This window comes from Ambystoma mexicanum, chromosome 5p, assembly GCF_040938575.1.
Source record: "Ambystoma mexicanum isolate Mex_15411 chromosome 5p, UKY_AmexF1_1, whole genome shotgun sequence".
NCBI lineage: Eukaryota > Metazoa > Chordata > Amphibia > Caudata > Ambystomatidae > Ambystoma > Ambystoma mexicanum.
In genome coordinates this window covers 516,516,949-516,589,037 of record NC_090930.1, presented here as the reverse complement: position 1 = coordinate 516,589,037, position 72,089 = coordinate 516,516,949, and the positions used below count along the sequence as shown (strand labels likewise).

The window sequence follows — 72,089 nt, the reverse complement described above, 5'->3', positions numbered from 1 at the left end:
GAGATTGACCCGGTGATGGACTATTTGACCTTCCTTCTGGGACTGGAAAGAGAGCCGTCCCTCATGTTTCAGGAAGCCTCAGACAAGCATCAACGTTATTTTTATTTGTCTGAAATCCACCAAAACAACAGACACACTTGATAACTCTAGACATGCCTCATAAATGAGCACAAGCCCTGCGGATAAGGGGAGACAACAAGAACATTAGGACAGGTCACTTAGATGTGTTTTTATTTGCATGACTCATGGGGGCTTCAGATTACCTTTATATTTGTGGCCTCAAGTTTCTGATGTTGTTGCATATAGTCTGATCTTTTTTTTTGTTATCTCTGGGTTTTCTTCTTGCAGGATGGGTATTTTTGCTTCATCTTTGACCTTTGAGAGTGAATTGGTATTACTGAAGAATTTCTCAGAGTATATCTTACTTGTCTTTTCATATTTGGGGCTGTCTAAGAGGAAGTGGGCCTCGTTCTTGCTCGGCTTTCCAAGACTTCCAATGGCAGCCTCTCTCAATTTCGAGACTTTGGTAATTACCCCTGTTTTTAGTCATTATGTGCTTGTGCTTCAGGTGTTTTACTTTATTAAGATAGTCCTGTAGGATGTATTTTCTGTTTAGCAGCTTGTGGCATTTTATTGTGTGTTTGTTTCTGGGCTTCCAAATGGTTGGGGTATCTCTGTTTCACTTCTACTGTGAGGAGGTTCAGTTTGTGTGATTTCAGCTTCTTTACCTTTCACTGCAGGGAGGAGTCTCTGATTCTTAAATGAGTGCAACTTGTTCTGTGTTTGATGGGTTTGTTGTTGTTTGTAGTAGGGTTTTTAGAGCTTTGGTCTGGAAGGATCTGCTAGGCAATCATTGTTGGCAGAGATGTAGCCAGGATTATCTAACAAGTGGGGCCTGAAGCTAATATAGTGGGCCTGCCGCTGTGACATTAACATCTGTAAATGCCCACGCAGTGCTGCTGAGTGGGCATTTCAAGATTGTGGGTGGGCCTTGCCTGCTCAGGCCCTAGCCTCTCTACGCCTCTGATTGTTGGAAGAATTCCTTTAGACCCTTAGTTGTTTTTTGCAGAACAGCATGCACATACCTTTCATTGGACTGCTGTCCCATTTAGTGTAATATTTGGTGTATGTAGGGCCCAGGTCTCACTGCTATATATGAGTCTATGCTTGATTACATAATTGAATTACTTAATCCACAGTTTCAATGATGGGTTCACACCTTGGTGGATGGATTGCATGGCACAGAAAAGTCGCATGGTCTTTTCTTGCAGCTAATTCTTGACTTTGTTGAAATTTCCAGAGGCCTTGAAAATTATTCATAGATTGGCGTATTTGGATTCGTGTTCAATGATTTCCCTGTAGTGAATGAACTGGTATTGGTGGGCTCTTCATCTGAGTTTTGATTGGAAGATCGTCACGTTGGTGTTGGATTTACTTTTGTTTAGACACAATAGTTTGCAGTAACTTTTGAGTATGGATATGATTTTCTGTAACCCATGGTCTGTCAGCGTCAACAGAATTATGTCATTAGCATGCAAAATGCAGCTGATCTTTGTGTCCTCTATTGTTAGCCCTGGTGCTGGTGAATTGTCTAAAGTTATTGCCAAGACATTTGTACCGATGTTGAATAATCAACTTCCCTGTCTTAAACCCTGTTTTGTCTAAGGTGGTCTGCCTCAAGTTGTTTATTTGAATGTTTAATTCTGTTTGGGAGAACATACTTCTTATTACATCATATGTTCTTCAGCTAGTACCACTTTTTGAAACATTAAGGAACAGTCCTGTGTGCCATATTGAGTCAAAATCTTTTTGAAAGCCAATGAAGCATGTATTCAATAGGGTTGCATTGCACTGTGAGGCTCCACAGCGCTACAGTTTAGGAGGGTTTCTGACTTAGAGGCATTCAGTCATAATCCCACAGATGGCAGCTTCGCCCCATTGTCTTCTCATCCAGACACATACACCAAATGTCTGAACATGGGGTTCCTTTCGTACCGAGCAGGATTACTATTGCAACAACACATCATCAGTGGGGTAAAACTAACCTGCCACACAACGGTCTAAACCCAGTTCACGTTCCCCATTAGTGGGTGAACAATCTAATGTTCACAATGATAGGAAGAGCCGACATGGAAGGATCAAAATGCAAAGTCGCTTTGAATGCTTTTCCGCCACAAGACAGTTATCCCTGTGGACATTTTCTGACACCTGTTGGAAACACAAAATGTCGGAAGGATCATGAGGCCCCACTAACATGGTCTGTCTACATACATAAAACTGAGATCCAGCAAGCATTTGGCCTTCATCTCAGTGGGATGTTTCTTTCCCCAATAAGCTTGCCTTGGGACTCCTGTGTTATTGTAGTTCAGGTGTAATACCCCAGTCAAGCTCCCCTCCTGCCAATATGTCCAGTCACATGGGTTGCGCCTGGCCAGAGCTAGATCCTTGGAGCTAGAAGTGACAGTCCCATGGGGCTTGCTGTCTCCCCGTCCCCCGCTGCACTGGGCAAGTAAACAAATTAGAACAGTAGTGGTATTTCACCGCTGCCCTCAGAGCCTCCCACCTATTCTAGACCTCTTATGTCTCTTCACAGTGCCAGACTAGAGTCAAGCTCAACAAGGTCTCCTATACCCACTAATTCGGCCAAGCCTTTGACTGTGGTTCCCTTGACTGTGGTTCACTAGCTAATAGGTAGGGACAGTGGGAATCTCATTTGAACATTAATGCGTGCCAGCAATGAGATGGCGTAGAATTTCACAATTTTTGTACTTCCTGAGTAGATCATTCCGGGTTAATGTCTGCCCATCAACTGACATTTATTGTTTTTTTTAAGATGAAGGCACAATCATGTAAAACACCAAAGCATACTATAGGCATACCTGGTGCAGTACATACAACAGATGAACATATATGTAACGAAAAATCACTTTAGACACCTCAATATTATCATGGTTCAACACAACAATTGGGATGAAAGTTCAGAGTCTGATTCCGGATACATCAAAAGAATCAATTTAGGAGTCGGTCTTGAGAGAGCATGGTTTAGCTATGACCTTCATTAACCATCCAGACTCTAGAGCTCGTCACAGGCCTACGTCCGGCAGGCATCCTGGAGTGCTCTATCTGATTCATGGTTGTTGGCAGTCTTCCGTCAATTCCTCGCCCATCTCTTGGTATTCCTCCATCATAAGGAACTCCATCGATCTCTTCGTGCCTTAATGATGAAATCTTGACTTGACACCTTGCAGATCACCAATAAGACTGGGTGGGTCAGCGTGTCTTGCATGCGAGTTACGATGCCCATCTGCGTCACCGCCTCTCTCGGCTCAATCTTAGCCATTAAAACGAGTGTGTGGGGTTTGGATTTGTGAGAGGAACCAATTCCAACTTCCTAACAAGATTTTGTTGATCCAGGAAATACCTCATCTGGAATTGGTTGGTTTGAATACACCTTTCTTTTCTCTTAACACACCTAGCTACCAGACAATGGTCAGTATAGGTGGAGACGTTATGCCCTTTTTGCCTATCCCCAAACAGACTCCATCCAACAGGGATAGTTACCAGTGGGACAACACGGAGCTAAGGATCATTATGACTGAGAAAGGTTACAAGAGTCATAGTTACTCTTGGCGTTGACCCACACTACAATGAATTTCTTCACTTTGACATTCAGAGCACTGGTCAGAAATAACATTGTGTCAATACCTGCCGTGGGCCTTTGTGATGCCTTGTTTCTATTAAACCGTCGGATTGCCCTGGTCCACACAAGTTCTAAGTCAGGGGCTAGTCATCAGCTGAGGCAGAATGAAGGCCCTGAACGCTGGGAGGGGAATGGAGAGAGGCCACCATCCCAGCATGGGCCTGGCTCGTGTCCAGAGTTTGTGGAGGACCTGGTAGTGGAGATGCCTCATCCTGCCATGGTGCACGGTCAGCACCGCTATGTGCACCAGCCTGACACAACCAGCCCATAGCGCCAACTCTCATTCTGAAGTTACAGCTCTGACTTGCTGACTTCCGTTACCTACATTGTTTAACATGCCAGAGGCAGTTCACATTTGAGCCCTGCTGTGGATATGGGTACGGGCCTATGCATGAATTACACCATCTCCCCTGGATTAACAAGGACCATATAGAACTCACTGTATGCTGCAGAAAACGAAATGCTTTCCAAGGCTCATGCTCCTCTCAGGGAAAACACATTCCAAGGTCCCTGCCCTTTACAAAGAGAATAGAACTCTCCTCAGAGCACACGCCCTATTCTCTGGGAACTGTTGTGTCACTGCAATGCATGCTGTGAGGTTACCTGTCTATGCTATTCTAGTTTCAGGGATCTGAACCCAACTCCCTTTCGATTGGCTGAGGGCAATGGAGGCCATTGGCTGTCCCTTCGAAGTGGTGTTCGCACATCTCTTAGGAACGGCTGACTCATGTTCAACAGCTGTTCACATTTCATTCTGTCATTGTTCCATCCTATCAAACCAATCCCAGATGGCCTGCAAAGTGGGGCCCGGCACTGGCTGTGAGGATTGCCGATATCCAAGACCCACATTGCGGGATGAAAGTCGAGGTGGCTCGGCCTGTTCATCAGAGGGTGAATCATGCGGATATTGCAGTGAACTGCGGGGTGACAGGTGTGAGGGTGAGGAATGCAATGGCAAGAGGCTTTGCAGGTGGGAGGATTCAGGCGAGAATTGCCTCATGGGTGAGTGAGGTTGACTGGAGGTGGGTGAAGACAGCTGTGACAGCATGCCTGCCGGGGGTGCTTTGGGCTTCTCACATGGCAGGCTGTCATCCCCACTCTGGCCAGTGTGGGTATCAGCACAGACCCCAGCAGCAGTGGTGGGTGCCCCTGTTGTGGGTGGAGAAGTAGGCTCAATTTTGTCCTGTGTTGGCCTTATGGTCATGTCCTTGGCACCAGTGGACATGGTGGTTTGACAGCATTGTGGCCTGAGGTCTTTTCTTGGATGACCTGCTCCCGCTCCTAGACCTGTCTTGGCATGTGGCCTTCGTCACGCCTGTTGGTGCTGGTGTCGTGGAGGTACCAGCACAATTGGATGGTTCCTGGGTATCTTGTGTGTCATATTGGGAGACATGATTATGTGCATTTAGTCATTGCTACTCGTGTGCCTTGTGAGTCAACATGTAGTGTCACTTGAACTATGGGATCACAGTATGTTGGGATTCCAGGGGGACATGCCTCATGTGACTGACAGTATGGAAGTCATCTGCATTGATTCAGGATGAACATATGGTTGATGTGGGGAACCTGGCTTGCTTGGGGCATACAGTTCTCTGCATCAATGTCCTACACGGTCACCTGTGCATATGTACGTTATGACGGTTGTTGCTTGATTTTCATGTACTACTGTCGGCTGATGAGTGACCAGCTACTTCTGTAAGAGTCATGTTGACATGCTGTCAGACATCATTGTGTCAATGTGGGCCTTTCTGTTGCTGTGGTTGTTGGTCTGACACACATGCCACTGGTGTTGGATGATGGGCATGTGCTACATGTTTCATTCAATGCTTGCTGTCTTCACTGTGCAGGCAAGGGGTGGTTGTGTATGTGCACGTTAGATGTGCATTGGTCCTTCTGACCAGCAGTCCAATGGTGGGACCTGGCTACGTCATGACCTCCCCATCCTACCTGGTTGTTATGTAAGGGGTGTTGTGGCTTAAATGACTAATGTTGTTATGGCCTGCAATCTCACATGGATGGATCATGCATTGCTAGGGTTGAATTTGCATGCATTAATGGCAGCATGTGTATGTGTATATGCCATCATGGTTGTTATGCAATGGGCCCATTATTCACTCAGGTACTCACCAGATTCCCCCTGACTTCTTGCTCCAGTCTCTGCAGAACCGCACCCTCTATGACCACCATGGGGAGGATGCCACTGACCATCTCCCATGGGGTCATCAGAAGTGGTTTGACGCTTCCTCCACCAGCGACAGCTGTTTCCCTGTGGCTGTTGACAATAAGGCTATGGACTCTGGACTTAAAATCATTCCACAGTTTTTTAATTTCCTCCGCATCACGTTAGACTTGTCCTATGGCCACCACCTTGTCACTGATTTCAGACCAGATGGCATTTTTACGGTGCTGGCTTGTTCCGAGTGGACCGCCACCTGCTCAGCCAGTACGGTTAGCTCCTGCTCTGTGAATTTTGGCTTTCTCATCCTCACATCTGGCACCCTGAATACTCCCTTCCCTCCTGACATGTTTGCACTTTCCTGTGGGTCCGAATGGCACTTGTACGGCCTGATTTGTAATGGATTGCGTTTTTCAAATTGACCAGGTCAGTGCTTCCTTATCACGCAATAGTGAATTTCTGCCGGTAGAATTTCTGCTAGCAGAAATTCCACTAATTTACCCATCAGTAACAGTAATTCCTCTGATTATTGGTGGAATTGTCGAAGCTAGCTCGGTTTTCAGTGAAAGTTCCGCTGTGCGGAATTACCGTTAACACCAATGGTGGGTGCGCACAACCACCGTGTAGTGATGCAGCAGTAATTCTACTGCACACCACAGTGGTAACAGTAATTCCGCTTAGGAGGAATTATCACTGATTTGTAGCAAGACTCGTAATGAGGGCTGACTAATTAGTAGTTTGACGGTATTACCTATAGCAATACCGCCAAACCTATTTATGATTACTGCATGACAGAAAGGTCAGCGAGATAACAACACATGTGGACCCTACTGTTATTCCTCATTTTGAAGTCCCATTGAAATCCATGGTTCAGTATATGTTACATGTATGTTACATGTTCTAATTACTGCTTTCATGTCAAGGCAATTACCTCCACACAAAAGCAGGCAGACACATATTTTCGGTACCGAAACTCTGGCTTTTGGCTGAGTGGTAAACCACCAGTATTCAACAATATCAAATGTTTTACCACTACCACCAAACTCTTAATCTGGCCCTATTTAATTTTCTCAGCATAACAAATGAGTGTACTCTTCTTGCATTTGAATTCCTCTCTTTCATACTATCATAGCCAGTGGCCTAATTCCAGTGCAGGGGTCTGCTACTTTGTGCTCTGCAGATGTTGTGGACTACAACGCCCATCAGCCCTTTCCAGGAAGTCAACAGTGAGCGATCATGGGAGTTGTGGAAATAAATATCTGACGAGTCACAAGTTGCAGACCCTTGTTCTAGTGCAAAGCAGCAGAGGAACGAAATTGACTAGTAAGGAGAGAAGGAGATTCCTTCTGCATTTGGTAACCATTCCATGTGAATCCTTCTTTTGGGTGCCTTTTTATCTTTCTTGGGAACTTACTGATGGAATATAATTTATTAAGCCTAAAATTAAAAACCAGAGTAGATTTTAGCACCTTTCAAGCAAGATTGTCAAAATTGATGGACTTTTTTTATGGTAATCTTCAAAGCTACTAGGTGGTAGCTCCATCAGTCTGGAAATGCTGACTTCGAAATGTAAGATATTATTTTTATCTTTAATGAATCAACAAGTACCCACCTTCACAAGTGGGTATGACCTCTGTAACTGTTTTCCTGAATAGAGCCACTCCACTGGCTTGAGTTTACTAATGGAAAAGAGACTTGGCATCATGCTCGTTTGTAATGAATTAATTCTACCAGGCAGGAATAGAGGCAACCTCTTCCATCTTCTGATATCAATTGTAACAGTTCAATAATGGGAATAAAAGTATCAAGATGCAATTTAGAAAGCTAGTTGCGTGTCTACACTTTATCCCTTACGACTGATTCCTAAAGGGACCATCTTGATTTGGGCCACTTGCAACAGCCATATTGACAGGCAGCAGTTCAGCATTACTACCATTGATCTTGTATCTAAATTGTATTCCATTTTCCACAGGCACATTTACAACCTTGGAGTTTAATTTTGCAAATGATCAGTCTTGATGACTCCAACAGTGCAAGTCTACAAAATCTAGCTAGCCTGGGGATCATTCGTCCAAACCTTAGAGGAGCAACAATAGCCACCAAACTGTTTCTTGCATGAACATAGATATAATCATACTGATGTATCACGTTTGGTATAAACAGCTGCCTAAATAAACAATTAAGCAGCTAAACCAGATCACCAAAAAAGCCCTTGCATGGCAAATGCCTCCAACATGACAACCAAAATGTTGCATATCATCTTGAATGTTGAACCTGGTTGAATGTGTTTCTGGTCCAGATGAAGCATATAGACAGGATCCTTTTGAAGTCCATCACAGAGCATGTGCCTAAGATCTTTGGCCAGAATTAATCAAGGTATTGAAATTTGTTTGTATGGCCCACAATTTGTAAAACCAAACCAGCTTTGGATACATTGCAATTAAACGTATTGATAAAAATAAATGGGGTGCATCCGGGAACATGGTCTATTCTGCTTTTTGATGTCTTTCTTTATCATCTTTTGTGATAGAGAAATCTGTAGCAGATATCCCATTGTCTAATACAGTGTTACATTGGAGCTTGTGGAAGAAATATTCAACCCATCTCTGAGAAGAGGTACCTTGGTTAGATTGGGGCACCCAATAAAAATGAACACATTCTTCATGTATTCTCAAATTCCCATGGGAGCTCAAGATATCACTGGTCCTAATTTCTATCTGATTTAACTTCACCCAAAATTTCAATGAACATGTGTTTACAATTCATTAAATATTTTCAGTCCATTTATTTGTTCTCATTAAGATGCCCTCTGCACTGCTCAGACTATCCAACACTCTGAAGAAGTAATATTTATCTTGCCCATATTATAAGGTTCTAATCTGACCAAAGTGATCAGGCTCCTGCTCTTCATGCAGATACCTGACAATTAAGTGATCCAATAACCCATATGAATGAATTTAGAGAATGCTGGTGCATATATATTAAAATTCCATGGACAATATTATTTACTCAGAAATGTTCCATAGAATGTTTCAACTCTATACTGTGTCATAGTAGCCCATAATTGCTATATTTATTCAGCACCTCAGACATTGGGCCTCATTCTGAGTTTGTCGGTCCAGAAATAAGGCTGCCGGTTGCAACATACAGGCAAACTACAGCTCTGCATGCCAGGTCTGTTGCGACCAGCAGGCCTAACCTGCCGGGCACAACGGCCCCCGAAAGCAGAGTTGTTACAGAAGCACCGGCACAGTTAGCAGCTCTGCCGGTGTTTCCATGAACCCATTCCCATGGAGTGGGACTCCACAGGAACGGGGACTTCCCGAATCCACCACCTGATATCCCGGGCAGCATGACTTGTAATGCCCAGGTGGCACCGGGATATCAGGTGGTGGATTCAGTGTTATGGGGACAGCAGCATCCCACCAGTAGTTCCGGCTGGTTACCGCCATCTCGTAATGAGATTCAGATTGGGGAAATTGAGAGCATAAGCCTGACAATCACATTGTCCAACAAGGTGGAAGGTGGTATGCTACACTCTTTCAGTATCAGAGAGCAGTTACTGATAGCAAACCATAACTGTAATATGGAATCTGCCTATAAGGGTTGAACAAGAATTTGTGTATGTACACTTACAATAAATCCCATTCTGTCCATGCAATCCATCAATGGTAGTGGCACAAGGGGAGACTACCATTTCATGGAAGGATATATTACATTGCAGGACCGTGCATAACAATAACATCTGCTCTGTCCTTATCAATGAAACATATTACTGCACAAGGACCACTTCTCTACTAATTAAATCAATAAAATAGGTCTAAACTCTACTGGAAACTAAATGTTAAAAAGCAACACATTAATTCCTCACTCTGTTCCCAGTACTTTAACAAATATACTTTCAGTGTCTCAAATTCTATGGGCAGCCCTTATGAGAAACTGCTTGGAAACAAGAGCAGAAACCCACCTTTTCTAACTGGAGTGTGAACACCCATTCTCATGGCATTATAGCAGATTCCACATCATGCATATGGTAGTGGATTTATTGAAGAGTTCCTCCCATAACATACCTGATCAGTCTTATCTCCTAATGGGACTCGCAATTCCATCAATATTAAAAGTTACCAATTTCTTGGTTTGGTATTCAAAATGTTTATTCTCACCTCTTTACTCACCTAGCGGTTTCCTTCGGAGCGCCCCTGTGCACCCCATTCCCATTTGAGCCCCATAGGTCAGACCTGGCGGCCAGAAAGGCACCCATGAGCACAACTCGTAGTTTGCTGGTCCGGGAACTACGGTACCGGAAAGCTAACCGGTACCGTAGTTCCCGGCCATCAAACTTATTGTAATGAGGCCCAATGTCTTGGCATGCGAGACGGCAGGTATTTCAGTAGGAGACCATAGTTTATTAGTGACCTTCTCTGTGGGGGTAATATGATTGGGGTTTCCCCCTTAGTAGTTGAGTCACCCTTTTTAAGAATCCTTGCCCTAAATATTGATTAAACATTCTGGTAATAGCTAGGTAGTTGCATACTGTGAGTGTCACAATTACATTTTGTTTGCTGCCATTTGAAAAATGTAGGCTATTCTGCTTCATGTCGGTGAACTCATGGAAAACAATCAATTAATAAGGTTCAGGCTTTTTCAAGGTTTTTTCTTATTCTATTATATTTTCTGACTGGTCTATGTGCCATTTTCGAAATGTTAATTTTGTCACTTTGTTCTTACTATAATTTACTGATTATTGGATGGGTGATGGCTTTTTGAGAAAAAACAAGAATTGGCAGAAGTCCATTTTGTTAAGAGACATCTTATAACCTACTGCAGTGTTATCACATGTGTCCAGGACAAGCACACATTTGCTCGCCTAGGGCTCCATTGATGGTCAGTGTGCACAGCGGCGGACAAACAGCAGCTGTCAAAAGCAGAAGAGGCCCTGAAGAGATCTGTAGCGAGTCAGAATGAGACACCTAGCCATATCAGTGAGTTGGCCTGTAGCAGGTGACACAGGGGCGCTCCGAAAGGAGACCGCTAGGTGAGAATAAACAGTTTGAATACCATACCACTGAATTATGGCGAACTGGGCGCAACTCTCTTACTGTGGCATTCAAGATATGGGACAAGTGTAAGCAGTATTACAAAAGCCAGAAAAGAGTGATACAAAGGCAAATTGAGTACAACTCTCAAAGAAAGAAATGTCAAGTGGGAGACAATTGTAACCAGCAGTGCAAGCAGCCAAGAAGTTGCACAGCCAAAGAACCAAGGCTGCAGGAACAAAGCCCTCCTTTTATAACAGACCAAGGGGAGCGAACTGTGACCTGCATTCCATAAAGCCAAAAGATAAGCAAGAGAACTATTATCCTTTTGTGGATGAAATGTAACACATTCTGTTAAGACTCAAAAGACTATCAAGAGAAGCAGTTGTTGGTTCGAATCTCCTCATTTATAGTTGTAGTTTGGCGAGTTTGGAACAAGCATTGCCACAGAGTACACATTGTAGCAGTAGGAGTTTTATCCTGGCAGGCGAGTATACCAGGAAAGGGACCCATTGTAGTTAGTCCTGGCAGACGAGTATACCAGGAAGATGAAGCTGATTTAAAGTACTGTGGTTGTGGTTAAAGGTTGTGGTGAAAAAGAAGTGTTAACTACATCACCTTGACTTGATAAACTATTGCATTTCAGAAAGTGATTATTGAACCATCCTGACTAAAGTGTTTCTTTTGAAGAAGTAGTATGTATTAGCAAGTGCTTGGCCTTTTGAGAAAAGTGCACTTGCATTTGGTTTGTGAATTTGTATTTGGGGGAGAAGACTTTTGTTTTACCAAGCCAGAGGTATTTGGAAGGAAAAGACTTGAGGGAATGGACCTTAGGAACATGCATATGGAATGGATGAGATTACAACAGAGTAATTCTGAGTCTAAATAACAGAACCAACCCAGGAAGATGGCAAGGTATGTTTTATTAACAATTATCTAAAACAGGGAGGTTACAAAGAACATAAACGGACGTACGCTCAGTATCTCATTGATCTCTACACAAAATATGTTGTTATATGGAAAATACACCAGAGTAACATCATACTATGTGGAAATAGTAAAAAACCTATCAAGGGTCGAGATTGGTTAAGGGAGACATCTAAGTATACTTTTTTTATAGGAGCTAGCATTGTTATTGGCTGTTCGTTATCAGCTAGACAACTTATGCCTTCCTATAAAACATACCCGTGTTACCCATTATTACCAACTGGCAACCCCTATGCACTCTATTGGGGTTGAGAACCTCCTAATTCCTGTAATCAATACAATCACTCTGTACATAATAATAATATTAGACACTTTTCTCACCAAAGATATCTTTCGTTGTACAGACCAATGACACCGCACAACAATACTCAAATTTTTCATAAAACAATATTTACACAAACTCAAAACAACACGTAAAAAAACATGTAAAAAATATTACAATCAGTGATCATGGTTCCAAATTCACCGTAACAGACCTTTCATCGAAGTTCCTTTTAAACTAACAGTTTCTCATCAAACCAGCATTCACTTATTTTTGTATGTTAAACCAACAAGTGTTTTTCTTTGATATAATTTCGGCTATATAATCCTTCATCAGGGCCTGTTTAACACTGACAGTTGTTACTATCGTTTCATTTCATCTGTATATCTGTATATCTGTAATTAATAACAGCAACCACTTTTAGTCTATGTTCTAAGTGGTACTCATCTCAAAATGAATTCCTTTGAAAAGTACCTAATTAACTAACCTTCAAGGTCTCTTGCTTACAAGGCAGTGTAACAGTCAATTCTGGAATCCCTTTTCAAAACACTCTTCTCTTTTCACAGTTCCGTTTTGCCTACATAAATCAATAAACAATCATCACTTTAAGGAATTAACCCAAAGTACCTACCTCTCAATTAACCTCCATGGAGTTTTCAAGATATGTCTACCTGGACGTGATTATGCCAGTGTCCAGCTCATGGTATTCCTCTTTTGCTGCACAACCTCCGATATGGGTTGTGGCAATAGTCCTCAGTTTCCCAATACAGGAACAACCTGAGGGGCATGGATAATATTTCTGAGATGCGTGAGACCCACGTCATATCATCTATGCTAGTATAATAGTCTCTCTGAGACTTCATGAAGTGAGTATATAATGTCAGTTAGTATACTAATGTACATCTATCCCAGAAAAACCCTATCTAAATGTTCCATTCTATCACTAGTGCAGCATTTTGTTGAGAAGAGCCGCGTTCACCGACACCATCTAGTTAATAAGAACCAGTGTTAGTGTAGCTGCTCAATCATAATTCCAACAGATTTCGTGTACCCCTACTCAATGTTGGTCCAAATATTCCTCGAAGGGCGCTTACCTAATGATAGGTTACCACAGGTATTAATCCGCGACCCGATCCAGACAGTCTAAACCGTTCCGTCTCGAGTCACCCAAAGATAAGCTTTCCGTTGTCATGGACACTGCGCGCATGCGCACGCAAGTCCATGACCCATTAGGCCGGCCATCTTACTTGGGGACACGTCAAACTTGCCGTGACTCGTTCACTATCAATGTCTTTAATAAAGTCTGCGGTGACTCTTAACTGCCCTGATAGGATGTGCTTATCAAAATATAGCGAGAAAATGGGGCTCCGGACTAGGACAGTCCCCAAGGACATCCTCTTTGCACTTGGCCTTGTAAAGAATTCTCATGTTTGGGAATGCACGGTAGTGAGGACACTTCGCTATCATGTCTGGGACTTCAAGTTCGAGCTCTATTTCCTTCCTTGGCTCACGTGACATGATTTGGTCCATTTTGTAGGTTTTAAATGCTGCATCCTTGGTGTTCTTTCTTGCATTTTAACTAGGGAAGATTCATCCTCAGCATGCTTGATCCTTTTACAGAATAGATAGCTGACCTTGGTTGTTTCAGTCTTGACTTCAGACCAGGCAGCCTCACCATGCAGCTCCATGAGCCTATTATTCTTGCTGCAACACAGTTTTCTATGCCCGCTTCATGGGTTCTGGCTTACTAAATTCATGATACCAATGTCCAGGTTACGTAAAATGGCGGCTTTGCTTGCATTCTATTCAATACTTATAGCTAGCTTCTATGATGTGTTTCAGTGTCTGTACATGTATTGAGTTTCTATTTTCTTCAACATCTTGGTTATTGCGTAGGTTTCTTCTTGCCTACGTTAATAATTCTTTTGACCTCTTGCATCATCGTTTGTCCTCTAGGACTCATACCTTGTCATACTTCTTTATCTTGAAATATTGCACACACTTTTTTATGACATCATCAATTCATTTGTTAGCTTCTTTTCATACTCCATCAGGTTTTTCCTCTTGCAGGTTGTCATCATGTCAAGGGTACATTGGGTAGGAGTGTCTCAATGGGTATCTTATTTCATACATTCGCTGGGGTATTGGTATTATGCCGGGTGTTAAGCATGTCACAATCTCATGTGTCCAATACACGGGAGGCAGGGGGCAGGATCTCCTGCAGATGTACACAGTTGCTTCTCTACATTCCCCCCTCTGGTCGAGTCCTCGACCCCCTCATCAATTCTCTCGGCGTATTTTCTCATGAAGAAATGTCTCTTCTGTGTCCATATCTTCATCACCCCCCTCAGGGTGCCTGCTGTTTTGATATGTTCGTCCACAATCCAGGTCATGTAATTACATTTTCCATTTAGGGTACAGCAGATCAATCGTCCCACATATTTTTTATGATCCTTTGGATGCCAGAACTTTGTTACCTCAGGAGCTACAATGCTGACCTTTATGTAATCATTGATGGCATCATCAGTCAGCTCCTTTACTTCTGGTTCATCCTTGGCATCAATCATGATCTTCATTCCTACAGCTTTCTAGGCAGCATTGTGCAATTATTATCTTTATCAAACAGAATGCAAATATGATTATCACCAACATTGCTCAAAGGAACTTGAACAAGTTTGTCATCCAATAAGGAATCCATGAGAACAGGAAGGCAAACCAACGGTCATCTTCAATGGCTGATGTTTCGTCCATGATTTTAATGTGTATGTCTATTAACATTGATATGGCCTATGTCAATGTCCTGGAGCGGAGCGTGAGCAGAGGGTGAGCAGTCGTCTGCAGACTGCAGTCTTTCTACACTGTTTGCCAATAGGAAGTGCCTATAACCAGCAACATTAACGCGGAGCGGTGAGCGGAGCGTGAGCAGAGGTTGAGCAGTCATCTGCAGACTGCAGTCTTTCTACACTGTTTGCCAATAGGAAGTGCCTATAACCAGCAACATTATCACGGAGTGGTGAGCGGAGCGTGAGCAGTCATCTGCAGTCTGCTGCAGGAGATAATGGAGCCCACTAGCACGTCCGACATCCGGCTTCCAGAGCCCGCTAACTCAACAGACCCCATTTCAGAGGCCTCTTTGCGAATACTTCGGAGCACCTCGAAAATACATGATACCAAGAAAATCAAATCAGCACTGTGTCAAAAAAAATCGAAGGAGCCAAGGCTACCACCGAAGTCAATTATTGCCATCCCCTCGATTAACACAAACACTATGAGCACTGTGAGCACTCTGTACCTACCAAGCCCAACGACCATCCCCATGCACAGTAGGGACCAGAACATTGTGGACTCTCCTATTGCCGCGATTCAGTCATCCAGTGACTCTGCAACCCTCTATAACACATCTGTAAATACTTCAGTAAATGTTTTAGACAATTCTGGGCCGGCAAATACAACAGCGACCATCAGCGCAGCAGAGTCCCCTGCACCTACGCTTCCCGCGTTACCTGTTTCTGCGGTGCCATGGATCCACGGTGCGGCGATATTGACACCAAGTTTTATCCAACAGGGACCCGTCAGGTCTCTCAGGTCTCTCTGCCTGCTGCGCCGGCAGCTCGCTCCATTTCATTCTGCAGTTCGTCCCCCGCTCGGCAGGCTCTGCCTTCCCGTCTCGTTAACGAGATGGGGGGTGCCTTGGTTTTGGCTGTCGGAGGACGGCCGGCCCAGGCTCCTGCACAGTCTGTTTTGGGCAGTGGTCTCGGGGTCTGCTCCTTCAGGAGCGAGTTGGCTTTGGTCGAGGCAGGGACGATCAGTGACCGGGGCCTCCCTTTGACGCAGGCACTTGTGATGCCGTACCCAACGAACATCTGCAGGGTGCAGGACTTCCGTGTTCAGACAATTCAGAACACCGATTCGCTGCTGCCAGAAATGGAGGGCCCCACGAAGGTCTTTCCTAAGGACACAACTTTTGACACAAATCCAACGACAGTTGTGGTGGCGGATCAATATCACGCCTCGCAAGAAACATCAAGAAACAGTGTCTTTCATTCAGCCCTCAGGGTCCCTCCACCAATAGACCGGGATAACGATCCCGCACAGAAGAACGCCGAAATAGCAGCTGCAGCGCCCTGTTCGTCCTTTAAGGACCCCCTTCTGCAACCGAGGATCTCCAGCGTTTCGCCGTCTATGGCAAAGCTGACAGATCTGTCCACTCCTCATTCGGAACTAGCCTCAGTGCCTCAATTAGAAATCCACGATACCCAACCAAGAGGCTACTAAACAAAACAATAAAAGAAAAAAAAACTACAACAAACGCAAAACAAAAAGCTAATAGATCAAAGAAAGTAGGGAAGCAAACCCTAGCGGCCCCACGCCTCTCTAGTGCACTGAAAGATTTCATAAATAAACAGTACAAAAGAAAGTTGGACCAGATTAAAGAACTGTCAGATGCAGACATTTTGGAGGCCATTCAGGACCTCCCACCTGTCAGCAAAGCAAGGAAACTAACGTTGGGGATCCCAAATCAGGCTCAGATTCAATCAGCTATCCAAAACCAACTAATAGGATCAAAAGAGGCTTTCAGTGCGCCCAGAACCGACACGGTACCTAAAAGGACTTCAGCAAATCTAAACAACGAGGTGCCCTCGGTTAAAGAAGTTAACAAAGATTCAGAATCGCAGGGAGTGATCCTCAACGCAGACGACACCAACCCAATTGGTACTGAAAACACCCCAACATTGGAGGGAAGTACCTCTGAACTAAGTAAGTCAACGCGCTCCAAAGAACCTAGGCGAACACATGGTAAACAAATCTCTTCCACGCCTATACGTGGCCCTGAACCGAAAACCTGCACACCATCGACTCAATCCGATATACGGCATTCTCCCGATCACCTGATCCCGGATGATAGTCTGACCCAACCAGATGACCACTCACAAACATCATACTCACCGACCCATCACACGCCACGATCCCGATCCCCGCCAAAAAACCAAAGACTCAGTGAAACCATAACTACAAGCAACAAGGATTCACCTTCCAAAAAAACAGAACATCCAATAATCATGTCAGCAATAACAATCGCTTTATCACCATTTGGAAAGCTATATGAAGCCATCAATGACTCGCTGAAAGACAGCACTGGTCTACCTGCAATGATGAATAGCAAACTGATATTTGTGGAAGGTTTCATTACAGCATTGGACCAAAGAAGTAAAGAGCAGAGTGAGCTGTGGGACTCTAAACTGAGCCTGCTAGAAGACCTATTATATTGTCTCAAACCAGCTTTGCCAGCTACTCTGGAAAAAGAGACCCAGACTGAAGCTCCGTCAAATCCATCTGATCTGGCGCCGGTTTTTAAAAGACAAACGGGAAAGCCCCCTCAATCCAATTTGGGAGTGACTCAACACCAGAGAACAGCAGAAAATCAACAAAAGACAACACTGAGCACTAAAAGTAAACCACTGCTGAAAATCACAACGGTCAGCGATTCGGCCTCCAACGGCGTACAAACAGTGTTGGCCCTTGATCCCCTGATGTCACAGAGAAACAAACAAAAAGAGTTATCGAAAGAAAAACCATCATCTTCTCAGCAAAAACAAAGCCTCAATAACTCAGTTATCTGCATCTCCACCTCCCCAAAGTCCACCGAAGAATTTATAGCTCAAAGCTCGCTGATAGACCTAACCCAACATTTGGACTCAATGGAGGCAAGAACATCGAATCCAGCAATTTCAAATGAACTGCCCGTCCTAACATCGACCCGGTCAACCCGAGTTTCAGTTGAGGAAAGTACTCTCTCTGCTACATCGACTCAAACTGAACACAAAGCCATCAAATTGTCATCAGACACGATGATTCAGAATCAACAAAAAGTATTACCAGCTCCGCCCAACCAAATCAACCGTAGACACAGCCCATCGAGACGCTCAACGGAGGACCAAGTAAAATCAGAGGTCCGTCTCTACGTTCGACTTGTCTCTTCAAAATTGAACAAAAAATCTCCAACGACCATTATAAATAGAAATACGGTCCTCAGAACACTAAAAAAGGTGAAAACTTTACAGAACTTAAAATCGGACGATTTCTCCCTGATCGAACCATATCACTGAAGGAATCAAGCGAAGGCCTACCTGCACATCAAAAAACGGGCACTGGAACTACACAAGAAATATACGCGGAGTTAGCTCTTTTGGGCTTCAACCTTTTCGAGATTGCCTCTACGAACTCTAAAGAATCGCCAAGAGACAATTACAGAAAATCACCCAAAAAAAAATACAGATTCAAATCACGAACAGAAGACCTTTACAGAACAGCGAAAAGGGGAAGAAGTCCAGCATCAACAACAAACAAGAGCTCGAGAACCAATGGATCAACATCGGATGGACTTTCTGCAACTGTCCGCCTGAGACAAATTACAAGGAGCGATGAGAGAGCAGAGCATAGAGATGACCTCAGATAAAAATATGATTTTGAACGGTATCAAGGCCATCCAACAACGCCCCACATCCGCAATCAAGATCGGGGAGCATCTCCGTGAAATGACAGGACCTCAATAAAAACCACAAAGCAGACCCCGTCTGGTCCCAAAAAATCAACTAAGAAAGACAAATGGAATTGGTTTTGTAGTATCCTAACCCCGGGGGTCAAGAGATAGCAACCATCCGGGGGTGTCAAGTCGACATCACTCACATCCCAACCGCTCCAGCAAACACCCTCGAAAGAAACTTTAAGTATAGCATCATGGAACACTAGAGGTCATGTTCATCTTACCAAGTCCGACAGTCACGACCTGAGTTCCTACAACATCATATGCCTTCAGGAAACGTGGCTGCGTGAAAAACCAGCCCTTGATGGTTATTGCATTGAAATATCTCCGGCCTTTAAAGGGCCTTTGGGTCGTCCTTCGTCGGGCTTATTAACAGCTACCCGCATAGGATCCGGCATTTCCATTACAAAGGTCATAACTCGCAGCTACGAAATTCTGGCCGTTTTGACCACTTGGAACTCTGAAACCCTAACAGCTAAGCTCCCAGGACCTGACTCGGTAGCGATTTGAAACGTTTACTGGAATCCCCAAAAGACTTCAACAGTGAACATGTGCGAGAAAGTGACCAGCACAATCGATGAAATTGCAATCAAATATAAATCTTCCAACATTTTGATCTGCAGGGACCTCAATCCGAATTGCACTATGTCCAGCTCGCCCGAAAGAAAAGAATCTATCAACTCTTCAGCTCTAAATATGGGACTTGCATGGAGCGCAATTATGAAATCCCGAAATCTTTTCAATTCCGCCGCACCACAGATTCAGATGCCTTGATTACAACATGGGAACGTGGTATGTCATCAGCCACTCTTGACTACATCTTTGTCTCCGAACTTGTGTATTTCGACATAGTGTTTTTCGATGTTATTAAAACAAAGCACAGTGATCATAATTTACTGAATCTTACATGCAGAAATAAAGGGAGCCAATTACAATTTTACGAACCATTTATTGAGACAAACTCGCAACAAACTCGTCTTCGCATGATTGCTTCAGATGTTTGCAAGCTCACAGATCAATTTACCAGCCTAATGTCTGATCCCGCATCGCAAAACGGATTGGCTAGATCGAGCTATATCCCCCTTCTTCTTGCTTTTCAAAAACCCAGGAAGAACTTCAACAACCAAAGTAATCAACACATTCATGAATACAATGCGATCCTGGTTGCCAAACGCAGACTTGTAAGAAAACTAAAAAGAGAGGCAGTAACTTTGAATCTACGAATATATTGGGAAAATCTTAAAGCCGAAACAAGAAACTACAAGCAATGGCTGAGACACTCAAGATGTCTCCTATACCAATCGGATGCCGAAGAGATGTTGAAGGTTCTGGCCAACAAAAAATCCTGTGACTTCTGGGACAAACCGAACAAGCTCCCAAATGTGCACATGATCAACCCAGTGTCGGAAGAAAAATGGACCACCCATTTCCTGAATTTGTTTGAATCAGCAAAAGGCAACAACGATGAATCCGGTGACCAAAGGACCCTGTGTGGGTGGATCAGACTGATATCGCTGATATCAAAACCATAATCATGAAATTGAAGTCGTCAGGAGCACCTGGGCCTGACAGGCTCGCGAATTGTGACTTAAAACAACATCCGGACGAGTGGGCAAATCTTATCAGTTCAATTTTCAAAGTCTGTAGAGAAAGAAGAACGAACCCGGACTCTTGGACGAAAGCGGTGATCGTCCCGATCTTCAAAAAAGGAGTCAGAGAAGATCCCTTGAACTATTGGCCAATAGCCCTTCTTGACATCATCGGAAAGGTCTTTGCTTCAATTCTTCTGTCAAATTTCCGTAAATGGGCCTTCACCTCACTGTGCTTCGATACCTTGCATACAGGATTCCAGAAAAACGCGAGTACCAGTGCCAACATAATGTGCCTGAATCTACTTAACGAAAGAGTCCTGACAGGAGCACCTTGGATCTTCCTAGCATTTGTCGACCTGTCCCAAGCTTTCGACAGAGTGGATTGACCGAAACTGTGGTCCAAACTTAGGACATGGCATTGTCCGGAAAGCATTTTGGAACCCATAATCAATCTCCACACTAACACCAGTATAAAAGTCTGCCTAAACAACCAAGGCTTAATTTTGAACTCTATACCGATCTTCCGTGGAGTGAAGCAAGGTTGCCCTCTGGCACCAGCCATATTCATATCCTTTCTCAGAGATTTCAAAGACAGCCAAAGCAAGATCATGCCATTTCCACCAGAAATATGCACCACAAGGGTCCCGAGACTTCTGTACGCGGATGACCTGATATTACTTGATCTCACTCAGGTCGGTCTGCCATGACAACTCGACAACCTCTCAACCTACACTAATGAAAACAACCTTGAGATCAATAAAGCAAAAACCAAAATAATGATCTTGCAAAAACCAGGAAGCAAAAAGAAAGAATGCTTTCGATGGTACCTCAACGAGACAAAAATCGAAGTGGTTGACTCATTTAAATAGCTCGGAGTGCAACTTGATAGCACCAAGAAATCCCGGAACATACTAATCACTTTGTGGTCTAAGGCCAAGAAACTAGCCGCACAACTGAGAGCAGTTGATCGAAAATATGGCAAATTTTCTCTTCAACCGGCGATCAGTTTCTACAAGGCCAAGATTATTCCCTCGTTGACATATGGCATGGATGCCACACCTTCAATCCCCCCACTACTTTGGCAAAAACTCGAAGGTTTCATCTGGAGGGCGGTGCTGGGCTTACCCAATTCCACAGCGGTAGCACCGATAAGACGAGAACTCGGCCTCGTCTCCCTGAAAGCAGTGGTGGACCACAGTACCCTTCAGCTATACAGGAAAGTTATCCATCCTGAGAGTCTGGAAATCTACCACATGATAGCAGAAGAGATTGAAAAAGGCAACAACCACTCTATCAATCTTTGGGCCATGGACCAAAATCTAAAATTGCAGGCAATCGCTTGTACTAAAGAAGAACTGAAGAATAATCCGACCAGGATAAAAACAAAACTGGAATGTTGGGACCGGATCACTACTATGGAAAAAGCATCATCCAACAAACTATTAGTCCATCTCCCTACGAACATTAACAAACTGAAAGAACCAATGGCATACTATAAAAGATACCCCAGTAAATCACTGATGAGAACTTTTTTTGAAAGCCTGTCTTAACGTCCAACCGACGCAAGAAATTCTAGCGATAAGAGCCGGATCAAAGGAAAAAGTTTGCAGATTCTGTAAAAATCCTGAAGAGATTGAATCTATTAGACACCTGCTGATGCTCTGCCCTGCTCTGCACCAAGCCAGGATTACCTATTTTAGTCCTATGACGGCTAACTCATTCACTGGCAATGAAGCTATTTGGTGGAATCGCCTTATTACAGGCGACAAGACTCTATGGCATACGGCAGCTGCAAAACTTTTGAATCTGGCAATGGAAAGGACAAAATTGAGCACGGACGTCGGGATCTTGCCTATCTAACATCTAAGACTACTAACCAAACTACAAACTGTCGTCACCCTTGTGATGCCATCGCGAAATGTTTTGAGTGGAAATCGCTCTTGTAAAAATCTTTTTGATTGTATACAAGAAATAAAAAAATAAAAAAATTTTAAAAAATGTCCCGTTCTCTCCGTCATGAGATGGTGTGAATGTGAGGACATACCTGTTCTGGGGGGTCATCCACCTTATGGCCCTCAAGTCTTCTTTTATTGCGTTAAATCCCTTTATGGGGCATTGATTGTTTGCAGCACCTCCCATCTAGTGATTTGTAACCAGATGGTGTTTACAGATATCCGAACCCCAGGCATGAACAGAGATGTGAACAACACTGCAGTTTTACTGAACAATTTGTGTTCATCAGGAATATCATCAAAAGATGCTTTTGATTTTGCTGAGAAGTAATTTGATCACTTTCTTCGTCAGAGTTCTATTGACTTTCTTTTTCTCAGGCAATCATCTACTTTTGGGAACTCTTCAATCTTCAGGTCACTTTGTGGGGTCACTAATGCTGGAACATGGATGCATACAAGGGAGCACACCCCACCCCAATTCCTGGGTAACTTCAAATATGCTCTGGATCTGCAGGCCCAATACTGATCCATTATCAACAGCCGAACATACAAAGGACCGGTTGATCCGCTGCTGTAGCTGATCAGCTGGTCCTTTGTCTGTTCATAAAGAAACACCCCGCAAAATGGCCCTCGCGGCTGACAGCACAGGAGTGCTACCTCCTTGCAGCATATTGATGCTGTGATTGGCCAGCCCTTCCCACAAGACTGGGACAAAATCCGGGAGCCGGCAGGCGAACACCGGCCCCCCACTTAAGGCCCAGACTCTGGCCAATGTCCCAAACCTGTCGGAGCCGGCAGCAGCCAACAGCCACAGTCCTTGCCCAAAGTGACACACCTTATCAATGTCGGCTACCACCTGTGTAACTTTCCGGTAAGCCAATTTGTTCCGTATCACTTTCACTATACATATTTACCATGCGTGCATGATTCCAAACCTATGAATCGTAACCACTCGAATTTGTCTGATCTCCGCAACAGCCAACATTCCTAACTCATTGCTCTTGTCCCCCCCGCTGCATGGTGTCTTGCTCAGTATACCGCCACAGCCCCTCCTTGCCTCACCACAAGCAGTGAGTAAGTTCAAGGCACCCCATAACCGAATACGAGCCTGCCCAGAGGCTACCACAGCCCGCCAGATTAGCAGCCCATACTGCCCAGTGAATAATACAGGTGCCTTACCGCATAGATCTTGGCTCGCTACTGTCTAACTGCACAAGCCTTTGTTTTTTAGTTAAGCACTGCCTCGTTATCACAGTGCATGCTACAAACTACTGTTTAAGTTGTTTTCTTCTGAATTTTGCTATCTGCTACGCGCTGTTATCATTCTTGCTCAGGCTCCCCAATGCTATCATTTTATAACAATTTATCTCTGCCAGCCAGTATCTCTCCTTATTCTTTTACTGCTGTGCATTCTCCATGAGTATTTAACCTCTGTACTGAAACCACCTGCCTTGGCCACCCCTGTCTAGGCTACACTCTCCTGTTGCACAGAACCAGGGCACTATCCATCCAACCGACCATGTCCAGTACATTGCCAGCTTTACTCCCTCTCAGCACCTACTGAACACAGCCCATCCAACCTCACTATCCTTCTGCAGCAGGACATCAGCACAGGCTACCCTCTAACAGCTCACTACCATCATTATGTCTCTCCCAAAGCTGCTTGCACACAGTGTCCCCCTTTCCGATCGCGCTGTACACCTCTGAGCTCGTACCCTTTCATCTTCACACATCACACGACCCCTGAGCACTTCCTGTCATAACTGCTCGCCCATCCAGATCTTCCAACCCCGAAGAAGCCTACTATGCACAATACCCACAGACAGGAAACACAAACCACATGCCCACACTGCCCCTCCACTTGACTCCGGTTATGCTGACTCTAAAACACTGGTTGCATGCCTTTACAATGAACTAGATGATGCCTCTCTCACCCCAGCCACCACCAAGCATGCTTTGTCCATTACCCTCTGCACTCATGCTGTTGACACAGCTAATGCTTCTGTGCCCCCGGCATCCTTGTCACACATTGCCTATGCTATGCCCACACACAATGTTGTTGCCACAGACATAAATAACATTACCTCGCCTACTATGCCTTCTGGCTTCAACCCATTCAATATCGATATCCACCCTAACCCCTCACTTACTCCTCCCTACCTCCCCTCCCTTAATTGCGCCCTCATTAACGCTGGCTCCCTCCCAGCCCACACAGCAGACATTCACAACATGATGATCCGCCATAACCTGGACCTATGTGCCATTACAGAATCTGGGCTTCATGAAACATCTGGCCCTTGTTGGTACAACAGCAGGTACAACAGCAGGGACAAGTCCAAATACCCCCCCCGAAAGGGCACTCGCAACAAGTACCTATACAGACACAACAATATCCGAACACAGGACAATTACTGACACCTAGAATAGGAGGTGTCACTATGGTAGGAGGAAATTCTTTCACAGGGATGGGATGACCTTGTACCCTCAATAGGACAGCTCACATGATTACTTGATGTGTTCAGTACTATCTGTGACACCAGACCCCCAAGAGGAACCAAGGGTCGATGTGACGATAGGCAGCAAATCCTTTTATTTTCTTGTAGACACTGGGGCAACTCGTTCGTCTATATGGGAAGGAAAATACAAAATGTCAGGTATTGCCATTAATGCTCAAGGGTTCTCTGGAGCTACAAATTTAGTTCATTTTACTGATAAATTACCGGTCTCCATAGTGGATTGTGACGTGTCAGTTCCTTTATTATATACACGACAGACACCAGTTAACATTTTAGGTACAGATTTAATGACAAAACTTAGCATGACGATTTAATTTACTGATAAAGGAATAGTGTGCTCCACTCAAGGAATGAGAGAAAAATTGGGCGGAACCCTCTTTTTTGTGAAGGGGGCCTGACTCCTGAGGGTGGGTATACTAGAAAAAGAGGAAATGGAGTCAAAAAGGCTACCCTGACCCAAGACGGGAAAGGAGGTCACAAGATTTGCAGCGAAGCTAGGTAATGGCTAGCTTATTAAGACAAACACCCTTAAAGACGGCGAGAGTATCAAGAAAAAACAAGTTTATTTAACACTAACACGATAAACATATTTTCAGAAAACGAGACATATTTTCAAAAAGGGTGCTATTGCATTCAGGATGTGCAACCGTGAGCACATAAATATCTGCTATTTCGTGGGTTAGTAGGCAGAGTGAAAACTTAGTACATGTATTGCTTGGAATCACAATACGATCGTATTGTGATTCCAAGCAATACATGTACTAAGTTTTCACTCTGCCTACTTACGCAGATATTTATGTGCTCACGGTTGCACATCCTGAATGCAATAGCACCCTTTTTGAAAATATGTCTCGTTTTCTGAAAATATGTTTATCGTGTTAGTGTTAAATAAACTTGTTTTTTCTTGATACTCTCGCCGTCTTTAAGGGTGTTTGTCTTAATAAGCTAGCCATTACCTAGCTTCGCTGCAAATCTTGTGACCTCCTTTCCCGTCTTGGGTCAGGGTAGCCTTTTTGACTCCATTTCCTCCACTCAAGGAATACACTATTTAAACATAGGAGAGTTCATACTGGTGTTCACAGGGCAAGTGTCTCGGCAAGGCATCCCGGTAGATCCGGAAGTCTTTCTACATGGAGTAAGCATTTTACTGACATGGCTACCTGGTCTGGTTGGGGAGAATGTGAGGATACCTGATGAATTTTTACTTAGACCATGAATACCTATGGATGAGGAAGATGGAGAGAGCCAAAGTAAAGAGCTGGCTCTTCGATAAGAAACACTAACAGACTAACCACTTATGTGCCGGTTTTCATTCTGCATTACTGTTTGTAACACTGTCTGCGTGGCACTGTCACCTAAATTGTAACTTTGGCATCCCTCCCACATTCTCACCTGTACTTATTTCACATTTTGACTACCCTGTAACCACCAGTCGACTTGCGACTTGCATGTCTGTGTCTCATTCCTCTTGTATGTCTGTAACCTGCTCTTAAATTCTTGTGCCCAGTTACCCCAGGGTTTGGTGCACATTACAAATAAATAAACTAAACTAAACTCTTCCTATAGAGTCGGAAGCAGCTATAGTACGAGGCAAGACAGCAATGCTTGAAGGGGTTGATGACGAAAGTAGATCATGGAGAACAGTGATAGCTCTTAAATAGGGGTACAGATTGACTGACATAACAGATGAAGATATGTTCAGTGACCAACGTGTCGATGATGCAGTGGTGTTCTTTATGAACATTACATACTGGATAAGGATCGAGAAGAGAGAAATCCCACAGCGAATGGTGATAACGAGGCAACGACCCGCATTTTTCCAGGAAGACCTCGAAAAAGTGCCAAGTGTCCTATGGACCACGGGCCCCTATGACGTAGGTTTATTGAAGGGAAGGTTAAAATAAAGCTTAAGCCAGGAACAATTTTACCCCAAGCAAAACAGTACCCCATGTCCCGAGAAGCTGATGAAGGTATATTCCAAACTATTTCAGCACTGATGAATCAGGGGATCCTCGTGCCACCTGAGTCATCATGCAATACCGTGGTGTATCCGATTAAAACATGTAAAGGGGGATCGTGGTCATTTATTCAGGATTTGCAACCTCTTAACCAGATTGTAGAGGTAGATTTTCCTTTAGTTCCTAATCCTGAGACAATATTGTGCAGCATTCCAGTCGAAGCTCTGTATTTAACGGTGATCGATTTGAAAAATGAATTTTTCACAATCCCGTTGCGTAAGGACTCACAAGACCTGACTTCCTTTACGTATTGACAAAAAAGACTAAACATACCCGTTTTCCTCAAGTGTACTGTGAGTGTCCATCGATCTTTAACAGGGTCCTACAGATGGATTTAGGTGATATTGATTTTAAGAGTGTGGTAATGAAATATATAGATGAAAAATTGATTTGCAGAAAGAACAGAGGATGAGTGTAGGCAATATTCCATTCAACTAATTACTATTTTAGCAGACAAGAGATATAAAGTGGACAAGGAGAAATGACAGAATTGCTAGGAAAAGGTGTTGTACATAAGGCAGTTGATTTCACATGAAGGGAAGAAAGTGGCACCTGAAAGGGCTGAGGCAATTATGAAGACACCAAAACCAAAAACAGTGGGACAGATGCAGCAGTTTCTGGGCTTGTGCAATTACTGCAGATCCTGGGTGTTTGATTACAGAACATATACAAAGCCCCTTTTGCAAGCGTTAAAGAAAGCACAAGTTGGTAAGGAAAAAATAGAATGGACTGAAGAAATGGAGGAAGGATTTGAGGAGTTGAAAAGAGCAATTTGTACAGCTCCAGTTTTAGGGATTCCCAACTATGGTGAGGAATTTTATTTATTTTCACACATGAACGGGGCAGTCAGAACAGTAGTGCTTGCTTACACAAAGGACAACATTAGAGTACAAATCTTTGGCATATTACAGCGGGATTTTAGACACTTTCCTTGCACACAATCTTTGGCAGCTACCGCATTTACATTTGAGAAGTCCACAAGTATTGTCATGGGCTGTTCTATGACTCTTTACGTAAGGCATGCCTTATTTGCCATTTAGAGAAACCCAAGGGCATGTTAACGTCCGAAAGAGGTTCAGTTTATGAATCAATGATCTCCAATCCAGCAATTAAAATCGTAAGATGTAAAATAGTGAACCCAGGCAGGATTTGTAACTGAACCTGTAGAAGAAGATGATCATGTGCATGACTGTGCAAATTATGTTGAATTTTATGATGACATAGCCCGTGTGAAGGAGACTGCTTTGGCCGGAGAGGAGATTCTTTGTATTGACGGTTCTTGGAAAATTGACCAGACTAGTGGGGAGAGGCATTCAGGATCCACAGTAGTAAGACACAATTAAATGGTGAATTTGAGGAGTGGCGAGTGCAAGACTACGTCGCACTTTTCAGCGCAAGCAGCAGAGTTAGTAGCGCTTATTGTCGCGCTCGAGAAACATGAAGGACCGGACTTGATGGTGTAAAGTGACTCTGCCTACGTGATGTCAACTGTACACGCAGGGCTGTCACATTGGAAAAGGATGGGATATCTGTGCATGGACAGATCTCCAATACAACATGCATCCTTATTGGACAGGATCATCAAGGCACTACAACTCCCAGTGGCCATAGCGGTCGTAAAATGTGCAGCCCATACTAAATGAACAGACTTTATCTCTCGCGGAAAGGAAGCGGCAGACATAGAAACCAAAAGGGTTGCATATTCTTTATATATTTAGAGCTTTTAATACTGAAGATATTAAAGAAAATGTAACTAGAACCATGTTAGTACAAGAAGGGTTTAATCTGCTGTCTATTACCCAATTAATAGAGATTCAGGGAAGAGCACTGCAGGAAGAGCAAGAGCTATGGAAATGAAGGGGTGTTTTTTTTATCCCCCATGGAAGCTTTATGGTGACAGGAAAGCACTGGCAAGCCAGGGATGCCAGCAGCATTATTGAAAGTCACACTTGAACAACTGCATTACCCCACGCATTTAACCAGAGAAAATCTTGCTGCCACTATTGCAGAAGACTGGTTAATTCCTAATTTACTGGAACACGTTGCACAGTACATGGTGAATTGCATTGTGTGTCAAAGGTTTATTGCTGGGCATACACAAAGAACAATTATATGAGTAATACCTCTAACAAATGGTCAGTTTAAGCATTTACACATTGACTATGTCGACATGCTGCAGACATGTAATGGTTACAGATATCTGTTAGTGGTGGTGTGTCCCTTCTCTAGGTGGATCGAAGCTGGTCCGTGTGCACACCCTGATGCCACTTGCGCAGCAAAGTTTTTAGTGTGCAAAGTCTTCCCAAAGTGGGGTGTGTGTGAAGTACTAAGATCTGATAAAGGGACATATTTTGTCAAATAAATGTTCAAACAAAAAGGGCTTCTATTAAGTATAAAGCACAGGTTTTCTTCTGCATATCAACCACAAGCAAACAGGATATGTGAGAGACTCAACCGCCTCCTCAAACAGAGGATTGCCAAGATTAAATTGACTTAAAAAAGGCATTCTATATTGCCTACCGCTAGCCTTATATATCCGGTTTTGACCATCACCTCACCCTGCACAAGTTAGTGACAGGGCGTTACATGAGAACACCTCTTACATCTCCATCTAGGGTGAGGAGTGATTCCCAGAGTATAGCAATGTAATGCACGATTATTTGACATGTATGACTACCAGTATTTCTTTCATTTCAGATCAAGTCAAGAATCGAGGAGAGGTCTAGGAACACGGAAGAGGACAATCCATCAACCAATCCAAGTGAACTATTGCCACCACCAAAGTTATATGTTGGGGACCTGATCCTAATAAAGAGCTTCACTAGAAGGTGGCACAAACCTAGGTTCAATAGCCCCTTTGTTGTTGAGGAAGTCTCCCCTTCTGCAGTTGAACTATCGCTAAGACAAGCTTGGCTGCATCTAGGTGACATGAAGGTTTATAAAGGTGAGACCCTCCCTAAAATGGTTGCTGACCTAGAAGCAAGACAAGAAGAAGGATGTCCATGTGTGCAGACTTGATCGATGGCCAGGAAGAAGGAGGATAATGCAGTAAGTGATTAGCACATATTTCTTTTGGACTGGAATTCAATGGACACTCTTTATATATATTAGCAGGAAGTGCAAAGAATTCCAGAGGCTGAAATAAACTTTTAGAAATGTATTGAAGAAATGAATAACGCATCAGTATTATGCCTAAAACGTCAGTTCTTGATTAGAAATTGGAAGAGACATCAATATCCAGATTCATTTCGTGGGGGATAGCTATTTCACTTAATACATAACATGATACCTGTTGGCACTAAGACAAACAGTCTTGAGGTTGCTTTTTTTGTGTTCATACTTCAATCCTACTCTGCCCGTGTTAGGAGAGACGTTAATATTCACACCTTTATACATGATCCCAAGAATGGTCTAGTGATAAGGAGACTATTGACAGTGCTCATTGAGCAAATTGTACAGTTACAGATGCAAAATTGAGTACTTACAGTGAAAATGATTCAAGAAGAGGGCAATGTGATTATAGAGAGACCACTAGCCCAGAAAGCATTGGGATGGCACAGCAATAGATCTCCAGACTTTTATGCATAATATACATATGGATGTGTATTCTTTTTATCTTTCTGTATCTTACATATCTAGTTTCCTACTGAGCAAATTGAAAAAAGATTGTCTATGATTCTTCCCAGTGCAGGTACAAATGATGATAATTTTGTTAATCTCTATGACCATTTAAACGACATAAGAGAGGTGCAGAAGAAGATAATCAGGGGCTAAATACTTAGCTTGATAATGCAATTCACCTGGGGAATAATATGTGGTATCAGCACATGTAAAAGGTGAGGGAAAGAGCATCTGATGAGAATTGCTATGTCTGCTCTCTCATCCCTTATGCCATGAATACTGTCAAAAAATTCATTTCAAAAGAGATGCCAGCGCAAGATGCAAAATGCCTTAGTTGTCTAGCAGCATGTACTACTAGAGGACAGTTCCAAGGGAGCTGGGCGACATTGCGATGGAGATCAAGAGAATCATTTCCATACCAGGATGATTGTATCAAAACAACAGAAATGGAGAAGGAACCTGGATGGACAGACAGGATGCTCATGTATCCTGCTGCAGGCCAGGACAAGGTGATCATTGAAAAATGAAGAGACTGAACTGTTCTGACGTGACAGAGAAGACTGGTATGTCTGAATGCTGGGAACGGTCACAGCTGCTGATCTATGGACGAGTACACACCAGTAAAGGATGGGAAGATGGAATGATGTCATGGTGCAGCTCATCTACTAACAAAATAAGCAGTACAAGGAGTGCAGAAAATGAACAATGAGTGTTTTAAGTCATGGTCTAAATACTCTAAACTACTGACATGTGTGGAGGAAGAAGCTGGGCCAGTATCCGTAGTCCCATTAATTAATGCGACTATGTGCTTTCAAAGAAAGGGAAAGAATTAAGTCAGACATAATAAGTGGTGTAAAAACACCACGGACGTTCCAGGAATGAGGAAAAGGAGGGCTCTCCTAATTTATTTATTTATTTGCATTTATATAGCACACACACAGCCCTGGGAGGGAGGTGCTCTAGGTGCTGTTATGTGATGTCTTAGTTACAATACATACAATATATACAATACATAGATAGGTGGCTAGGTTAAATTAGCCCATACCAGAGTTTAGATATGAAGGAATGGTTACACATGTGATAGTGCAGCAAGAGTTACATGTTGAGCTGCACATCATGCTTCCCTGTCAATAGGATACAGATGTTTGACTCAGGACACACAAAGCTCAATGTCAGTAGGATACATTTGTTTGACATTAGACGTATAACGGTAGCTGGATGAGGGCCTTAGAGGTGGTGTGTGTGACGTTTTAAGCAAACAGTCTGGTTTTGATTGCTTTGCGGAAGGCGAGATGAGAGGGTTCAGCTCTGAGGGTACGTGGCAGGGAATTCCAGTGCCTGGAGGCAATGGAGGAGAAGCTTGCACCCCACCTCTGGCACGGTTAACTCTGGGAGCAGCCAGTAGATTGGCGTATAGTGTTCTTGTGGGTGTGGAGGAATGAGGAATGATGACTCTGTGAGAGAGGTAGGGGGTGGTGTGTGATGGATGCATTTGTGCGTTAGGGCAAGCATTTTGAAGAGGATGTGCTGGCGGACAGGCAGCCAGTGTACTTACTGTCTAGCTGCTGAGATGTGTTCTCTTTTGGGGATGCCCAGAACAGCGCAAAGGGTGTTATTTTGAATCATTTGGAATGTGCCCACATTTTTTACTGAGGTTCCCGTGAATAGGACATTACAATAGTCCAACCATGAGTCTATAAGGACTCTTGCAATTGATAGGTAATTTGTGGTGGAGAGGAACAGCGTGGTGTCGTTGAGGAGTTTGGATTAGTAGGCTGCCGAGGCATAGATTGCGCTAACTTGTCTAAACATAGTTAGGTTGGCATCTAAGTAGACTCCCAGTGTTTTAACTGATTGGGAGACAGGGACGATGGTGTAGTCTATGGTGAAGGATAGCTACTTGTCATCAAGTGTGATGCGCAAGTCAGTTGCGGCTAACAGTAGTAATTCAGTCTTATCCCCGTTCAGGCAAAGGCAGTTTTCAGCCATCCATGTGTGGATGATGGCATAGATGGAGTTAAGGGTTTCGGAGTAAGCCTCTTGGTTACCGGACAAAGGAATGAGGACTTGAGTATCGTCAGCATTGTTGGTGTACATGATGCTGAGCGAGTCAATTATGTTGAATAGAGAAATGGTGAATATGTTATAAAGCATGGGGGACAGGCAAGATCCCTGTTGGACTCTGAATCAGATGGTGTCAGGGGTTGCGGCTGCTTGGTCTGTGAAGTCACACATAGCTCTTCCTTGAAGGAAGGAGGCGATCCATGTGATTGTGTTAGGTGAAAAGAAGGCTGAAGCAGAGAGGTGTTGACAGAGTAGTTTATGATCCACCAGGTCAAATGCTGCTGTGAGGTAAGGAGGAGGAGTAGGGTAGGTTTGCCTGTGTCTCTGATATCATCAATTTGGTTTTTAAGGTCCATTAGGGCTGTCTCGGTTCTGTGACCAGAACAGAATCTGGATTGTCAGGCGCCCAGGATATTGTTTGACACTAGGAATTGCTGGACTTGCAGGCAGGCTGCCTTGTCCAGAATTTTAACTAGGAAGGGCACAGTGGTTATGGGCCTGTAGTTATTGGGATTGGATGGGCCAAGTGAAGGCTTTTTTAAAAGTGGGCAAACCCATGCTTCTTTTGTATTCATTGGATAGTTTGTTAAATTCAAGTTTGTCTGAGGCAAGTTGGTTGGTTTGCCACTTCAATAAGGTCTGCATGCTTTTTAGCGCACAGGGATGAAGGTTCAGGCGTGAACCATAAGTTGGAGTGTTTGGTGCATTTGGCTTTGTGGATCGTTATAAGGGCGATGGTATCAATTGCTTCAGAAAGAATGGTGTTGAGGGAGAAGGCAAGAGCATTAGTGTCTTTGGAAAAAGGGGCCGATAGTGCTGGGACCCTGAGATAAGGGGCTAGCCTTTCTTTATTGAGGAGGCCTGCGCTTCTAGTGGAGGAAGAGGGGAGAGGCATGGCTGCTGGTTTTTGTAACTTCAGTGGGGAGAGGGTGAAAAGGATGAGGTGTTGTCCATCCATGGGAGGGAAGAGTTGGCTGTGACAACTGGTGGGCAGTTGTGGTGGGCTGTCCAGTCGATGGTACAGCCTTTGCTATGGGTTGGATTAGTTATGGATTGTGAGAAACCTAGTGTTTCTCGCACCTTCCCTAGTGCTTTGACTGGGGCATCATTAGGATTGTGTAGTCCTGGGTTAATATTATCTGCTAGAATGATCCTGGAAGAGGTTTTGAGGTCGTCTGATAGGAGGTGTGTGATTGTGGAGTGGAAGTCTGCTAGAGGACCAGAGGGGCGGTAGACAATGTGCAGTATGATTTTGCAGTTGTGTGAGGTTGTGATTTTGATGGATATGAGATCACAGTTGCTTGTGATTGAATGGGCAGTCTTTCTAATGGTGATGGAGTCTTTAGCTGTGAGGGCTACCCCGCCTCCTTTGGAGAGAGGGCAGTCTTGATGGAAGATGGTGTTCCCCATGGGGAGAGCAAGAGCAAGATCTGAAAGACCCCCCTCATGGCTTGTTACTTAGCAAATAGGTGGAGTAATTGCAGGTCATTGAGGATCCCCTTAATGACCTGCAAAGTGTTTGGCCATGTGCTTGCCATGTTTGATAATGGGCTGATCTGCAGTCCCTCCTTTCACCACACACACAGCTGATGGCACTTTATTTGAAGGCAGAGGCAGAGGGAGGGGACAGCTGTGTGTATGATGAGAAGAGAATCTGCAGCTCAGCCCTGTCAGAACTGTTTATTTTCACGAGTGACTGAATAGCCTCAGGCGAGCTACCAGCCGATCGCGATAGACTTGTTGGAGTCCATGGATGTAGAGCGAAAATGAAGCGTGTCTAGAACAGAACCTTGGGGATGACAAATTGCATAGGTTGTGAAGGGGTGATGTGCCCTGTCCAGGAAACAGAATAGGTTCTCTTAGAGAGAAAAGAGTAAAACCAACGGAGAACAGGACCAGATAGACTGACAGAAGCAAATGTAGAGAGAAGAGTAAGGAGTTTAACAAAATATAAAGGCAGCAGATAGAGAATAAAAATTGAAGAAAATTTGGCAAGAAGATCAGAAGAGATTGAGTTTGAGATGTGAAGAAGAGTGTTTTACATGGAATGAGAGGGATGGGAGCCAGACTGCAAGGGAAGAAGCAATAAGTTCTGATTCAGAAAGAAAGACACTGTCACGCTCTAGCAATTTAGAAAGAAAAGGAGGAAGAGAGAGGGGATGGGATGCTTGCTTGAAAGAAGAATGAAAGCAAGAGATGGTGTTAGACAGGTGTAGAAAAGAAGTAGGATAGGGAAGTTGAGGATATATACTAAAAATTAAGGGCCTGATTCACAGAAGTGTTTTATACTGGCACAATCTAATCAGGCCCTAAGAATGAGAGAGGAGAGTGTAAGTAGGTAGGATGGAGAGAAGAGGGCAGGAAGACAATTTGCCATTTGTTCAATAAGAGGTAAAAGGGGAGCACACACAAGTGGCTTTAGAGGCGGAATAATTTACAAAGTCAGAAGAGATGAGAGGAGAAGATAGAGAGAGGTCAGGGGGGTGAGAAGAAGATTATTGAGGAGTTGGACTAGGCTGTGTGGATGGGATGCGAGAGAGACACTGAGATCAGAGAAGTAGTGTTTTCAGACAAAAGTAGGGAAGAGTCACAGGAAGTCTAAAGAGAGAATGCAATAGCTAGATCAGCATTTGAATGAGTGGAATGTTTTAATACAACCATGTTTATTAAGTATCATCCATTACATGTTCATATTCTAGATAAAGCTACGTAGCGCATGCCATTACTTGAATACTTTTGATTCAAAATCTACTAATGCCACATCTAAACTTAAACCTTGAGATTTATGTATTGTCAGTGCTCCAGATAGGATTTTGAGGTGGAGTATTTTACTTCCTATTTAAACTCTGGAGTAAATGCAATTTCAAGAGAGTAGAAATTACTTTTCTCCTTCTCAGGAGAGGTAAGGTATGTGACATCCAGCTGACCAGTGCAAAACGTTAAGTGCATGAAAAGGATTCTCATGCATCAGAGGTCCACATTGCGATCCACCAAATGGAACAGATGAGCATTAGCACACTAAGCTTCCCTTGCCTGGAAAGAATTTCATGGTCCAATGTTGGCTCGACAGCTTATTTTACAGCCTTCATAAGTAGATAAATTATTGACTGAGGCAATAATAATCACAATGCTTAGAAGATGAAGGAATCCTGCATGAGCCACTACATAATGTTAAATAACTATCTGGATTACCTCTACGTGGACATGTCTTACTTAGTTTCTGTTTCAGCTACAAATGTAACAACTTAATTAGTTTGTTTTGTAACAGCACTTACACTGGCGGGAGTGTCCAGATTTGAATGTTAGAATTGTAGTCTTAGACATCTGAAAGATGCTGTGAGCCCTGTGATTGTTATGTCAATCACTCCATTTTGAGAAGTGGCCACTGACCCATTATAATATAATTTACCACACTCGCTCCAAGTTAAGGTTAGTGGATGTTTAAACTAGACATTCCATACTCATAGGTGCCTCCATAATGTTTTGAGGCACACGTATGTTACACCATTTTTATAATTAGAGTGTTCAATACAAACGAGATGTAAAATGAATGTAGAGGCAACCAAAACATGATTAAACTTGAAAATAAGTAGAACACATAAGCAGCAGAGCAGAGTTGTGTATCAAAGATGTCTGGCTTCAAACACTACATTATATTTGTAGAAAACCTTCTCCTTCACAATCATATGAATTGACACACCACATAAATGCATCTTTCTGATAAATTCACACAATGTAGGAACTTCGAAAAATATTTTTGTGCAATGCAAACATGCATTCACTTAAATAAGCAGAATATATGAGTCACAAAGGCTACTTACCAATGCTATCTAAGTATTCTTGATGATAGGACCCTAACATGCTTGAAATGAATATGCATGCATAATGCTCCTCTCTGTGACATCTAAAGACACAAAACACAGCAGAAGTTGAACAAAATAAACAATTCATTATCTCACTGTGTTCTGTCTCTTTCTGAAATTCTAGATGAACACAGCTCAGAGAGCAAATGTATGGTTTTCGGAATGCCTTTCTATTGCATGAAATATTTTCAATGCAAATACAAACTAAGATGTTCTGGTTTCTGTGAAATGACCTTCACATTTGCATTGCGCTATGCTCTCAACTAGTGTGCAAATGATATGCACAGAAAGATAAAAGGTGTCATATTTACAATATATGAATGCCTAAAAAGGCTTGGTTACAACCCGTATCTGGTGGTCTGTGTATTGACATGCCTTATACAGTTGTTATTTGAAATTGTTGCTTGTAACATAACTTTATTTTACAATTTTAAAAATGGACAGTTACTCCATTTATTTGTTGAACTTCTTCAATGTTATAAAACTTTATTAGGGAATGTTTAATAAATTAGAGTCTAGCATGTTTTTCAAAGCCAACCATGCAACCCATTCCTCCATTAACTAAGACGTCTTAGAAATTTACATTTATTTTTCAAATTACTCTTGCTTTTCTACAAAAGTGTCAGCTACTATCAATACATTCAGTTTTAACCACTATATGTTGCAAGTCTCATCTTTTGTTTGCATTGTCTTGCATTGTTTTACCTAATCAATACTACTGCACGGTGTCTACTGCTTTAACTGAAATTATGTTTTTAATTTCAATAGAAATCATTGTCTAAGTACCTTTCTCACAGACAGTTAAAGTGGACATGAGTCATACCATTTTCCCCCTTTCTTTAATAGGAAACTATACAATCCTTCTGTTTTTACAACATCTCCATATAATAATTCAATTAGTCTTTATTATTGTATTGTAATTGGGGTTTGTGGTGAATTCACCAATTAGAGTGTCATGACCTACATTGGGGTATTCTAAATCTTCACCTTGTTTCTTATTTTCAATCAATTCAAATTGTTCAAAATAAGCACAAGTATTTACATTACATATGCTTCATAATGTTTTACACCGTCCTTTGGTATGATTGTTTTAAATACAAGCCTCTATCAACTGGTCTTAATTGTAGCATATGGACAAATATAATGATATGTTTAACACCACAAATGCCAATTATTTTGTATTTATTGTATTTTTTATTGTGACAGCCAGTCACTTCACGACAGGGGCTGTGTTATATAGCTATTCCCGTCACAGTAAGCTAGACAGTGTTCTTTTCTAGAATGTTGTTTTTCAAGGTTAGGAATTATGAGAGCAATAGAATGGTGATGGGTGAGTTCAGTTGCAACTGGAAGCTGAAGAGACAGGATGGACTTCAGCTGTTTGTATTTAACTTAATAAAAGGGAACTTCAATCCAGATCAAGAATCGGTAACAAGCTTGCTGATCCTCTGTGTGGTTGCAGTGTAGTGCAGAGGTACAACATGAACCTGAAGGCAACTTTTTTTTGTAATTGTAATTGGTTATTTATAATGTGCTTAATGCCCAGAGGTTTCTAAGCACAGACCCGGGGATCGAACCTGGGTTGCTCTGCATCGTCTTGCCTCCAAGGCGAGAGCATTGCCCCTGAGGTATCCTCCCAAGAACTTTCATGGATGGTCTTGTTACCAGCTACCGCGGCCCAGGCGATGCATGTTGGGCAGTTATTCTTTGCTTGCTCTTTGATATGGGAGGCCTCACACGTTTGGAACGAGGGTGATAGGCACGAAGAGGAGTTTGCGCTTGAGAGCCGAGGGGGATTGCGTAGTGACACAACCTCAAAGTCACGGAAAGGCAATGACTGCAGTTTATTCATGGTTGCTCAGCAATACTGCATGCCACGTAATAACTGTGTTTGACAATGGACTGCGCACTGAAGGTACTTGGCAATGCTGAATGAAACATATGCGTGCCTCTGAGGGTGTGAGCACTGACTCTGTGGTCTATAGACTGTGAGTAATGATGGTGGTGGATTGGAACAAAGGGGAGGGCATGACATAAGAGGTGTGCTTTGTGACTGCTTTTTGACTGCAGAATTTGGAAGTAGTGGTGCCAGTGGCCATTAATCACAGTTTAGAACAAATGTGAGGGACAAAAATAAGAAGTGTGTTCTCTAACTGTAATGTGGGATTTGTAGGTATTTAAGAGAGAGGGGCATCAGATGCCAAGACAACTAAGTGAAATAACAAATTGTAATCAATGGCAAACATACCAGGTCCTGCACTTTTTTACCCCTGTTCCTAACCCAACCTGGTGAACCGACTATTCAGTGGAAAGAATGGAAGGAAGTTTGTGCTTCTGGTGTACGGCCCTCATTGAAAGGAAATATGCATTGCTCTTTCATTGACTGGGGCATGCTGGCCAAGAGATATAGAAAAGGTTGCCCAGTTCAATCCAGACATGTGATGGAGTGGAGTTAAGTGTGTTTGAATCTAGCATTGAAGTGAAGGAAACATTTTTGAGACAAGAGATCAGAAGAGAGGAGAATCTATTGAAGAGTGTGTGACTGCGTTGAGGGGCTTGGCGATTAAGTGTCAGTTTGGTTGTTGCCAGGAAGAACATCTTCATGATCAGTTGATGATTAAATGTGTTAATGATAGAGTTTGTGAAGAACTATGGAATTAAAGTGATCCAAACCTGGAGTTGTCTAGCTGCTCTCTGGATCAAATTGGATCCTAATGCAGCTGAATACGTATACAGAAAGAGTGGTAAGGAAGTTGCAATAGAGCAGAGCTTATAAGAACAAGAGCTGCACAAATGGGTGCTGACTGTGTTTGAAGAAAAGGTAGGATGTTTAAAGGGATTCATTCATAGAATCAAATTTAGACAAGAAGCATGTCCCACAGTAGCAAAATTGAGGACAATTCCATTGTCCCTTAGGAAAGGAGTGGAACTGGAATTGGAGAGGATGATGAGCGAAGGTGTAATTGAACAAACAAATTCAGCAGAATGGGTTAGCCCGATTGAGGTGGTGAGAAAAGCCAATGGGTTGGTAAGAATGTATGTACCTTTGCAAGAGGCCAACAGGAATGTGGTGGTGGAGAGGTTTCTAATCCCAAAAAATGGATGAATTAATTAATGATTTGTCTGGGACAAAGTTGTTTTTGCGTCTTGATCTCAGGTTGGTGTATAACCAAATTCGGTTGCAACCTGAATCCTCAGATGCAGCAACATTCCTAACACATATTGGGATGTTCAAGTGTGTGAAGATGCTTTTTGGGTTGGTATCGGCAGGAACTGTCTTGCAGAAGGTCATTCATAGTATTCTTGGAGGAACTAAGGGTGTCAAATATTCAGGACTCACTTTGAGATTCGAGAAGTGCAGGTTTAGGAAGTCAGAAGTTGACCATTTGGGATACAATTTGTCTGGAGAAGGAGTGAGACCAAAGGGGAGTGCTGTGAAGGCCAATTGCTTAGATGAACATTCCTAGCAATACGATTGTTGTCTCGCCTTTCCTTGGGTTGATAGAGTAGTATGCTAAGTTTATAAATGGGTTGTCTAGCAAAACAAGAGAATTGAGGAAATTGACCAGAAAAGGAGTAAAGTTTGAGTGGTCAAGTGAGTGTGGTTCAGAATTTAAAGGAGTGAATGAGGATATTATGAAGGCCCCCCTTTTGAAAGTTTACAAGGATAAGCTGGAGATGATTGTTCACACCAAAGCATGTGAGTTTGAATTAGGAGCTGGTTTATTGCAAGAGATATATCAAAAGTATACACTATAGCATTTGCATCAGGGTGCTCAAATGAATGGAATCAAGATATTCCCTCATAGAACAGGGAAGTGTTAGCTGCAGTATGGTAGGTAATGAAATTAAAGGTATATTTGTGTGGTAGACATTCTGTTGTTCAAACAGATCATAAGCCATTGATTAAAATATTTAATAATAAGGATTTAGGTGGCATATCAAGAAGGATAGAGAAGTGTTTGTTAAAATTACAAGGTTTAGACTTCATAGTGGAACATCTGTCTGTTAAAGAAAATGCTATGGCTGATGGTTTGTATAGAAATCCAGTTAATGGTGAAGATGGAGATGGAATAATAGAGTCAGGGGATAATATTAGAGATACATTTGTGGTTGAAGCATGTATCAAAGAAGAAGAATGGATGAAGGCATGTGAAGAAGATGATGTCTATCAAGCGGTCAAGCGGAAGATAAAAATCAGGTGGATTGCCAATAGGTATAAACATAATGGAGATGGTAAGATCAAGAAATATAAGAGAGTGAAGAATGAACTAAGTATTCAAGGAGAATAAATGTGCAGAGGTCAAAGAAGATTAGTTGTGCCAAATTAAATGAAAAAATGCTAATATCAAAATAGGACATGAAGGACACATAGGGTTTCCCATACTAAGTGATAAGTACTGATTTTCTGGTTACCAGAAATAGATGAGTTTATTGAGTCTCAAATAAAATAATGTCGGGAATGTAGAGATAGCGTTAATGTTTTGGAGACCAGAGTACCTCCAATGGTGGTTCCACAGGAACCCAAAGTTCTGTGGGAGGATATTGCAGTTGATCTGTTGGGATCGTTACATTTTGCTGGAGCCTGAGATGTTTATGTTGTAGTGGTGATGGATATATTGTCTAAATGGCCAGAGGTGAGAATTTTGAGAGATGTTATGTCAAAGAGTATTATCAAATGTTTGGAAAAATGTATTTTGGAGAGAAGGGTATCCCTCAACCATATTAAGTGATAATAGACCCTTGTTTGTTTCAAGTGAGATTCGAAGTTGGTTGATGGAAATGGGGATCATGCATAAGAGAATCTTGTTGAATCATCCTCAAAGGAATGGGTGTGCGGAAAGGTATTATAGGACAGTGATGGATATCATAAGAATGTCAATGAGGGTGAATGAGAATTGGCAAAGATCATTGATGTGTACAGTGTTTCAATGCAGGATTATGCCCCACAGTACGACTGGTGCATTATCATTTGAGGCGTTTAGAGTTACAAGCCAAATAGACTGTTGACGCTGCAGTGGCTGAGTTTGTCTAAAGTTGTGTTGTCAGATGTGGAGAAGATCAGGGATTGCATCAGTATGAGTGGATAAATGTTTATATTGAGACATGATTATAGGTGTGGTTGCAATAATTAGAGATTGCAGGCAGGGGAGAGGATGAATATAAAGTTGCATAGGAAAGGGAGGAAATGTGGGTCAATATATTCCTCTGAGAAAGTGGTTCAGAAAGATTATGGCTATTCGCTGTGTTGTTGACTTATCAGGGAGATGGGCATAGTTTCATGTGTGTAAGAAAATGTTAATGTAATATTTCACAATAAGCTAGATCAACATCGTATGATCCTTACTTCCCAACTTTTATAATTATTCCCTTGACAGTAAGCTAGACAGTGCTCCTTTCTAGAATGTTGTTATTCAAGGTTAGGAACTATGAGAGCAATAGACTGGTGATGTATGAATTCAGATACAGCAGGAGGCTGAAGAGACAGGACGAACAGCAGATGTTTGTATTTAACTTTAAAAAAAGGAACTTCAATCCAGATCAGGAAAATTACCTCTTTTTTTAGTGAGTGTATTTAAGACATGCTCTCCTGTTTCTAAACCACATAACTATGAGAGTAACTATCCTGGGGGCAGTCATAAACTTTAAATATAAGTCATACCTAAGTTTAAGTTTATTTATTTATTTATTTATTTATTTATTTATTTATTTATTTATTTATTTATTTATTTGAATTTGTAAAGCACAGAAACAGCCCGCAGACATCGAGGCACTGAAACAGAGTTTAAGGATGCTTACTTGAGGGTTACAGTGAAGCCGCCCTAGAAAAAACTTTAATGCATTTCGGTAGTTGCATGTTATGGTGCATTGCAGGTAGGTTTTGAGAACTCAAACAAAGAGGGGTTGGTCTTGATGGCTTTGCGGAATACAGTGTGGGATTAGTTATGGTGTCTAGTATCTCTCATAATTATCCGAAGCCACATCAAACTGAAATCATATATGTGTCAGCACTGTGAGTCCAGCTCTGCTTTGGAATGGATATGATTATTCTGTTCAGACAGTCTGGATCTGCCAAATTGCCGAGCAGGAGAATGAATGACTGTGCATCACCTTTGATCTATTGTGAGGTTGGGTAACAACTCTCTCCAGTGAGCCAGCCTCCCAGCAGGAGCTGGCCTGGGAAACAGAAATCAAAGGGCACACCCATCCCTAAAACGTCTAGCATGCTGCATACCAAAGCACCTTTGATGCTATTGACAAGGAAGGGGGTCGGGTTTGTTTATTTGAGGACTTGCCATCTGGCAGGGGTGTAAAGCCCTGTTTTATTAATACGTAAATTGATGCAGGTAATTCCATCTCCAAAATAGTAATCTGCTAAGCAAATTCCCCTTTTCATCATCTACATGCCAAAAACATAGCATACTTGTGCTCTACTGTATGAGTAGCCTAATCCACAGTGTCTGCTCTACACGTGGTGTAGGGCAGGTTGACTCGACAGCCGCAGTGACAATCAAATCTCTGGAGCACAGGGGCGGCACTTGGGATATGCCCCCACTGTACCCAAAACCATGATTAACATAAGTAACCCATGTTGGTGATAGAATAAACTCTAAATAATAGCTATTCCTGAGTCAGCCGTAGTGCATGACGATACTTATGATCAAGGCACCTACATTAAAATTGATGTTGCACATGTGTCAGCTCCTGTGAGTCTGCTCCACTGTGGAAGGTGATGTGTATTCTGGTCAGCCAGGTTTACACTGCCAAATGGAAGGATAGGAACCTGTAGGACTGGGCCGTTTCTTTGATCTCTTTGTGAGAGCAGGTAACATCCTCCACTACTGTCATCCGCACAGTAGGCAGATGTCTTGGGCCGGGCATCAAAGGAACACCCCCATTCAAAAGGAGTAGCCCCACACCAGGATGCTTCATCTCTAAAGGGCATTTGTTCTTAGTGGGAAGGATAAGGGTGGGACTAGAGTAGGGAGGAGTTTTCTGGTCAATGGAAGAAGACTTACACCATCTTGTTTCTATCTGTCCCTCTTTCTCCTTCCTGTCCCCTCTCCTTCCTCTGGAGCAAAGCACTTAGGGTGTGACATTAGAAATGCAAAGCTAACTCTGTTCGAGAGTAGGGATTGGACCACTAAGGCAGGCTAGATTTAGCCCAATCAACTGGGGACTTGTGCCTTTAAAAGAAAGGGTCTCCCACCCTTTCATCAGATTCTCTAAAATCCTTTCAGATTCTCTTATGGCTGCAGATTCGCTCTGAAGAACTCACTGGACATCCTTTTGGAAAGCTGTTCCAAAGCCCTCAGCCTCAGGTGAATAAGGAGCCATCCAAGGCAGAAGGAAGATCTGTCCCTGCCCACTCCCAGGGCACATTGGGAATGACCTCTGCTGTGGACCAGGACTTACCACTCTGCACTGGAATATCCTAAAGCTGGGAGAGCACACCATTAAATGAACCATCTGTCCCCACCTGGGCTACCCTGAGCTGGCCTCACAGCAGCCAGAGGGCCAGACCAGCCAAAGGTCCCTGTTCTACCTCACTGAACCAGTCAATCTGTTTTCACCACACCTTGAACGAGAGGGATGGGGCTGGTTAGGTCATGATCGCTCATGTTTTTACCAACAACGTATCCTTTTTGTGGCTAGTCATTTGTCTACCACCCCTGGAACTACGCTCAGAGTGCTACTTTCCCCAGTCCTTTGCATTTTCCATGTTCTTCGTTCGACGTGCGTTTTTGTACAGTATGTTCTATTTGTCCTATTGTAGATGGTGTGCTTAATTTAAGTATATATATTTGAGTAGAACTTTGATTGGACATTCTCTTTATTTTGGACTGTGATACTGTGTTGATTGCATCACTACTGGTTCGCCTTTACTCCCCTCTCCCTGCTTAAGAGCATAGCTTTGCCCTGACCCATGTTATCACAAAAGGTGAAGGAGGTATATCTCTTAACTGTCCCTGTCTTAACTTTATGATTGCATTGTGTTTTTGTTTGTACAAGTGTGAAGGCTGAGTGGGCTGTTTTAGCCGTACTCATCCTTGTACTCCTGCGGAACAGAATCCAATTCATCACAGTGTAGACAGAGGGAACTCCACATAGTAGGGGAAAGATTCCACCATCTTGTTTCTCTCTATATACTCTCTTTCTTCCTGTCCCTTCTACTTTCTTTAACACAAAGCACTTTGTATAGAATGTCAGAAGGCAAAAACCCTTTGTCTGAAGACCAGGGACTGTACCCTGGTCTTCAGCAGGCTTGCTGTTGTCCAATCACAGTGAATGTTTTCCTTTAAAAGAAGGGGTCTCCCACGCCTTCTCTGATATATTTCTGGACTTCACTTATTCAAGAATACTTTGTTGGCCGCTGTTGCTTCATCCTCGAACCAGCTTGTCACTGCACCGTGCCAGCTAAGCATGCTGTTGCCTTGGAAGAAATCAATCCTCCATTTGCTTCACTTCAAGTTGGACTCGACGCCTGTTCCTCATATGGATCACGGTGGCTCACTGCATCCATAAAGGATTTGGACCACTCGCTCAGTGTCAATAAGCCTGTTACCCAAGGGTTCTATGTTCTTAGATCACCTGGCTTTTTTTCGCAGAGTTTTTTGCCAACAAAATGTTCGGCCGATAAAAACTCATTGCATTTATTTTTTTTTATTTGGGGGTTCCCCTCAAGCTCTCTTCCATATTTTGTAGTCCCTATACCCCACACCCCCCTACCGCTTATATAACCTTACCCACCCACCCCCTATATTTTTCGATGGGTTTTTCTGCCTAAACCTTTCAGCAAAAAACACTGCGAAAAAAAGCCTGGTGATGTAATAACAACTTACCTACACAAGAACAGCAAAATAGTATTATTGACTGCTAGCTGACACCTGGTCCATCTTTGGGTTCTAGAGTATGGTTAGGTCACCCTTAATCCCTTTCTTGCATAAGAGCATAAACTATTACAAACATTGTGGTTATTGTATTGCTTTCATCCATGTTTCATTGCCCAGAGTGCTGGATCTTTCTATCTCTTTCATATTATGTTATTTTTCCATATGGTATACTTGATTACAGTGTATATATTTGTTTGAAACCTTGATATGACATGCCTTTATTTTGGGCTGTTGTAATTTTCTGTTTATGTTGCTACTTTTCACATCTGCACCTCTCTTGAGAGTATATCATGCCCTCGGCCACCGTTAACACAAAAGGCGGATGAGGTATATCTCTTGACTGTGCCTGTTTCGCCTTTATGATTGTGGTCACTCTTGTTTTGTAAAAGTTTGAGGTCTAAGTAGGAGGTTTATCCACCATTTATATTAGTTGCAGTAACATTGTACATGTTTACACAGTCGATAAATAAAATGTTTTACTGTTGTCTATCTGATTTCACAAATGAACATACATATGACATGGAATGAATAAAGCAAACATATGCATGCAGTGTCCTACATTGTACAATAGTGCTTGTTTTGTAATGTGTATGGCAATTTAACTTACCACCTAGCCTACTGGAGTATATGGACAGATTTATTAGTGTAAGTATGTTTTAATTAACTGTGCATGCATGATTTTATACTGTGCATTTCCCAAATGCACATGTGCACATTTGAACCTTAACCTTCCATTTCAATATTTATTGATGCTGTTACTGAAGAGAAACTAAGTAGTAATAGAAGCTGAAGTTACTTTTCCAAATGTTATAAAAACAAATGTTTGCTATCAATTCATGAAGCAATAATGCAGTTCAAAATTACAATGAGATACAAATATGTAAAATAGTTTTTTTTATTATAATAGAAATATGCCTTTATGATAACACATAACAACATATGTTTTGTAAAGTAACATAATCACACACTGTGTTATGCAAACTTGATGTTAATAGCACATCATAATACAAATAAAGTCAAGAAAAGAAATGATGTATCTATTAAAACAAATCAAACTTTACTTTCCACCAGCATGATTGATAGTTGAGTGTTTTGGGTTGTGTTACTGCACTGATATCTCCCACAGCAATAATTGCCCCACATTTCATGCAGCCCCAAACCCTACCGGCAGACTTTATTATCAATTGCTTGTGATGTTTGTAATTTGCAATGTTCCAATGTTCACCAATCTGACAGGCCTTTTTGGTGGAGGTAATTTGATTCGTTGGGTTATCTTTAGTGTCTTTTCATGTTTCCTTTTTGGATATCTTATTGGCATGGGAGGAAGTTAAATCTGGTGTTGTGATAGAAGGAGCAGGTTTGCATTTCTATACATGTTCTAAGCAGATGAATTGATGTTTAATTATCAGGTATTATAACAATGCTAAATTGCCAGTGTTGTACTTTTTCAAATTCCCTTATTTAGTGTAGACTTAACATAGGATGCAAATTAATCGTGCTTCATTTTTTAATATCCTATGGTTGTAGGCTTTCAAAATATTCCAATAACCAAGAGTTCAATTTCCCAGATGGTAGTGGGCTGCACATCTTGTGGACAGTTGTTCCTGATTAGTGGCTATTTAACGTGTAGAAACAAATGGTATTTTACAGATAGTATACATGTTTTGGTATGTTGTTCCATATTAGTACCCAGCGAGAGTCAAGCAGAATGTAAAACACATTCTGATTGGCTCTCGCCAGGTCATTACTCGGCCGGAAATCCCTCAGCCCTGATTCCATGGACATTGTTCCTGGCAGGGGGCGTGGCAGCCCCTCAGCCAATGAGGAGGCTCGAAGCAGGGCTATCCCCTCCCCAAGCCTCCACACAGCTGAGAAGCTGCCACCGCTTCCCGGCGGGGACTCAGGTATGTTTTTTTTTTCTCTCCCCCATCCCCTCACTCCCCGCCCTCCCATAACTTTTCGGGTATTTATGGAACTTCTTTCAAGTAGATGAACAGCAGAGTCTACCAATGATATTTAAATGTTTTATACAGTAAATATATAGGTATTTCTGCACATATTTGATTATGTTGTACACAATTGTTTTTAGTAATAGAAATAGAAAAGTTATAGCATAGTATATAATTGACTCAAATGTTACATTGTTATATTACTAACATTAACTAACATGTTATTTCACGATACTAAAACTATGCAATTATTGTTTACTAATAATACAGTTCTTAATTGTATATAGTTTATAACATGTTGCATTGTTTACATTACTTAACATAGTGTACTTGTTGAGGTGATAGTATCTCTTGGGCTGGGAAAGGGGGTGCACCAGAAGGGATCCCTTTACTTGTGGTAGATGTTACATGTGTTTTTTTTATCTGGTTTCTCTTGAGTGGTTGAAACTGTGACCATTGTTTCCTTCTCAGGTTGTTCTTTCTTCATCTGCTGTAGGTGTAACAATAGTTTTCTTAGCTACTTTCTGTTAGGGTGTTCAATCTGTTTGAATTTCCATGTTGTGTTGTTTATACTTCACAGCTAGAAATTAATAAAAATTGAAAAGTGTAAAATGTTAAGGTACAGAACATGTTTTGATTTAAATTACTTTTATATTAATTTTAACCAAATGTTAAACACAAGTGTGTTCTTGATGTTGTTTTAACTTCTATTTCTTTTGTTTTGTTGCTTCTAATAGCTTTATCAAAATATGTTGAAGGTATGTGTTCTTCCTTCTCTGAACCATCAGATTTTGTCTCTATAAAAGTAATACAACATACACTGTTGCATGTATGTATGTATTTAAGTATGCAAGTAATAAGTACCTGTACATCATGCAACGTTATTTGTAAACACTTGCAAATATTAATAGTGGCTTATTTGAAAATAAACATTGTAATATTGTTTTTTTTATAACATTGTTTGTTTACTATTTGTTTTATAGTTACATAAATATTGCAAGAAGTTTAACAATAGGGTCTATATATGTTATCCTAATAAAGTTTTGTTACACTTTCAAGATGCGCTTGTATTCATATGGTAAACTTATTTGTGTAAGTGACTTTATATCATGTGCATTTATAAATACATTTGTGTATGCACGGCTTACTATTATTGCAAAAAGGGACTACAAATGACTGCTTGTACATGGATGTTTATAGTATGTACATTGATCTATTAGGTCATTAACAATAGTGTGGAAAGTGTGATTAACATTGCATATCAAATAATACATGTGGTTGTTCCACAATAATTTAGGAGTACACATTGCTGTGTGTACATGTACAAATTATAGGTACATATGTATATATTATGCAGTAAGGCAAAATGGTATGTCCTACAAATTTATATTTATTTATTTATTTATTTTGAAATGTTTTCACATTTTTTTACACAAAAATTCTTACATCCTTCGTGAAAGATTACATGATTGTATAGTCCTAAGAAATCCTGACAGAGGAGAGAGAGAGAGAAAGAGAATATGTAAAGTTGAGAAAAGAAGGAAGGAGATGTAAATGGTCCACTTCTAGGCTTTTGTTCTGCAGGAATTGATTCATCGTGATGGTCTTATGCGTTCTCTCTCCTTCCATTAAACGATTCCACCAAAATTCCTCATCATAGTGGGATATGCCCTCAAATAGATGTATCCTGTGGGTCAGTCTCTCTTTTTCCAATCCAATGCAGTCCAAAAGGAGATGTCTAATGGTTTCCTTTTCTTCTCTCTTGTCACAGAACCGGCATAAGCTACAGGTTGAGATCCCTCTAATAGCTCTAACTTCATGTGTGCGAATAATGTTCAGCCGTGCTCTCATGAATGTTTGCCGCGACTGACAATTTGGAAATTTCCTCAGATATGGTCTTGTATCATTCAATTTCCTACTGACCAAATGAAGGTGTGAGAATAATTTATATGCCAAGGCTAACTCTTGAGTTTTTATCCAATCCCATGTTTCCAATTTCATGGTCACTTTTGTCGGGTATTTACAAGTTCAAGTTCCGTAGATCCTATTGAAGAGGGAAAATGGAGACCAAATCCATGCCCCCGCACCCCAAGCGCCCCAGCGCACCCATGGGTGACAAATATGCTGAAACACACCCACTTCACCAACAGTGCAACTTCTATGCTACATTAGAATCAATGCTGCAATATCAGAATCTACAAACACAAAAATCCCTGTTTAAAGGCTTGCAAATGCCTATATGAATTAACATGGACTAAATGCACAGTGTAAAGCTATGTTTCAGGAAAATTACAGCTAAGTTCATTTCACTCACTGAACACTGAACACTGGCTGCGGGAGCCTTATCAACATTCCTCGCAAAACAAGTCCGACTTGCCAAGGCCGCAAATTCAAGATAAAACTACTTTCTGCAGACAGACATTTTTTAATTATCCACAAATGCGAGTAAATCACGGCAACCCAGTGTGCTTTTTTTCTTTCTGGGAAAGAAAGACATTTTCTCAAGGACACGCACAACATTGAAACATAATTTGTAACAAGCCAGAACCAGGTGCGAACTGCTTGTCCAGCTAAAAGTTATGGGAACAAAGTCACGTTGCAACATGATTAGGATTAGGTAATGGGGGCTGGCACAGCTAAATCAACCCACTGACGCAGGAGGTAAATATCCAATTATCAGGCTCTCTATAAGTGCTACATATGTAACCCACCACTCTGCAGCCAATAACGGGAGGAGATAGGTTTCTGGGAGCTGATCCAATTTTGTGAGGTCAGCCTGCAGTGTGATTATAAAACTTACTTGCAAGACAGCCCCGGGGGAGACGGCGCCTGAACTCGCGATACACGATGCTTTTCTTTGGCTTTTTTTTCTCTTCTGTGCCTAGAAATAAAGCAGTTTGAAACATGTTGCTGCCTGCTTGGAACTCTGTTGCATTTCTGGGGGCCATATGGGAGGTGTTGGGGCCTCCCATAGCTGGTGAGGCTATGGCTGCTGGCCCCCCACTGCCCTGGGGGTGGGGGGGGATCCAGCTTCTCCCCGACAAGTTGGTGCCCTCTGTGAGGCTCATTGCTCATTGTAACATGGGTAATTGAGCTCTGCCTGCGCAAGCCCTGTGATGGACTGAGCTCCCTGCCGCCGACTCAAGGAAGCTGTGAGACCCTCGCCTGCACCTGAAGACCACCGGAAAAACGCGTAACCGGCTAAAGGCTTCGGGGGCCAGTTGGAAATACCCCGCTTGAGGGCAGGTGAGAGCCCTGCAGGAGAAGGGGTCCGGTGAAGCGCATTGAGGGAGTGTCCAGCAGTGGTGCAACTGCCAGTGCAGCATAGGAAAATGTAAGTAAACCAGCAACATGGGCTCTGAGGGGGGGAAATGTTTAAAGTAGAAATGTTAAAGTGTTTGTTTTTTAAATTTTTTTTTTTTTAGGGAGGGATTGTAAATTGGGTGGTGGGTGATTGTACATTGTCACAAAATTCAGCGCATTGGTAGTGATCGGCACGTGAATTGTAGTTGGGACTGGGGTGGTGGCAGTGGTCCCTTCTTGTGTTTTTGAGCATATTGGGTGGGGTAGTGACTCCCTACACATAGAACAGGAGTGCCGCGCTGATTGGTCTAGAACAGGATTGCCGCGCTGATTGGTCTGGATGGTGATTTCATGTACGGGGTCTGGATTTCCTATGAATTGACGTTATAGATCAATGAGTAGATGAGGTTCCCTGCTAATTGAGCGTTTTAGTTCAGTGAGTGGATGATGTTTCCCCGCAGGAGGTAGCTACATTGTTCCCGAGTGCGGAAGATAGTTGGCTGGTTAAGGTCCCCTGGTGAGGAGCGTATCATGCACTAGGCGACGCAGTGTGTGCAGTCCAATTATAAGAGTTTATTGTGGTTTACCTTGTTCCAGTTGAGACAGGAAGACAGCTGTGGGGATTGTGGGGTTTTATTTTGGGATTTTTTGTGGGGTTGGGAGAAATGGGTTATTGTTCTGTGTATGCACATTTGTCTTTTCATTTGCATTGTGTTTTTAGTTTGGTGACGTCACCTTCAGATTGATGGATAAGGACACAAAGTTTTGATGGTGAGGAGATAGTGGTGTGGTTTTGGATTTGGAGAATAGGTGACCCAGAGGCGGTGTGTGGAAGACACATGCGCAAGATTGTTGGGTGTGCCGGAGAAGGCAATGGTTTGGTGAAGATGGATTGCACGCGGAGTGCACTGGCTAAGGTGCGGAGCCAAGAAGGCTCACAGAAGTTGAATATTGTTCAATTATCTTCTAACTTTTGCTCCCTGAACAGCGGACTACCGAAATTTTCGAATTGAATAGAGGTAAAATGTATCACACAATACAGAAATGACTCCCCTTCACTTGTTGTGTAGCACACGGCTTCCATGCTGAAATAAGTCAGTAAAACATAGTGTGCAAAGATTCAAAAGTACTGAAGGTAAATTAAAAAGACCATGGCTGCTCATAGGCGGCTTCTCCAGAAGCGTGCAGCAATAGCTAAGGACACACATACACAGCACTTACACGGGAATAGCTTTAAAAGCACATGTGCAGCAATCGCTAAGGACACACATACACAGCACTTACACGGGAATAGCTTTAAAAGCACATGTGCAGCAATCGCTAAGGACACACATACACAGCACTTACACGGGAATAGCTTTAAAAAGCACATGGCTACAGTTGAACTGTGTGCACGAAGGAAAAGGAAAATGCGAGGGGTCAGCTGATGTTGAAAAAACACGAGCAGAGGGAAGAGGGGACTCACCCTTCTGAACCTCCGGGAGTGTAATATTTGATGACACAGGGGCAGAGAAAGGCAGTTGAGGACAAGTAGGCACAAAATAAATAATTCAAGCATGCGATGGGAGGGGCAGTTAAAAACAGCTTCAACACTCACGCACACAATAGCAGTGTCAACAATCACCACAATATGCACCGCCCATGTGGGGAGGATACATGGGGCAGGATGGGATCATTTCAGCAGACACCACAAGCACCAATCCAGGTACTGTCACCACTACATGTACAGACACAACAAATGACAGCACCACTACCCCAGGACTGACTAGAATAACAACACAGGGGCACTGCACAGCAGCCAGCACCCATACAGAACACTGACACAATAGCAATGGTACCGGTTACATGACTAGGTGGGGTCTTCCTGATGGGGAACAAATATTTCAAAGGACATAGATTGACATTATACCGCTAATAGGACAGCCCAAGACAAACTTGATTTGACTGACTCTGCCACACACACTCATGCTCCGCTTCACCGACAGAGCGGGCGAGACGCGCGCCGACACACACACTCACGCACACGCAATAATGCAGAGGACAATTGCATAGGGGTGGTGATAGGTATCAAAACATTTTCTTTTCTGGGTGACAGTGGGGCGACTAGGCCATGCATTAGGGAAGAGACATTTGTGACATCATGAGCAATGTGGATATGACCACCTTATTAACCGAGAAATACATAACTTGTTAAACACCAGACATACACATGTTGAAAGTAAGGAAGATTGTTTAAGAATAATGGGGGTGCACGGTACAGAGGGGGGGTGCATAATGATAGCGCATCACAAGAGAGTACATTTAGCTACATTTTGAGCACACATCTTTCAGTGAGGAGACTGGGCTCATGAATACACGATTAACACAGAACAATTAAATGAGACACACAAGGTGGAAGAAGGTGCACTTGAGGGGGGAGGACTACATTTCATTGACAGTTCACCACAGGAGGAGAGAAATAGGGGTAAAGGGTGGATGATCCATGTTCCCAACAGAATTAATTTGGCGACAAAATAACAGTGCAAGTGGTACTGCCACTAGCGCTTTTGAAAATAACACTGGCACAAATGCATTAGCCAACACACATAGGGAAAGAGGTCATTGTTGCACGAACTGGAGCATAATGGTTGTATTAAAATTTGAAAGCAGATATTGGGGGGAGAAATATATGTTGTTTAAATGTAACAGTAATTAGAAATATATATTGTTTAAATGTAACAGTAATTAGAAATATATATTGTTTAAATGTAACAGTAATTACAGTAGTGGAGTAATAAAATACTAGACTAAATGAGTAATTAACAGAGTAGGTAAGGTTTAAAAAGTGGACATGGGGTGGGATAGAGAGAATGGGAGCAAATTGGTAGCGGGTTTCATTAGTACCAGCTTAAAGTGCCTGCAGTTAGTACCAGCTTAAAGTGCCTGCAGTTCACTGCGAGGCACGCCCTGAGAAGTGTGAGAGGAGCCATAGAAATAAATAAATAAATAAATAAATAAAAAAGATTTTAAAACCCTGCGATTATCTTAACTAAGTAACATGGTGCACTTAATTTAGAAACACAGCCACCCTATATGACAAATTTACCACCCTGATGTTTCCCTATTTAGCTTGTCAGTGCCTGATGCCCCACGGGACAAAGGCACGCACTATAAATAACTTACAACAAAAGCACAGTAAATACAAAGATCCAAAGGCCCATTTGTACACTAGCACCCAATTTGCATATATATGATCCAAGTGTGTAATGAGTATCTTCACAAAAATTAAGTGCCTACCCATTTTCTGGGTACATTCCGAATTGTGTAATAATTTACAGTCAGACCGCCATTGAACGCCACCAGGTGGTGACAGGATGGTGCAGAGGTGTACCATTGGCTCCTCCCACTAGGACACTGAATAATGTGAGAGTAGTGCAGAGAGGTTAGGTCAAGAAAATGAAGAATATGTAAATTCTCAGGTCTCAAGCGCTTCCATTTCATTTCTCGCCAGATCCAAAGGACCCAGGGCAGGCCTGAAGACAACGGACAACCAACACCCAATGGCTATGGACTACAGTGGGACATTTTCCCCTCCTGACAGACTTGGTCAGAAGTGTAAGGCGTCAAGCCCTACAAAGCGGTGGCCACCCTGGCAACGAGGGAGCAACGATCAACAGGGCCAACGCAAGAGATTTTCATGAACTGCAAAATAGCACGAACTCTCCCGAGTTAGGGAAACATGGCCATCCCATGGTCCAACGCACACTAGCAACTAGAATAGGGACTGACACACGCATTTCCAAAGTTTAATTGAGTTTCATATTACATTTTGTGCACCTACAGCTGTAACACTGTTTTGTTTCTTCTCTTTTCCCCGCACATGCAGGTTGTTGCGTATGTATGCTGTTAGAAATGTGTAGGAAATTTCCTTAATGTTATCTTCCATTAGAAACTGTGAGGTCCACTGAGTAAAACATTGTGAAGAATTCCCCACTCAATTGCCCACCCTATCAAGAACCTCAGACCCCTTAGAACATGTTTCCCTGAAGTATATTTCCTTGCTTGCATTGAATAAACAGCCCAAGATTTTCCCTACCCATATTGAGAAATTTTGAAAACACGAAATGTCCAGGGGAAGGTTTGATTTTGCCCTTAGTGATTGTTTAGTTCGCGGAGCTTGATGTTACTAACATGTACTAACGTATTAACGCTTTTCTTGCGATTTTCAGGCGGGCAACTTTATCATCTCATCAGCTGCAAGGACCCAGCAGCGTAAGTGGTTATGGGCACGCAAATAAGGACTTTTACCTTCACGATGGGACTATTAATGATGAACGAAATTATGGGGGTGGTACTTTGAAAATTATTTGTAATAATGAGCATTACCGCTGTATCCCCTGCTAACATTCCCTAACCTAAGCAGGAACAGTTACGGCGTCAGTGGGTAAGGAAAAGCTGCTGCTAAAGTAAAGAGAGTTAAGGGCAGACACAAGGGGAGTAAAACATACACATAACACACATATCAGAAGTGACCAGCAACATGCCCACATGTACAAAATTGGTAGGGACACCACTGGAGAGAGCTGTCCTGACTGTTCTTTAACATATGCCGGAAGAGAATTGATTACAACAGAAATTACTACAGCAGAGCACGACGCCCATGTATGACAAGGTGCGAAGAAGATTGCAAGGGAAGACAGCAACATTGAGATTGAAAAAAAATAAATAAATAAATAAATAATAAAAGAAGAAAGAAAAACAAAAGGAGAGAAGAACAAATAAAATAATAAGAGACAAAAATATGATAAGTGCCTAACAGAGTGAGAGAAAAGAGCAAAGATGGTCACTGAAGAAGGACGTATACTGTTAAGGTACCAACGTTATGTTACCAGCACAACAGTAACAAGAAGTGGACAATCATGCTGGATGCAAGAAGGTTGAGAGAAGTTGCGAGATGAGAGCAGGAACATCACTGCTTATGGACTACTATTGAGCACATGCATCCAAAGATCAAGAGAAACTACCACTGAATTGGGGAGGAGAGTGTTCATTGGAGCGCATCAGCATGCCCTTGTTGGTGATGACCAAGGAAGAGGTGAAGAGTGACACATTCACCAAGGTGGAAAACAACGGAAGAAGAGAAACAGACAGAGAAGTAAAAAGAGGGGGGAATTACTTCTCGAGCGAGAAAGAAGAATGAGTGGGTGCAGTACAAGCATACCAAAGAATGATCAGCAAAAAATGCATCTGAAAAGAGAAAGCAAAGAACTAGCTAGTGCTTGCATGGTGATGGATGACATCATGACTGCCTGGTTGCTTGAAGGTGATAACGGAAGGACGAGTACCGAGCACAGCACCCTTGTGCAAGATAGAAATACATTGCAAAAGAAGAACAGAAGAAGTTATCGGAATGCAAACAAGAGACATGGTGAAAGGAAGAGCCGGACTAAGATAGCGGTGCGCAACATGGTTCCAGCAGTAATAAAGGTGGCCACTCCCTGTGATCAGAGGAAGTACGAAGGGGAGTGAGTGTGGTGGAACACAGAAGGGGAACACTGCTATATGTACTGTTGATCAACAACAATGCAGAAAATTATGGACACTTCAAGGAATTGGCAAAGATATGCAGACCGGAAGGAGGTGAATGTTGCTTGGTGGTGTGGTCGACAAAGTCGACCAGAGGGGGGACTGAAGAGGGAAAATGGAGACCAAATCCATGCCCCCGCACCCCAAGCGCCCCAGCGCACCCATGGGTGACAAATATGCTGAAACACACCCACTTCACCAACAGTGCAACTTCTATGCTACATTAGAATCAATGCTGCAATATCAGAATCTACAAACACAAAAATCCCTGTTTAAAGGCTTGCAAATGCCTATATGAATTAACATGGACTAAATGCACAGTGTAAAGCTATGTTTCAGGAAAATTACAGCTAAGTTCATTTCACTCACTGAACACTGAACACTGGCTGCGGGAGCCTTATCAACATTCCTCGCAAAACAAGTCCGACTTGCCAAGGCCGCAAATTCAAGATAAAACTACTTTCTGCAGACAGACATTTTTTAATTATCCACAAATGCGAGTAAATCACGGCAACCCAGTGTGCTTTTTTTCTTTCTGGGAAAGAAAGACATTTTCTCAAGGACACGCACAACATTGAAACATAATTTGTAACAAGCCAGAACCAGGTGCGAACTGCTTGTCCAGCTAAAAGTTATGGGAACAAAGTCACGTTGCAACATGATTAGGATTAGGTAATGGGGGCTGGCACAGCTAAATCAACCCACTGACGCAGGAGGTAAATATCCAATTATCAGGCTCTCTATAAGTGCTACATATGTAACCCACCACTCTGCAGCCAATAACGGGAGGAGATAGGTTTCTGGGAGCTGATCCAATTTTGTGAGGTCAGCCTGCAGTGTGATTATAAAACTTACTTGCAAGACAGCCCCGGGGGAGACGGCGCCTGAACTCGCGATACACGATGCTTTTCTTTGGCTTTTTTTTCTCTTCTGTGCCTAGAAATAAAGCAGTTTGAAACATGTTGCTGCCTGCTTGGAACTCTGTTGCATTTCTGGGGGCCATATGGGAGGTGTTGGGGCCTCCCATAGCTGGTGAGGCTATGGCTGCTGGCCCCCCACTGCCCTGGGGGTGGGGGGGGATCCAGCTTCTCCCCGACACTATGTCTAGCAAAGTGTCCTTGGCCCTCTGTGCCATGGTTTCTATAGAATTGAATTCGGGTCCTACAACTCATTGTGAATAATGTCTACAAGTTGCGGACGTATAGAGATGATCAATTTTCTGAAAAGACTCAAACAGTTTCTGTCTTGGATGGCACGTAATGATGAAACGCAAACCTCCCTTCTAATCAGAACCATTGGTGTTGATGGTGGTAGGTTCAGCAGACTCCTCCAGAAGTGGCTTTCAAGCTTCTGCCAGAGGTAATCCGGAAGAGTCAGAAAAGCCTCTACTCAATATAGGATTGCAGGAACAACTTTTGCTCTGTAAAACAGAATGATTGGTTGTAGAGAAAATGTGCAGAATGTTCTTTCAATTCTTTTTGCCTGGGCTGTTAAGCGTTTCATCTTCTCCCACAGTTTTAATTGCATGTTCTTATCGGTTGGGTTGTTGCCTAAAGTGACACCCAGGTATTTGAATTCTTCCACCATTTGAATGTTTACGCCCTCCAGGCGCCATGAAAAGTTGGCCCTTGTTTTTGATGGTTTTTGGAATGTCAATATCTGTGTTTTAGAGGTGTTGATTTCCAAGTTGTTAGTTCTTATATACTCACTCAAGGAGTCCAGCTGTCTTTGAAGACCTATTTGAGTTTGGTCTAAGATGATTAAATCGTCCGCTTACAAAAGACGCAAGATAGTCAAGCCACCCAATTTTGGTGGAAAGGATCTGACCTGAGACTGTGTCTTTGAGATCCCATAAGTATGCACAGAACAGGGTTGGCGCCAAGGGGCAACCCTGCTTCACTCCTCTTGATGTAAGGATGGGTTTGGAAATGGTTCATTGTTGGTTTAGTCTTACAGATATTGATGTTTCTGTATGGAGAGATTGGACTTGTTCCAGAATGAAAGCTGGGCATTTGTTTCTTTCCAGCTTTTTCCAAAGAAGCTCCCTGTGGACCTGGTCAAAGGCCTGGACCAGGTCGACAAAGGCCACGTAAATTGGAGGCCCTCCGACCTTTGTTTTCTCCTTTAAGGTGTTGATTAGGAGAATGTTTACTAAGGTTCTGAGGTTTTTTGCAAAACCCAATTGAAAAGGGTCAGAGACATTTGCTTCTTCAGCCCAAGATTGAAAAGCGTCCAGTAACGTGGACCCATAAAGCTTGCCAATCACGTCAAGCACGGTTATTAGTCTGTAGTTCTTTGGATTGTCTCTAGGGCCAGCCTTGTAAATTGGGACTATGGTTGCTTTTTCCCAAGATAATGGTACTGATTTCGTTTTTATAATTCTGTCAAAGACAGCTTTAATGAACAAAGCCCATTGCTCCGGGGCTTGTTTCAGATGTGCATTTGTTAAAGCGTCAAGCCCTGATCTCTTGAATTTTTCAGTTTACGGATTTTCATTTCGATGGATAGTACATCGGTAGGTAAAAACCACTCTGCTTCTGATTTAGGCTGGGGTTGTTGATACTCTAAATTGGGATTTTTGGAGAGGTCTGTGAAATGGGACGTCCATTTCTGTTCCCCAACAGAGTTGTTTAATGTGTTTACCGTGGCGTTTGTTGAAGATTTTATTATTTGCCAAAAGTCTCCGAAAAAGTGCTTCGGTGTCTGCTTGGAACATTACCGCTTTATGCGCCTTTAACCAATTTTTATAGATCTTCTTCGCCAAGGCTGCGGCCTGTAGATCTTTAAGAAATTTTGTTTTTTTCGCCAGTCAGAGAATTTTCCTCAGTTTTCTCCTCTCTTTGACCAAAACCTTGTCGTATTTATGGGTAAAGCCAGACAGGTGGGACTTAGAGTTCTTGACCGTATGTCTATATATGTTTAGATGTTGAACAAAATCCAGGGCGGTTTGTGTTTTAATTAGGCCAGACTCGTTGTATCTGACCGTCAGGGCATCCACATCACTGACTTTAACTTTTAGTTTTATTCTTCCCCCAGACTCTTCTATTTCAGAGTGCATTCGTGTTCATGTCTCTTGAAAAGATATCCACGTAAATTCCAGCAGATTGTGGTTGCTGTTTTTAATTGGTACAACTCAGAATTTAGTGATGAAATCACAGTTAACAAAAATGTGATCCAATATTGCACAATTCGGGATAACGGGTTCCTCTTTTCCTCCTAGAGAGTGGAGATTTAGCATGTCATACACCTTCATTGTTTTTACCCTCTTTCTTCCTCTTTTACTTGCCGAAGTGTTGAAGCGGCACATTGTCGTTGCTTCTGTGGCATCTGGGAATGATGAGTTTAAGTCCCCACATATTATCAAGTGGGCCAAGTCATATTCCCCAAAGATTTTCTGCAGGATGAGATTAGCTTTATGTAGAAATTGCTCATCGCTTTGAGCGATCGGGTTCCAATAGGAATTGAAGATTATGATCTCTACTGCAGAGGGCCGGGCCTGTTGGTGAGCACACCCTTTTCACTTTATTTGTAAAACTTGGAAGCATAGAGATGATTCAATCTCCTTTATCACTTGAAATTCGTTACTTGACCTTACCATTGTCAAAAGTCCTGAAGATGGACGGCCAAAGAGTCCCTTGATTGCTGGTGCCAAATAGACTTCAAATCCGTCCATGTATGGTTGGTCTCTGAGCCATGTTTCCTGAAGACATAGTATGTCGTAGTCACTCAGATGGACGTCAGAATGTCTCAATAGATGGTCGAAACCTCTTGTATTCCAAGCGCCAAATTTTAAAGGAGGGCTCTTTATGTTATAGGCTACATTTAGAATTTCTGGAGCTAGCCCTTCCTGGGATGGCTACCTTCGGTTACCAGAATCTAGTGCTCTCGAGATCCAGGTCCAATGTATTGTATTGTATTGTTGTTTATTTATAGTGCGCACCTAACCCAAGGGTAGCAAGGCGCAAAGGCAGCAAGAGGATTGTGAAGCTTAGTTACATAGCAGCAAAAGATGGGTCCAGCAGAGGTTACATTGCTGGAGGAAGCTGGACAATAATAGGCAATCAAGTAGCACACAGGATGTATAGTATTTACAAGTAATAGAGCATGTATCCTCTAAGAGGCAAGAAATAGACATTGATATACACAATTTACAGGAGTTATGGTGTAGCACAGCCTAGAAGGATATTAAGTATCATGTTCCTTAAGCCAGTGGATAGTCTTAGATCTAAATTGTAGGTATGGTAGGTCCTCCCAAAGGGGTGGAGGTAGTGAGCTCCAACATTGAGCTGCTTTGACGGGGAAGCTATTCCCCCCAGACATCGTGCGTTTGAATCTGAGCACAAGGAGGAGATTAGAATTGGCCTTTCTAGAAGGGTGGGAGGAGATTGGTCTGGTAAATCTGGTTATCAAGTATTGAGGAGCTGCCTGGTGGAGGCACTTATGCGTCAGGGAGACAGATTTGAGGAAGATTGTATCTTTGGTTGAAAGCCAGTTGACAGATCTTCTAATATCCGAGATATGTGCTTTTTTCAGGATGCTCAGGGCAGCTCTCAGAGCATTATTTTGAAGGATTTGGATTTTATTAGTAATATATTTGTTGCAACCTACGTATAGGGCATTACAATAATCCAACTTGGATAGGATTGAAGCTCTGGCTAGTATAGTGCAGTTGGACGGTGAGAGGAAAGGTTTAGCTGCTCTAATAAGTGTGCAGGTGTATGATGTGGCAGATGCCATAGCATTAACTTGTTTAGAGAAAATGAGTGTGGAATCTAGGTAGAATCCATTGCTTCCCTTCCTTTAAAGCACCTATTTCTTTTTCTCTATGTTGTGGGGTGACTGCTCCGTTGTTCTGCTCTTCTTGGGCAAAAGTTATCGTCAGTTTCTTCAGGGGACCTTTAGGTATTTGATCCGTATTCGAAAGGTCTAGATGTGGTTTAGTGACATCTGTTTTTGAAGGTTTTTGAATCCCTTTTAGGGCTTTAAGAGATTGTGCACCTTCATCTTCCGTAATGATAATGGTATCGTTGTTTTCTTTTCTCTTATTTATGTCCTACAATTAGTTTGGATTGTGTTACGAAATGTAAATGTCAAGGTTTAGCGTATAAAATTGCAGCTTAATGTGTGCATGCGTGCACATGTAATTTGAAGCACTATTCCATGCATGTGTGAAATGACCCTAAATTCTTTTTTTTTTTTATTAGTGCAATTGGTTTAATAAAACACCTTGGCACATATTTATTTTTTTACAAATGAAATAGCATTTTAGCAAATACACTTTTTAAACAATTTGTATAAATACATTTTAAACAATTTGTATAAATACATTTATATCACAGCACATATATAAAAATGCATACATTCTCATATGACTCAAGATCCAAATCATGTAAAAGATAATTCTTTTTTATTTATTTAATTGCATATGGTTTAAAATATGGTTTAAAATAAATCTTTACAAAATTTAAAACAGTTTTTTAAACGTTAAATCTCCAAATACAGAAAATATATCATCACACTTAAAACCCATCTTAAAATGTCATCTTATAAATCGCATCACAATTCACTTGAAAGACCGCTTTGCTTTTGAAATATAACATATAACAAAAGAGACAGTCTATTACTTATTATACAGGTTACATACTTTTAGAACCTTACCACTGCCAACTTCAGATAAATCGATTTTCTATTTAACATATTCCACCACAGATTGGCAGATATATCTTGAAGTAGATAATAAACAATGGTAAAAGTCCTGGTCATACAACTGAAAGGTGAAACACATTATCACTTGCATATATATCTTTATAATACCTATAATGAGCCATCTCCATAGGGTACTGATTAATAATACATATTATCTAATTCGTTAAAATAACAATTTGTTAAAATAACATTAAATCTGAAGCGAATACAATTATTTGTTTATCTGGGAATAACCTCAGGTATCCTTCCACAGTCCCTACCTTTTTATGACAAGTACTTAAATAAGAATGAGAATAGAGTTCACCAGCAAGTCTCTTTGGGCAATCCAATCCATTTGTTGTATAGTTTTTTCACTTTCATAAGATTTGTGACCAGCATTTCTGGTGAAACCCCCATTTTAGATAGCAGCAAAGTACAATGATCAGCAAATTCTCTCAGGGAGCTTTCTTTGATCACCCCCTGCTTTCCAAACTGAACATATAACAGTTGTTAGGTTAAGAATGCGTACTAAAGATCTATCTTTTTCTCACTTGTGGTGTCCCTCAGGGATCCTCTTTATCGCCAATTCTGTTTAACATTTACATCTGGGCCCTGATCTGTCTCATCCGCTCTTATGGGCTTAATTGTTACTCATATGCGGATGATACTCAAATCCTGATCCGTCTGGATCAGGATCAGTCTGAGGCATCTGTTTGCCTCCACGATTGCCTTAAGGCAGTCGGGATTTGGATGGATCAGAATTGGCTAAAGTTAAATGGTGATAAAACGGAGGTACTGTTGGTAGGCTGCCCCCCTAACCCCTCCTTGTGGACCCCTCCTTTTTGGCCCTCTGCCTTGGGCCCGTTACCCAATCCAGTTTGTAAAGTAAAGAACTTAGGAGGTATCCTTTCCGCTTCTTTGTCGATGTCTAACCAGGTCACGGCCGTGTGCCAGTCCACCCACCACCAGATTCGAATCCTCAAGAGGGTCATGCCCTTTATCCCGGAAGCCCTCCGCCCCCCTGTGGTGGCCGTGTTAGTCCTCACACGACTGGACTATTGCAATTCGCTCTATCTGTCTCAACCTATCGGCCTTATACACCTCCTTCAGCGTATGCAGAACCTTGCTGCTAGGCTGGCCACTGGCTCCCCTTATGGTGCCCACATCACACCAGTGCTTCGTCAACTGCATTGGCTCCCGGTGAACCAGCGAATTCATTTTAAATCTCTGTGCATTGTTCATCGGGCAATTCAAGGTCAGGGAGCCGAATTTTTGCAGCTTAAATTTACCCGATACCGTCCGGAGAGGGACCTCCGCTCTGCTACTTCTAACCTGCTTACTGTCCCTAGGTTTAACCGGGCAAGGCTCGGAGGTAGAGCCTTTTCTGTCACCGCGGCCAAACTTTGGAACAGCCTCCCTGTATCTCTTAGGGCCACTGTTAACCATCTTAGATTCAGAAGAGCGTTGAAAACTAATCTGTTCTAAGCCCGAACACTCCATTGGTCTTCTTCGATTGGGTAGCTTCCTTTCCAGCGCCATGATGCCTTTGGGCGAACGTGCGCTTTACAAATGTTAATAACATAACATAACATAACACATACCCTCTATGTAGGGTTTGCAGGCCCAACTCAAATCGAACTGCCACAATCGATACGCTTTGAGGAATAATATACATAACCCTTTGCCACATTATTGCTTCCAAAAAAGACAAGTTTATTTAAAATCTACAGTGGTAAAATGTCCAGCTCATAAATACATTTTGGAATCGCTTTACCTATATAAAATTTTAAAACTGGAAGAATAGAAAATATACAATATTATACATCTACCTTAGCCATTTGAGCAGCCAACATCACGGCTTTATGCTTTAAAAAGTTTCTGTAAAAGGATTTCTAAGGATAAACTCAAATCGGATAACCCAAGTGTAACAAATTATCTTTAAAAGTCAATCTATTATTATTTATAAACCACACAAAAGTATTTTTCTTTTCTTTTTTGCAGAATTAAAGAACCACTGTTTTTCAGGGGTTTATTTTCATTTTATTTTCTTCAATGGAGCAATTAAAGGCATTAATTAATCTTTGTAGTCCAAACGGTGTATGATCAAATAATATAAAATCATCAGCGTATGTCAGCCAGCGAATGCACACATCGCCTATTTCTGGTCCTACAAAAGAAGCTTTTAACAGATGTTTACCTCTAACGGCCATATATACATTAAAAAGTCAGGGAGCTAAAATACATCCCTGCTGAAGTCCATTTCTTGTTATTATTGACTTAGACATTCCTCCTTCATTATTTAATTGTGCCTGAACTGAAGTTTCTTCATGTAAATAATCTAGAACCCACTGCGGAGGCCCATTTTATCCAATTTTGTCCAAAATATATCAGGATCAACTAGATCGAACACCATAGACAGATCCATGGACACTCCATAAAAAGCAGATAGTTGTTCCTTCCAAGCTAGGTTTTGCAAACAGGACATTGAGAAGCCCCACCTTCTGTTCCTATCGGCCTTCTCAATCCTATTTGTAATTTATCCAGGACACTAATCAAGACGATCCATTCCTCTATTTTCTCTCATTCCAACGCAGCAAAGATTTTAGAATCTGCATCTATTAGTGATTGGCAGAACATTTGTTGGTGACATTTTATCACTATTTTCATAAATAGGGATAACAAAAGCAGTTTGCCACAAGGCCAGAGTGGACATGGTATCCATAATCTCTTTAAACAAAATAAATAGTATTTTAGCCCAGACAGCTGAAGATTGTTCAAACATTTGATTTGATATTTGATTTGGTCCCCACTCCTGAGAGTAACTAGCAGTATAATCATCCTTGCAATGTCCTCAACTATAAACTCAAGGCCCCAGTTAATGGGGGTAGTTATTTGATGCCTCCAGGGTATCCCTGCCTCTTACCATAAACTTGGCTAAAGTGGGAAACCCCCATATATTCCGACATAGGGTTAGTTTGCACATATGCTTGGTTTAATTCCACTGCATTCACCAACAACCGAAAATGTACCTAATTTTTCCCTTTCAATTCTGCCAGCATTACTTCCCAATCTTGTTGATAAAACTGATGATGATATGCTTTTATATCATTTCTTTCCTTTTGCATTTCTTTTTTATTCTGATTTTTTTTCTTCTCTTCTTCCGGACTAGATTTCTTTAGCTAGCGGAAAACTTCCATACTTATATGTTTGAAATCGTGTACAGAGGAGTCAATTCTGTGAAGGTGGTAATTACCAAGCACATTTGAAACACGTCCTACATGTAACCAGTTCACTACCAACTGTATTCACTGGTATATGGACCTTGCAGAAAACATTTCATAAGGACATTGTACACATTGTTGTTCCATAATCATATTTAAACGCTTATATTTGTATCATGCCCCTTCAGGCCATTACAGCCAGGATTTACTAACAATGGGCCCAGTATACTTCTAGGCTGGGCTGCCATATCACCTAAGAATTCAGCTACCAACATGCTATGATCGCCGATGTTATTGTGAATAATGTTAAAATGTATACTCATGTCTACCAAAGCTTTGGTAACAAACACATAATCAATCACAGATGAGGAATTCCTCCCATGCCAAGTGGGATGATTGAAAGGGTCCCTCCCCAGTAACTCATTCAATTAACTAATTCATCAGTCTTTTAAGATGATGACTCCATATCCCTTTTAGCAACCATTTGAAAATGGTGACTTATTTTCCCTCCCTTTTTGTCCTTTCTTTTCCGCTTCCCTACCATAGATTGTTTACTCTCCTCCAAAGGTGACAGGGGCAGGGCCATTTCACAATTCATACTGTCTCACCTCTGGGAGAAAACGAATGGGGCAGATATAATGTCCATTCGGGATGGGCCAACCTGGTATTTTCTCCTTAAATCATACATTATAATGATTTCAAAGCGTGGTTATCAAGTCCAGAAACAATGTTTTGGTTACCTTCAAAAACTTTTAAAAACTGTGTAAGAATACTTGATATAATAAGAAGTCCATAAAACTCATTTTCCCTACTTCGTACCAAGCTGTACAATTCATCAAGGCAAGAAAACCTTAGCTATTTTGTCAAAGCTTGCAGCCATTCTTTACCAGTATCCAGGTAGCAACCTTTTAAACAGTGCCCCTTCCAAAGTCATCTGCATCATGGGAAAACCCAGAAAAAGATGGTCCGAACTCACCCCGGGACAGAGCACAGAACTCCACCTGCTTTTTATAACTGGATAAAAACAAAAGCATGACTGCCCATCTGCACGGCTACAGCTCACCTAGTTTAACATAACGAGTTAGGCGAAGACAAAGGCACAACAGCACTCACCCTACTACTAGGAATAGTCTCTTGTCCAGGGGTGGGTGAGCAGCCAAAAATCCTTTCTTTCAGCTAGCCCAAAACCCACACAGCCTGCTGACTGCCGACTGCACCAACACTTTCAGGACACTTCCGGGCTGCGTGTGTGGGCAGTATATATGCCGTCAGGGAGACGCTTGCTTTCCTGCTGTATGAGGGTTAGCTTTCTGCAGTCCAAATGCTCCTCAGCCTCCTGCCAACAATGGCGAATGTATCAACACTTTCAGGATACTTGCGCTGATGCGCGTGTGGCCGGTATATATGCCGTCAGGGAGACGCTTTCTTTCCCGCTGCCAGAGGATTAACTCTTTGCAATTCAATTGCTTCTCATACTCAGTCCAATACTGCTGACTGCGCCAACACTTTCAGGACACTTTCTGGACGTGTACAAGTTAAAAAACAAAAAACAAAAACAATAATCAGTAAGAAAGCCATATCTGGCCAGATTAGTCTTGGTCAATATTATTTTTTCAAATTCCTTCCATTTATAAAATGCCACAGCTGCAAAAATTATATCTAAATCTTTTATTAAAAAAGGGCATGAAATGTGTTATTGCGTCTGGACATAGCTACATACAGTGCACAAACACGTCCGAGTACATTAAAACATGTGCATGTTCAACAATAGTGTATTTTATACATCTTTAATTATGAGTGTGCCAAAACAATTGTGGGTACATGTGTGTACTACCGTTAGGTGAATGTAAGTGTGTCACATATTATTTTTCATATTTCATACCTATTTTACAATGTTTAATCTAGGAATTCTTTTTTATAAATGTGCCTACATGAAAATTGACCTTATTATGAGTTTGGCGGTATATCAGCTGTAAATCTGCCAATTTACCATGAAAATCAGTTACCTTTCCTGCTACTTTGTCCCTTGGGTTCATGACAGTATTATGAGTGGTGTCATGGTGGTGTAAAGCACCTGCTCAGGAGCCTGTAGGACTTTAATGGGATTGTTGGCAGAATTGCAGTGAGTGGTAACTCTGAATGGAAAATCTGTAAAAAATCAAGTAATCGAATGTTCAGGTAAAAGAATTATGTACATTATTAAAAATAATATATATTATAATATATATAATATATATTACTGCCCCATTCCCCCATGTGTGTGCCCCTAGTGATTCTCCTGCCTGACTGCAATTGTAAATTATCTAAATAAACATTTTATTTTTTAATAACATTGCAATAATAATTTTGCAACTATATACACATATCTTTATGTACATGTATGTATATATAATGAAATATATATATATATATATATATATATATATATATATATATATATATATATATACAGAGATATATATGTATATATATTTTTAAATCACAATTTGATGTCCAAGGACTATACACCTGGTCAGTGGACAGGAAACAAAATAGAGGCAAAACATAAATTCTAAGGTACATGAACAGTAAAACATATACATTCACTGTCAGTACTATGTCAACAAAAACTAAAATCTTGAGTTCATTTTCTCATAAATAACTATGAAAAATTCAAAACTCCCTCACCTGTACAATATTACGATGGCTGCATTCTCAAGCACATTCACGAATGGGTGCCAACGTCCTTGGCACTGTGACACACTTTTAATGAATCTGTGAACATCATCATGGAACCATGATCCCGTTACTAGTGCTTGTTAAAGCAATAACTTGATGGCTTTGTTGGGTTCTCAGAATTGGCCTTTTTCTTTGCTTCAACAATAAACAGGAGTAATGAATTGGGCAAGCTTTAGTGGCATAGAGGCTATGTACTGTAAATGATAGAACAAAATCTGATTCACTCACTAAGTACAAATCTTTTCGTATGGCAAGCAATCCTATTGACTATTTTATTGTGTGGTTTTGTGATTGGTGGCATGACAGTGACCTGATGCAGCCTGAAAGTGATTACTATTCTATTATTATGACATTTTCACCACATATTTTTTAAGACCTTTACCCCATCAAGGGTCGTGTCCCCAGGGCATGTTTGCACCTCTCGCTAGAGATTAAAGGGCATTAGATTGATCCTGTGACCATCCAAACTTAACTTTATAAAGCATTTTAAGTTCTACCAAAACCGCTTGAGAGTTAATTATTTCATCACTTCTGCATAAAGTGATATTCTCAACCTTGTCTTAATAAGCCGAGAAGAAGCTATTCTCAGAAACATTCCTGATACAATAATTGTTGTAGCACCCTAATTAAGATCCCAAAGAATGGCAATTTTCATGTTATCTTAAGAAAATAAGCCCACTCATATTATAGATCCAACATAACAAGGGCAAGAAGTCAAAAAGAGCAAGCAGGTTGGGAGAGCATCCGTCTTTAGAGCTGTTCCAAAGTCTCTAGCAACCTTTGATGATTAGTAGCCTTTAGTACTGAAGGTAAATGGCATTGAAGGAGCTTTGGTGGGTAATAAATTGGGCCAAGAACAGCATAATGATTACAGTGTATGCAACAAGACAAGTGTCTACAGTATTGTATTTTGCCTAGACAAGTCTTAATCAGCTAGCCATTAATATAACATGTCAGAATTTGCTATGACAATTGGTACTTTGAATGCCATGGTGCTCTGGTTCCTAACTGAGTTCTGGATAATTTATATAACTCAGTTCCTGACTTTTAGGGTTCCTTACTACTAAGTGTAGTAAAGACAGTCCCTGACACAAATGTCTTTGCTGGGGAAAAGATTCACAAGCACTATAGTCCCAGTCTTTAAAAAAGTTCAAAAATCATTCTAAAATGTTTTTACCCAACATCTTTGAATAATATACAATGAAAAATACTGGTTTCTGTATAGATCCCTCTTTGCGCTAAACTTATGCCTGAACAGTATACTGATGATATTTATTCTGTCGCTTAGGGCAGCACTGGTTTAATGATGCCCCCACCTGCAAGGGCTCTCAAATACAATCAATAAAATACCATTGGACGCTAATTGTGCCCTTCAATTAGCATTTGTTCAAAACACATAAATCATGATATAAACTTAATTATTCAACTTTTGATTAGTAACGCAAAATATCTTCACACTGTCCCAATGTAAATCAAACACTGAGTACTGATATTATTTTCCCAACACATGTTTTCGCTTAGACTCAAGACAATCTTCCTAGTCGAGCAGAGTGAGATTATTCAAGGCTGAACCAGTATGCTTATTCTGTTCACAAATGTCAACATTTACTTCACAATATACTCTTTGCAATCCTCTTTATCATCTGCAAGCTCCAGAACATTTTGATCAGAAGCTGTGTCTTCCCATTAACAATGTTAGTATAGACAAACTTTTATATATATCAAAAATGACAATTTGGAAAAAAGAAAAAAGGCATTTTAACAATAGAACACTATTTTATTGTTCTCTCTCTAGCAACCTTGAGCATAACTCAGCCATATCTCTTTCAATTTTAATACGTGTTAAATGATCACAATGAACATTCTGTGTACTCACCATTTCCAAATCCTAAATGGAACTTCTAACTCGACCTCTCTTCCCTAAGTACAATACAAATTGTCTCACTATCTGTAAAAAGGAAAAACCTCATAAATATCCACCTAACCATCCATTATTCACACATTTCCCACCATCAACTTCTTCAATTTCAATAAAAAATGAGTACATCTGGAATGGTCTCAGTTTGTTCTAGCTTCCCTCTCCTTTGCAAAAATTCTGATATTTCAATCTTTTTCAAACTTTTTCAGATATCTGTAAATAACAAGTCACTACTTTAGCAACTTGCTTTTTTTAAAAAAAACATCAGCAGCTCCTGTCAATTAACAATTTCCCCTAAACATTACCTTTCTTTCAAAATGATTCCCCTGCCCTGATAAGCACACAGTTCTCAGCGTTCCTTTCTAAGAGAGCACCATTTTAAAATCCTCTTTTATACACATGGTTGTAAACAAAGAAAAAAGACTACTTTTGCTGAACACAAACAAAAGACTAATCTTAACATCATTCCCTGATTTCATGTTTTCTCAAAAAGTGTTGGCTATTTTGGAAGAACTTCACTTCATTAGTTCTCTATCACATTCCTATCCATTCAACTACCATCAACCATCCAGTCCATTCCCTCAATACATCGATATAATAATCTATTTGAAAAACAATATACATTACCCACATAAACTGATACCAATAATTAAAACAATATACTTCATGTATCCCATTGAATAAACATCAATAATAATCCTTTCGTTCCTTACTTTCATCAAAAATAGCCTCAATTTTGAAGGTACTACTCTTATTATCCTCTAGTGCCCTTTTTCTACAAACAGGCATTTAACAATCTTTTTTTTTTGTTTTTTTTGTTCTTTTACCTTTTTGGTTTTTACAAAAGTCGAGTTCCTACGTTGGTTGAGATATTTTTACTGTTAGTTAGCTACTTTAAGACACCACTTCAAGTTGGGTCGGTTCGTAGGGTTTGAAAGGATTCCCTGGTTTGTAAAGATCCTGGCAGGAGGACGGTGGAAGGCGCACTAGCTTCTGGCGCATTAGCTTTGTTCAAGGCCACCGTCAAGAATTTGGCTGCTGTCCTGGACCATCTGGCTGAGTCGCCTGCTATCAGCCGGAACCAACATGTTTCTTCCTCCAGTATCGACGGCTGCATAATGAGTGGTGTCTTGTAAGCTTTTCTTTCAAGCGCTAAAGCTGGGCACGACATAAAAAGGTGGCGAAGTGTTTGAACTTGTTCCAGAACTCCACACAAATGGCAGTTTGATGTAGGCGAAAGCGCTCTAGTAGCCAAAATTTCCCTAGTGTGGAGCAAGTTTAGACGTGCACGCATATAGGTTTTTCATAGGTCTTTCTCTGGGAATTTGTCGCAGTACTTTAGGGGTACTTTTAACTGATTGTGCGATGGAGGGAGGTGCTTTAAGGATTTGTAGAATTGAATTTTGTCGTTAGTGTTGATTCAGTCTTGTTGTTCCAGTTTGGTTTTTACTCGACTTGGATTAGCGATAAGGGTTTCTTCGTTACAAGCTACTTCTTCTAGTTTAGCTTGAATTTTTTTAACCCAATCAGTTAGAGGTTTGCAGGACCCTTTGTTGATTTCGGAAGCTACAACCTGGAAAATAGGAAGAGAATTTGGAATCAGTATTTTTCTGTAGAGTTGAGAGGCGCTTTGCATCACCACAGAGGCTAAGGATGCTAAGCCAAGGTCACGTCGGATTGCTGGGATTGGAGCTGAATTAGGCAAGCCCAACACCGATTTCCATAGAAATCCTTCCACTGAGTCCAGAGCTCCGTCGGCAGGTTTAATAAGTTATTGCTGGGACTACTTTCGATTTATAGAACTGGAGGGCTGGATTCCATGAAAATTTCCTGAATCTTTTGTCAACTGCTCGTGTTTGCAGTCAGGTTTCTCATCTTTGTCCAGAGAGAGTTTTGGAGAGAATTTTCTTTTAGTGTGTTATCTAGCATAACTCCCAAGTATTTATATTCAGTGACCACTTCGATTTTCGTTTTTTCGAGAAACCAAGAGATGTTTGACTGGTGTTTGTTTGATGTTTTAGATAATACCAACATTTTGTTTTTTGTTTTATTGATTTGTAAATTGTTGCTTCCCATGTATGCAGATAGGTTGGTTAGTTGCCGTTGTAAACCTATTGCCGTCTGATCCATCAAGATCAGGTCATCAGCGTACCACAGTCTTGAGACTTTGCTGGCTCCCACTTTCGGCGGAAACGATCTCACTGTTTTTTCGGATTCCTGAAAGTCTCTGATGAAAGCTATAAACAGGGCTGGGGCCAACGGACAACCCTGCTTAACCCCTCGGTCTGTGTAAATCTGTTCTGAGAGGATCCCTTGCCAACTTAGGCGCACCCGCAGAGATGTTGATGTATGGAGCGCAATGATTGGTTCAAGTACTGGGCCCGGGCAGTACCAAGATGATAATTTTGACCATAATTTGGTTCGGTGAACCGTATCGAATGCTTGTGACAGGTCCACCATCGCCATGTAGACCTTGGGCGCACCTCTGTTCACTTTCACTTTAAT

At 41.8% G+C, this 72,089-nt stretch overlaps 1 long non-coding RNA gene across 1 annotated transcript; it reads left to right on the top strand.

Moving 5' to 3' along the window:
* Positions 1-49,228: 49,228 nt before the first annotated feature.
* LOC138481055 (uncharacterized) lies at positions 49,229-57,004 on the top strand. Its single transcript, XR_011274189.1, has 2 exons — positions 49,229-50,508; positions 53,968-57,004. It is a non-coding gene; the product is annotated as an uncharacterized lncRNA (long non-coding RNA).
* The last annotated feature ends 15,085 nt before the right edge of the window (positions 57,005-72,089 follow it).